This window comes from Notolabrus celidotus, chromosome 16, assembly GCF_009762535.1.
Source record: "Notolabrus celidotus isolate fNotCel1 chromosome 16, fNotCel1.pri, whole genome shotgun sequence".
In the NCBI taxonomy this organism is placed as follows: domain Eukaryota; kingdom Metazoa; phylum Chordata; class Actinopteri; order Labriformes; family Labridae; genus Notolabrus; species Notolabrus celidotus.
In genome coordinates this window covers 18,619,208-18,690,521 of record NC_048287.1, presented here as the reverse complement: position 1 = coordinate 18,690,521, position 71,314 = coordinate 18,619,208, and the positions used below count along the sequence as shown (strand labels likewise).

Genomic DNA, 71,314 nt, shown 5'->3' with positions numbered 1-71,314 from the left:
AAGTAGATATTAAAAATAAATTTTCATTTTACTTCATGTTTAGTTCATGTTTGTGCTTCCTGGTTGAATTGGGGTTTAAAGGAGACGCATGACCTGTCAGTGGGCTCTTGCGTATGGGGGGTATACAATCTTGCGCTAGGTGCTGGTTGTGACTTCTACAGGAGGAATGATTCATGCAAACAGTCTTATGTAATATACGGTTATGGAATCAAGTTTAACCTTATTAAAGCAATTTAAGTAGCTTACAGGAGTGGGACCTGCATACTTCAAGGGTAGCTTTGGACTTCCTGTAGCACTCTGTGACACAGGATAATTGCTAATGAGCAACCATGCACAGTAACAAACATACTTCTAAATTAGGAAGGCAGTCAATGAGTCTTTCTTTTAGTTTCTCATGCTGTTGATGTTTTTCTCTCGTCTCTGTCAGTGTCTGTCAGCTTCTTCACATAGGATTCCCTGCCGACTGTTCTGCCAGTCTGGAAATAAACTGAAACCGTCACATGACGAGAAAGGTGTTAATTGGTGTCATGGTTAAAAAAACTGAAGAAGGGCTGGGAAGGAAAACCAAGGAATGATATTTTGTAGCAGAAATGCGCTCAGTAGCAGGAAATGAGATGGAAATAATGGTCAGAATAGCAGACAACTGTGTTAGTAGTGTGACTATGTTTTAGCAACAAATACATGTGTGATGTTAAGGAAAGAGTCTTTTAAACCATAGCCTGATTTATTTATATACTTATTTATCAAAGGTATAGTCATAAGTTGAGCATTTTACAATGTTAGTGGCATGAAAATGAAAGGTTTAAATGTGCTTTAGGTGGTGGAGGTACAAGACCAGCACCTTGTCCCTATGATCTTCACTCAGTCATAGACGCATTTGACTCATGTTAACCTGTATTAACAAGGATTCATATATTAATTATACCAACAAGGAGGATTATCCTTCGCCAGTTTGATCTAGTAACCTAGAACAAGCATGACTTCCTTCTGCAACAGTGTCAATATAGCACTATATGAATATTGACATTGTCATGTAAACAACATCCTTCAATTAATTAGGCTACTATGCATTATAGGCACTGTCATAAACCTATTTGTAATTTCAGCCATTGCTGTCTACAAAGAATGAGCCCTAAGTGACTTTTAGGTACAATTTTGAATAGATTTCCTGATTTTTATCCTTTCTCTTTGCTAGAACCTTCGGAAGATGGAAGGTGAGACTCGGGAGGACCCTTCAAAAGACCTGGATGAGCTGCAGAATGCAGACTGGGTAAGAAGAATATCTACTCACTGCATCAAGCACTACTTGTTTTGTGATTGTAATCTGTTAGCATTTTTATTGACCTTAATTGCACAAGTCATCACATCACATCTTACTTGTTCACATCAGGCAAGGTTCTGGGTGCAGGTGATGCGAGATTTACGAGATGGCGTGAAGTTGAAGAAAGTTCAGGAGCGCCAGTACAACCCACTAGCCATCGAATACCAGCTCACACCATACGAGATGCTGATGGACGACATCCGCTCCAAACGCTACAAGCTGCGAAAAGTCATGGTGAGAATTTTTACTGCATAAGCTAAAAAATATATATGAGACACTATTTTTTTAACCTGGATTTTCATCAAGTTGAACAATGTACTCTAATTCTAGGTGAATGGAGACATCCCACCGAGGTTGAAGAAGAGCGCGCATGAGGTCATTCTTGAATTCATCAGGTCGCGACCACCGCTCAACCCTGTGAGTAACACACAGTATGCTGTCAAAACATGCTTCCACACTGCTGCACAATTCAGCTTTCATTTTTAAAAGTTCTGATAGAAGTTGAACAACAGATTTAGCTTTAACTGTATCATGTAAGGACAGTGAATATCTGATAACTACTGATAACTACTGTCTACATTCAACATTGTTTCCAGTTGCTACACTAATATGCTGGCATTCATGGTAGATGCCAAATGCCTGGGTGTGAATGATAGGGAACATTAAATCACATGCATGTGACTTGATGTGACATTCGCACTTTGTCAACAACACCAGCATGTGATTATGAATACAATAGTTTAATGACCTCATGCAGAACAAAACAGACCCTCCTACTGTGGGAGATTTGATGGGAATGTCTCTTTGGGTCCTCATGGTGATGGCAGTTGAGGTCTCACTTGTTTGGTTGTCATGACAGGTCGCTGCCCGCAAACTGAAACCCCAACGCCCGCGTCCCCCGAGCCTCCACGAGCGACTCCTGGAAGACATCAAAGCTGAGAGGAAGCTGAGGCCCGTCTCACCGGACATAATCCGACGAACACGCCTGGGTCAGCAGCTCACAGTTACACACATTCACAGATGTTAACATGCACACATGGCCATTAAACTTACTAGTTTTACATAATCTGTAGAAATCTGTTTGCTTCGGCTCATTTAAAGCATGGCTGTTAACTGACTGCATGAGCTTAAAAACCATTAACCATGACTCAAACATTCTTAAGTACATCCGTCATGATTAGTTGAACAGCCCTCTTCCTGCATTGATCTGTCCACTTCATCAGAAGTGTCATAGTGTTTAAACAAGGACCACTTACAGCAGCTGTGAGCCTTTAGCTGATATATAGATCTACCGTCAGTCACTGCTGCAGTTCAAGCTAAATGTTCTGTAAGATCTTGAGTTTGAACTTGATTTTTTTTTTTTCGTTTATGTAACTGCCTTCAGTGTTTACTCATTCTTTACTATTGTATTTACTTTAGTGTTTACTTTTCCTTAAAGCTCATGTGAGGAGCTCTTTAACTGGTTATGACAAAGACTAAAATGAATACTAATAGCTCTTTATGGCCTACCACAGTAAATAAGACCTTCATCATGAGACTGACCTTTTCTAGTTATTTTTTATGTGTACCAATTTCCACAGCAACAATTCTAGATTCTTGATCATGGCATTTTACTGTTGAAAGAAGGCTGGATTAGACTTTTGGAAAGAAAAAACAACAATTTTTATATGTAATGAATAACATCAGAAAAGTGTTAATACTTACACTTCACTTCAAAATGAGCCTTAAGTGTTGTATTTATTTTTATAAAGCAGGCTGTATGTATGAGGTAGATAATCCTTAAGGTATGCTGTTAATTTCAGTTGAAGTTTTAAACTGTTTAAGGCTTTAATCAGATTAAAACAGTAAATATTCTGTCAATATATACCATACAGTGTTTCTGTGCGATGTACACAAGGCATCTTTTGTGAATGGATTTATGAGGCTAACATGGAGCAGCTGTTACATAATAACACATATGGGAGGCTGTGATGTTCTCTAAAACTGCTCCAAAGAAGTGTTTTTTAAAGAGGATCAAACTTTTTATGAACTCCCTTTTAACTTCCATGGATTTCTTTTCTCCTTCTTTGTTTCTTTTTTTTCCTCAAAAAAAAACCATGTGTGATTCTGTCAGTCATGCGACCTCTTAGCATGTCTTACAGTTTTGACTCATCAGGTAAAATTGCACGTCACCTTTTGTGTTCCTTTTGTTGTTCCTCGTGTTTCATTCCAGGCTATTTAAAGGCTAGCTTTTAGTTTCAACACAAACACGCGGACACACCTTTTTTTTTTCCTTTTCTTCATACTTGTGTTGTACAAGTGTGTATGACACATTCCTGTCACTTACTGGTTGTCGTTTACACACACCTACCGAAGCTGAGGAAAAGATGGGTTGACACAGTGCAAGATGATCTCACTGGGTGTGAAGTTCTGTACGTTTTTTTCTTGGAGGTAGTGTAAAGAAATACAAACTCAGAGCTGGTTCTCTGTATTTATGAATGATAAAAGCATGAACTATAAACAGTAGCTACTCACAGGGACTATCCATGCTTTAGGTGATGAGGGATGGCCATTGAGTCATAGCCAGTGGGGTGAGATTACAGATCAGTGCTGTGTCCCTGCAGCCAGTCACCCTAATCCGCTCTCACAGTGGATATGAAATGTTACATAACACTAGTACCAGCAGTCCTACCTCTGAGGAAGAGTTGAATGGGTGATGTCAGGCTGAATGCAGCATTACAGTTCAGAGAATGACCAGGATAATCCAGACGGATGTACCGGACTAACCTTTTGCACTGTGGCTGCACTCATTGTTTCACTCTGCATCCCTGCCACTTCCCATCATTCTACCTTCATGTTGTGCTTTCCAGCTCTACAAATGTGTGAATAAAAGCCACTGTCACACAGCATCCCCACAGTTCACACCTGGTTGGACAGATGTTTGTTGCTCTCATGCCCCCCCCCCCCTGTGGTTCCAGTGTGGTGTAAGGGATGGAAATGTACAGTTCTTTTGCGTTTTTTGCTGAAGGTTTTATTCCTTTAAATCCTTCACAGGTGCAGGGAAAAGCATCAGCACTCCTCAGGACTTATTCCGCAGCACAGGTAAAACTCAAAAAGCGACACCCCGTGGGTATTAAGACAGCCTTTTTTTCCCTTTGTAACAAAACTCTTTCAAGAAGAGAAATCGGTTACATAAGAGCATGTTTGAGGCTTATCTTGGTCACCATGTGGTCTGTGTATGCAGACTCTGCTGCATCATACATAACAATACAAAGACACCCATAGTTTACACCGGAGACGCAATGGCCAGCTGTTAAAAAAAGATAAGGAGAGAGGTCATGGGAACTCTTGGTTTACTTGTAATACACAACGGTTTATAAACAAAATCATATGTCTCCCCACCCACAGACACTCCTGATGCACCCAGGAAGTTGGCCATCAGCACCCAATCTTTGGCCAGTGGTACCACGGGACCCAACCAAGCCGGAGTGCTGCCGCTGAGTCAGAGGAAGAGGCTGCTCAGAGCGCCAACATTGGCCGAGCTGGATAGCTCTGAATCTGATGTAAGATATCATCCCTGTAATCAAATTCAATTTGTATGGTTGAATAATCTTTATGTTGTATCTCCTAATAAAATATGTCAATGTTTGCACAAGAATCAGGCCAAACTCTGATGATTTAATTGCCCTTGTTATTTCCAAAGTTAACAATAATTTATACATCATATTGGTTGAAAAATATGCAAACCAAAATTTCCAAACATGAGAATTACAGCTGCCCAAATAAGCTTAATATAGGCTTTTCCTGCCGTATATTTCAAAGTTATTTAAAGGATCATGTGACCCAGTGTCTTGTGATTGACAGGATGAACCCACACGGAGCAGCTCCAGTATGTCCACATCTTTACTAGATGATACATCACCAGAATCTGTCATAGGAAAGAAGGGTAAGAGCTTACCTCGAAATTATTCTGCTTTTACATACAAAAATATTATAGAAAATTGAAATTGTTGAGTCATTTTCAGTTTCACTAAATTTTTGTGTTTATGTGTCATGTCTTTTTTTTTCTTGCTCTGTTGGGTCCAGCTCCTCCAAAGTTCCTGCCCATCTCTGCCACGCCCCAGCCCGACAAGCGTCAGTCTCCTCAGAGGAGACACTCCATAGAGAAGGAGGCCCCCACCAGTGTTCGCCCTTTTGCACCTCCCTCTAGACAGAGCTCCAAGTCTTTGGTGGGTAAACTATACAGGAAATTTCTATTAGATTATTCAGGCTGAATTAATGAAAGTGTTTGGCCAACATCCCGCCTATATCCAGTTATTCTTTGATATAGCTATGATTAATCTTCTTAAAATATCATTGCTTCAAAATTCTCTCATCTGATCAGTTAAATGCAAATCAGCCAGCATAGCAGAATTTACTACAAGCAAACATGTGAATTGCCGTTTTGGTTGATAACAATTTGAATCAACTCTGACTAAATCTGCAGATATCTGTGGAAAAACAATAATTTATTTGTTACATTTTCTCTAGTCCTGTGACTGGACATTTGTTTTCCATGAGGTCATTGGTTTGCTGAGTAACTCTGTGCCGGTCGTATGATTCCAGTGTGGTTGATACAACTAATTGAAACCACAGGACAGGCTGCTGTGTGAAGGGGATTTAGAGGTTAATTTTCACCACTCACAAGTTTGATAGCAGACTTCTGGGCCAGACTTGAACCACTACTTTCAACTAGGCTACCCAAATCAGAAAACAAACACTTACTGGGAATGATTTTGTATCTTTAGCGTATTATAATATCTCTCATCTAGAGACCTTTTTTTTTTAATAAGAGCAGATGCTCAGCCTTTTTTCATGGATAGTAAGAGTTTTGGTTCCTAGTAGATGTAAAACAGTGAGATCTTTGTTGCAGTTCCCTTCCCATTCTCATACTCGCATTATGTCTCATTAAATGTTTACTCTGGTCAGCTGTTTCATGCTAAAGACTTAATGAAAGTTATTTTCTATTTCATATAATGCTGCAGCAGAGAGCGGATCCCAGAGCTGAGGTAACCTTTATTAATTGTCATAATCTCATTTAAAAAATCAGCTTCATAGTAGCATTCTTTAACCTGTTTTATAACCTTAGAGAAACATGGTGCCGGTTGTTAAGGGAGAGACGGGAGAGAGGATTTCTCCATGTGTAAAATGCAGGTCTGCATCATCAGTGGACAGCAGCTTTGATCGTTGGTGCCTGTAATGGAGCAGAAAAAATGAAATCATGAGATAAAGACTGCTGCCATCTCTCCTCAGTGAACTCTCCTCCTTCTGAGACGGAGGCTGTCAGATGATTTTTCTGTCATGGGATTTCCTGTTATGAAGTTCTGCTCTTATAAGATTAAAGTTCATGACACACGTGAACTTAAAAAAATGAACTGCAAGAAGTAAATACTACAGAAATTCAAAGAAACTCCAAGAAAACTAAGCTGCTTTGTATTAAGATAAGATAATCCTTTATTCCTCCCACAACAGGTAAATTTACAGTGTTACGGCAGCAAAATGGATAGAGCAAACATAACAATAAAGAGCTTTTAAAAACAGTTATTATTCAATTATTAGTAATTAAAGTAATTTGGTGTATCCTGAGAAAAATATGTACAGAACTAATAAGTAAATGTACCGTATATTAGCAGAACCAAATAACTATTGCACGTGTGGATGACAGAGAGTTGCAGCACTCTATGGTGCAAACCTCTTGAAATTTCCTCCGATGGATAAATGCAGTTCAAGATTTGTGTATCAGATTTGAGTGAGCATACCTGATTGAGTAGCATAAATGTAATACACAATACATAACATAAGACCCTGCCTCAGTTTGAATTTCCTGTTCCCTCTGTGTGCTGGTCAGGTGGGAGCTGCCAGCGGTGCTCAGGGCTCGGTATGTCACTGTCACCGCATGTCATCAAACTGAATCATCTCGGTAACAAAGTTCTGTGTAGGGAAGACATCCAGAATAACATGTTATTCAACAGAAGTGTATTAGGGAGTCTGTCTCAGAGACATGTTTGTACTGAAGATAGCTCAATAAAGGTCCAAAAGAAAACGCAGCAGAGGAATAATCTGTAAACATTTACAGCTGAGTCCCTCAACTTCTTATCCCAGTGTACTGAGAGTAAATGATTGGTGTGGAAGTCTCTGGAAAAACATTTTTTCAAGTTGAGACAAAACTAGATGATCTTTCTAGCTAGTTGGCAAATCTCCAAAGGCCTCCAAAGCTTTTAACTTGTCAATCGGGTGTGAGGACATAATGTAAAAATATATACCAGTGTATGAAAAACAGTCATAGTATAGTTCCATGTCCATTGGCCGATGTTATTGCTAAACTAATGGTGCAAAACAGAAACTTGTCCACATCCAGCCTGCTTAACTTCCAAATTTAGAACTATAGTAACTTCTTGAAGTTGTTTTTTGTTAGTTTGTAACATGGACCTGTGGTCAGGAATAAACTTGATGGAATAATTGAATGAAGCCAATCGCTTCAGACCGCCGTCATGATGGCAGTGTTGCATAACCAGCATGCTCCGTGTTTCTATTCATTATCACACAGTGGAAGCATCTGGTGTACTCATGTTTGTCATTTTATGGCATGCTGGATCATTTGGTAAAGTGGTGTGTGGTAGATGTTTTTGATTTTGGTTGTATTACATAATGTCTTCATGCGCATGGTGTGAGTCTCATTAGCACCTGGAATGTCACTTCATTGCTGTTACTCTCCTCTTGGTGAATAATTTCTTAAACCTGCATGACTAAGGTTAGTTTATATTTTCTCTCCTTCAGGAGGAGTTCTGTTACCCAGTGGAGTGTCTGGCTCTGACGGTGGAGGAGGTGATGCACATCAGACAGGTTCTGGTCAAGGCAGAGCTAGAGAAATTTCAGCAGTACAAAGAAATCTACACAGCCCTCAAGAAAGGAAAGGTACACACCACCTGTAGATTTTTTGTCATTAGAGTGATCACTTTTTTTAATTCAGTGTTTGAATTCAACAGATTATTTGCACCTGTCTCACCTCACATCATTCTTTCCCCTCCAGCTTTGCTTTTCATGTCGGACCAAGAAGTTCTCCCTCTTCACCTGGTCCTACACCTGCCAGTTCTGCAAAAGGTACATTAAGTCACCATTACTGAAGCTACTCAACTTAAAAGCAAACTCATTTTTAAACATCATGGTCAATTTACAATCCTCAAGGAGAACTACTCAATACTTGAACACAGTTGTATAAAGCCTTTTGTAGTTCATCAAGTGATTTGCCTTAAGTAACATTTGGATCTGTAGACTACAAGGACAAGAGTGAGAAAAACTCTGTAGCCACTCCTCAGAACCAGGCTATGCTGGAGGCCACTATCATAAAATGTCTGCAGTCAAGTTGCATAATGTACAAAGTGTTTTTTCTCATTGAAAACAAATAAGTTGATAGTTGTTCTTCTCTGTTATTTGTTTATGGTCACTAAGGATTACAACTGTTAAAGGAATGTTACACTAAATCTGACAAGAATTCATCTTTTATCCTCCACAGGCCGGTGTGCTCCCAGTGTTCTAAAAAGGTAAGATGCTGTTTGTATCAAACACACCTTTGAGCTCCCACTCTAGATTTCATCTACCTGTCTGACACCTGTTGTTTTTCCCATGAACACCAGCATTTAAAACTATCTTTTATCCTCAGATGCGTCTGCCATCCAAGCCTTACTCCACCTTACCCATCTATTCTTTGGGTCCGAGCGCTGTGGCTAAAGACGAGGCAGGTGGAGCATCTGCTCCTCCTGATCCAGAAAAGAACCCATTTGGGTCCGGACAGGGCAGACACAGCCTGCGCAGAAGTGTTTACAAGTATGTTGCTGCGTATTATTACTTTTTTAATGGAGTAAAGATTTTACATTTTGTTGTGTTTTTTGACAAATTCTTCATCATTTTTTGTGTTCTTAGGTTTTCTAAGCACAGCAGCAAAGAAGGCCGCTCACACGATGAGCCCGAGCTGCCCAAGGAGCTGACGGAGGACTGGGCCACCATGGAGATTTGCGTAGACTGCAAAAAGTTCATCACGGAAATCATCTCCTCCAGCAAGCGCAGCCTGTGTGTCGCCACAAAGCGTGCCCGTCTCAACCGAAATCGAAAAACCCAATCCTTCTACATGTCCTCGTCTAACTCGGTCAACTTCAGGCCGTCTGAACGCGCCATCAGCGAAGTGTAGAAACTCCTTGTGCACTTTTGTTCACACCCAGAGATAGGTCGTCCAGTGAAAATATCAAGCCGTCCTCTTAGTGTAGATTTTTACACGGATTGGTTCGCTGTGGCAATAGAGCCAGTCCACCCCACCCCAAAGCTAGTGAAGGTTTTTTAACCTTACTCCGTCTCAGGAAAAGTTGGCATGCTATATTTGGTCATGACTGGTCAGGACAGTAGCTGCCAGATTACAAAGGAGAGCCATGTTTGTTTAAGTCTGATAATACAGGGCACGCTGTGTTACATGAAAAGATGGAGCTGTAGATGTTATGGACCTTAATTTACACTGCGGCCATTTTCCTCTGACCTCGCAGGGCGAGAAGCTTCAATGCTGATATCATGGCAAACTACTGTTTTCAGATACTAATCTGTAAAGGTGTAGAGTTTCTTCATATTGTAGTCAATTCTCTGCTTCAAAAATGTATCAGCTACAGAGACAATAAACAATGAAAATCTGGAGGGAAATTTGTCAATTTTCAGGATAAAACAACATATAGGATAACTTTTTAGCCACTTATAGAAAATAGCTAATGCGAGCATATCGGCATTTCAAAATGATATGTCATTAGCTGACATTAAATTTGCTTTTATATAAGTAGTTATTTGTTCCAAGCTAACATTATGTTAGCTAGAAATGTAATGATACATTTTTTATTTATTTCTTAATATTATTGTTAAGTAATTGTACATGAAACATAAGGAAAGCTTGAAGTCCCAGCTAACATAACAATAGCTTGGACACAGAACTAGTAAATGTGCAAGCTAGCTTGCCTAGTCTTGGTTGACATTATTTAGGAACTACTTTAAGCTAGCATTAGCTATTGTGCTAGGTAGCTAATGGGTTAGAAAATATGTACCATAACTTTTTAATGTGGCCAGACTTTCACTGTCACTTTTCTGTTTAGTTGCTAATTTATCAAGAAATGATAAACTGATAACATTTGTCAAGTACCTTTTATTCTATACCACTTATAACCTGGAATACAGTAGTGTGCCAGGAACACAGCTTTGAACTTCCTTGGAAAAAGGCCACTTTGTGAATTTGATAAAATGTTATAAAAGAATGTTTGTTTGACATTGGAGTAAGATCAGATGGAGCAGAAAAGCAGAAAGCTGCAGTGATAAACATGTAAATAGTACAAAAGCCCATCCCTAATCCAGTTATCCAGCTCCTGTTTACTTATAGCACTCAGGATAAACAACAGATTGTCTTTTGACAGAAAATGCACTGTACATCCTGCTGTCAGGTCTGTTGGGGTAGATCTCCACCTCTCCCCAGCCCCTCCCATCTTCTTCCAGTAACAATTATGCCAAATGTTACATCATTCATTTTTCTAGCCAGTTAAACTCATTCACAATGTTTTCTCATTATGCTGTAGGGACGGAGTGAGATATTTTGTGGGTGGGTATTTAGTTTTTAATGTATATTCAATTCTGTGCCTGGTGCCAAAATGTAAGTCTTTCTTTGAATGCCTTTTGTAGTTGCGGACCTACTGTACATATGTGTCATAAACTCAATGGGAGACATTTTTAAGGTAATCCGAGGTAACGTGTCCGGTCCTCTCCTGTTCCAAGCTGAGCAGTAGAAGCACAGAAATGTAGGGTTACCAGTGTGTACATGCTGTATATCTTAACTGTTTCAAATTTAATATAAAAATAACTTAACTTTTTAGAAGTATGATTTAACCATGCTTACAGATTTATGTTTGTGTCATGAAATTAAGATTTTATTTCTATTGTATAGTTTATAAATTCCTCAGTGTTAAAATTCTCCTAAAATCGCACTTTTATTTGAACAGTTTATTGTTTATGTTGGGTTTATTGTCTTAATTATTAACAAAAGTTATTAGAATATCTGTTTTTCATCTCTTGGGGGTCCACTGTGCCATTTCCCAGGGTTCCTTGTGAATGACTGTATGTGTGAATGGTTGTTGGAAATAATTAATAGTGAAAAAAACCCACTCAATTTAATTGAATGTAGGCATTTGAAGTGTATAACTGTCATTGAATATGCTTTATGAACTCTTACTTGCTTTAACAAAATAAATGGCACACAAACGTTCATATAGTGTCTTGTGACAGTTGTAAACAAATGAAAACAAATGAACAAGATAATGTTAAAAAAGATACTATGTTCCACAAAAAACATCCATGTTAGCCAGTTTTCTTTTAGACCTCTGTATGGAATGTATGCATGCTGTACTGTGGTCTGTTTTTATCAGAGAAGTTCTAATAAAATCCTCATGATTCTCAACATTGACTCGTTATTCTTTCACAAACCTACTTTTAAACTAGTGCACATTATTACAGAGTGCAAACAGCAGAGGGTGCTAGAGCTCAGAGAAGGACAATCTCCCTGACTTCTTCACATCACTCAGTGGTCTTCATGACATCAGGTGGTGGTAGGGGTGTACTGCAGTCATCAAATGTTTTACCACTTTGTCATCGCAAAACTGACACATTTAATTTGGGAGATTGGGCAGCATTACATATCAGTGTTGTAATGCAAACATTTTATTTGTAATTCTCTTACTACTTTTTTCCTGTTTGGTTAGAAGTGATGAAAATGCAATAATTCCAACACTGTCCATATTTTTTTCTTTCCTTCAACTTTTTTATTATGTACTCTTGTAACATCTTTTTCTCATTTCATATTCTTCCACTTCCATGATAAATAATGTTAAAAAAACTTAAACTTTCAAAGTTCTTAGAAACTGAGGCTTCATTTCACTTAAACAGTATTGAATGTTCATCTTGCTTTGTATCTTGATGAGTTAAGTGGAAATTTAGCCTACTTTAAGGGTGTGTATCAAAGAATTGTAAGTATTATAAATAACAATTACCTGTAGGCTACAAAGCCATAGAGGTTGGTGTATTTAATCTCAGAAGGATTTAAAACTGCCCCAGTATGCACCCATGTGTATCATAGTTTCAAAAAAGGAATTAAACTCTACTATCTATTTTCTTCAAATTCAATCTATTATTAATCACATAAATGTATTTAGAACAATAACACTTATTGATTTTAGGTCATACTTAAAATCACAATTCTTCACTCTTAGGCTGAAAAGTACTTCATATAGTTCCTACTTAATCTTATTAATCCGGCAGATTAATAAGATTTGGCCAAAAGCAATTTATGTCACTGGTATGATGACATTAGGCAGAATCCATGTTTCTCTTTATGTATTTTTTTCTTCACCATACAACTGCAGTAAATTAATCTATTCATACTGTGAATGAAATGTTATCCCTTGATGGGTTAGTAACAGACTCTAGAAATAACCTGCCAGGCCACAGCCTCCCTGAAGGGTGACCCTCACACACTGGTTTCTATGGAAAGACAGCCAGCAAACACAATAAACAGACTCAATGGGCCGAGTGTTTGGCAACAGCTCAACAAAAAGTTGAACTGGCTGTTGTTCTGAAATGCTGCTCTGGCTAAATGAGTGAAGCAGATGATTTCTGACTCATCCGAGTTACTCTGTCTGCTCCGTGTCTTGTGAACTGGGGAAAAACATTTTAGACGTTCTGCATGTGTGTTTCTCATTATAATATGTTTTGACATCAGAGTCCCCAAGCAGACACAGGGGGTTATTTAGAGGCATTAGCTAACAGGTAATGTCTGTACACATATTCTGCACAAGATTGGAAAATCATTGGGAGAGGGCTACAAGATAGTCTTAGTTTTGGTTTCATTTGTAGTATGTAGAGTTTTAGTCCAAATGACACTTCAGTACTATTTCATACCTCATGTCTAACTCAGATTACCAAATGTTGTGGTTACTTTCTCCTGCCATCACACTCAGGTTGGGAAGCTCAAATGCTTCTATTATATCATAATACTGTGTTTAACATCCAGTTTGTCATCATAGATTAGGAGCTAAAGAGACAATTAATTAAGTACATCCGGCCTTATTTTAAAAGTAAAACAAATATTTGATGACCCACCTGCTACCTTTAGACTGACTAATATTAGCTACTTTTTAGCTAATGGTAATGTCAGCTAGTACTGCTAATTTTACCCTAGCTAACTGTGCTGTCAAATATGTTGTTTTAACTTAAAACATAACCAAACTCTGTTCCAGATTTTAACAGTTCATTGTCTTTCAGATGCGGATCAAAACTGTTAGTAATATCCAATGGATTTTGGGATTCGCTAACAAGAGTCATGTGACCTAATGACAGTTTGGACAGCTGATGAAATTCTCCCTTTTTCTCATCAGCAAGTTTAAGTGTTTCTTACAAGTAAAGGATTAAAATGCCAGTGGGGAATCTGATCCAACGTCTATTCCCTAAATTAACCAGTGGTCTGCCATACCACACAAACAGTTAGCCTCTCAGGAGACTGAGTAACAGGATATTTAGCCTACATACAGAGCTCCTCTTGCCAGATGATCTGTATGCCAAGAATGGCATAAAGCCTAAAAGGTGGAGGCTGGCACATGGTAGGCATAGATCTGTTTAAACCAGCATATTCATTACACACTGGATAGAGTTTTTTCACTTTCTATTCTATTTCTTATGATGCAGTACTGTGGTGGACGTTGTAGTGGTAATAAATGAGGCCCATATTAAGGAAAATGTGTCACCTGATAGCCAGTGAACACGTGTCTGTGTCAACAATGTTCCCTTGAGTATGGGGTAAACATGACACAGCCAGTCCCAGATAAATGGAGACAAATTTAAATCGCCACAAAGTTCAATCAGTCTGTGCAGGCTCAAAAAAGACTGCATTTTGTTCATGAGACTTCAAAGCAATGCATTAAAAGAAGAAATACATAAGTAACAGTGTACTCTTCTAAACCAAACAGGAAAATCAATATTTAAAATAAAAGCATGATTTGTAAAAAAACATAAAGGGAAAAATATGAAATCAGAAAAAGTCAATTATGCAATGTGCAGCAAAACATTGTGCATCAGTGACGCATTCTTGAACAGATAGACAGATAGACATCTTGGATAATCCAATCCAACATGTTAACATGACAGCCATTTTCCTCCAACATCATGCTAAAAGAGGGAAACTCAACTCCTGTTACAATATTGTTCTGCTGTGCTCGAGTTAGTTCAACATATTTAAAGTTAAGACCTATTTTATACAGTCTTTGGTTAAGACAACATATTTCATAACACATTAGCTCATCAGCTTAGACAATGGCTAATGCTAGCGTTCAACCATTTTCTAGCAAACACTTCAGTAGCTAAAACATTAAATGCTAAATAAAAGTTAAAAAGCTAGAACCTTATGGCTTTTCATTTTATCATGTATCATGTAGCAACCGCCCAACTGCAATATTAGCTTTAAGCATTTTCCTAGCTATCTGTAGCATCTTCTAATGCTAGCTGTTGTCCGATTTTTCTACAGGGTTTCTGAATGTTGAGTGTCTGAGTGTTGTTTAAGCCTTAAATAAGGCTGGATTTCCCTCTGGATTTCCACTGTTTGTAGTGTTCGAACATTGCTGTTGATCAGTTAAGAGGCTGTGAAATGATAGCATTTTATCAGATACCCTAAATATGACGAATAACCTAAGCTTTGCAACATTAGCATGGCTTTAGAGGAAAATGGCAGCTGTATGAATGTAATCTGTGGGTTGATATTAAAGTGCCACAGCACTTGTTACAAGAACACATCAGTAAATGTATGCTCCATACTGGTCAGGAGAGTAACAGGGCCAAACAGCTATGTGGTAGGTACTGGAGGCTGTAGAGGCTGTAAACCCTGAAAACATTCTGGCTATTTCTAGTCCCTGTTGCCTTTAGTAGGTCATTGCATCCCCTGTCTACCACACACTTGCGCTTCAAGGCAGTGTTGTCACAAGTCCTTAAATCATCATAGCTGCCTGTGAAGCCATTTTCATGGAGAAAATCCGAGTAAACCCCCAATGAACTGCTCATTGTGAACTAAGCGCTTTTATGAATCTGAAACATTTCATCTTTCTATGCATCTTCACACTAGAGAGTTACAAACAATCATTTTCATTGTCTACTTTTTCTGGATTTATTGATCATGAGTTTGGTCTACAACTGTAAGAAAATATAGAATAATGCTGATCAGTGTTGTCCAAAGGCCATATTGACTTCTTATAATATTTTGTTCTGTAAATGTATTTTACTGTCATTTAAGAGTAAAAGAGGAACAGTAAATATTATCATTAAAGAAGCTAGGGTCATACATTTTTGCATTTTTTGAAGGAAATTCTTAATCCAATCCACCATAATTGTTCTCCTTAGCAAGTGCACTCTGATCAAAGCAGGTGGACCCAGGAGGAATGTATTTTCTATAAAGTGCAAATTTAGAAGCTGTCAGCTCCTTCACAGGTTTTCAAGACGAGCCTACATGATTTAGCAGCCAGATTTGTATTTAACAGTGACAAGGAAGTCAACTGCAGCTGCCAAGATTTGATAGTCTGTTTATACATATCTGGGAAAATACCACCTTTAGTTACCATCAAACAAGTGCAGCTATCTGTGGAAAGAGCTTTTGCAGTATGTGTTCCTAGACAGCTGTTTGTTATGTAAGAGCGTCTACCACTCGTCATCTCTTGGATTCACAGTTAAGTTCAACACCAGGTGCCTCAGACATGACACCTCTGCTGTTTATCTGAGCTCCCCTTTAGCTCAGTGAAAGTCTGCCTGGCTTAACATGCCGCTAAGCTGTGGCAGAGACTGAACTACGTGAAGGAATGCAGCCAGTTTGAAATGGTTTCCCATTTGAGTAGTTATAGGCCAATCAGTCCTGGCTGAGGGGAGGTAAGGAACATGTAGCAGAATTTCTGCAAAGTGGCTGACTGGATGGTGAGTCATGGCGGGATGGGTCTGTTGGAAACGCAGACTAACGGTAGGGATCCATGGTCAAATAGCTTATAAGGCAAAGAACCTTTTGAGGTCCAAACGTCTGTCTTTGGGTCATAACACTCAAAACAGTCCGAGTCCTCAATAACATCCTGGCTGTTTAGGATGCGTCCACCGGTGACATAGAGCTTGTTGTTGATCACTGTAGCACTGTGATGCATCCGCCGCTCCTTCAGGTTTTCACACTTCACAAATTTGTTTGCCTTGGTGTCATAGGCAATCATTCGCCTCGTGTAACCTAGAGATTAGATTTTCAGTTAGCCATCTTTGAAGAAATATATTGAGAGACAGACTCACACATTATTGCTTTGGTATTTTCATTGGATTTGTTGGCCACTGGACAGACATGACGCCAGCCTTATCATTCAATGATATTCTGTTAACCCAATGTACTGAAAAGATACAACAAAATGGCATCTAAAATGTTAAACTGTTACAACTAAAAAGCATTCACCTCCTATGATGTAGATCTTGTCTTCAATGACAGCAGCAGGAGCACAAACGTTTTTCACTGTTCTCGTCTCTAGCCTTGACCACATGTTACGAGCGATGTGATACACCTGTTGAGACATCAGAAACAATAAAAAGAAGTCATTCTGTTCACTACAACGTGAAAGATTTTTTTTGGTGACTGTGCAAAATTTGGTGACTGTGCTAACTTGTTTTTTATACACAACTATGTAAATTAAACTTAAAGAAATGTCTGCCAACAACATATTGCATGGATTTCAGGGTCAGTTTTTTTTCTACCTGAATCAGCCTGACTGGATTCTGCATGGCGTCCTCGCCACCAAACACATAGATCCTCTGGTCGCTGGCTGCCACAGCTGGATGTAGCACTGCTGTAGGCATTGGTGCCATGGCCTCCCATTGGTTAAACATACTGTTATATCTCTCTACTGACTGAGATATTTTCTTGTCTACTCCAATGCCTCCTAAAACAAAAATAAAGTGCAGATAGGACACACTTTGATGTGCATATCGAGGCTCCAACATGGGCTCAGCTGTCCGCCACTGGTTGGTCTTGAGGGAGAGCGTGTAAACTGTTGAGCTGACTGAACTGTCACCTGATGACATACAGAGGCTGAGCCCACCAAGCACATAGAGGATGCTATGAATGCACACATATGCAGCTTTGTAAAGACGTAGAGGGAGCTTTGCCAACCACTGCCAACGGTGGGTTCTTTCATCATACAGCAGGGCTTCTCTGGATGTCTGTTCATTGTTTTTGCGTCCACCAACAACCACCAGTGTTTCTCTGCAGGTGTAGCGTCGTGGTGTGGTCCAAAGCGGCTTGAGCTCCCGGGTACACTTGGTGCTGACTGTAAGCATAAGGCGACGTACTGAATCGATAATCTCAGTACAAAGAGTGGAGGATTGCACAAGTGGGTCATTGGCAATAAACTGGAAGAGGTATGTAGGATGGATGTAGCGAAGACGGACTTTTTTGAAGAGGTCATGGATTGCACCTTGCCTGGAGAATGGGTCATGGTGGATCCATGCAAGGAGGGTCTCAAACACTTGCTCCTCTTCAGCACAAAGTCGGTCGTCCTCGAGATAACACATGAGCTCAGGAAGAGTCAACTCGCTGAAGTCCTCTGTGGCAGCGACATCAGAGAAACACCTCACAGCCATCTCCTTTGCCCTCTCCTTCAAACTCTCGCAGTGCAGAATCTCAGAGAGTCGTATCATGCTGAGACAATTTTCTGGACTGAGCTGCTTCTGAAGGAACAGGGAACAGGCCTCAAAAAGACCCCCATAGTGAAGCATGGATGCTGCCTGCATGAGAGGCAGTACAATCTCCATGGTGATTGTGATGCAGCCTGTGTAGACATAGTCCACGATGCCAGTGAGGACTTCAGAGGAGACTCCTTTTAGATTCACCCGGGCCTGACTGCTCTCCAGAAAGTTGCTGCAGAACATGGCGCGGAAGTACGGGCTGCTGGACACCAGGACGTTCTTGTGACAAGGGATCTCCTGGTGCTCTGTGCAGAGCAGAACGTCTGTCAGGATGCGCTCGTGACGGAGGATGTTGAGCTGGGCAAGAAGGTGAGAGGAAAGTTCTGAGTCTTTGAAAGAGAAAACTTCTCGTGGTCTACAGGCCATTCTGTGGAAAGAGTAACAAATGAAAGACAGAAATTTTTGTTGTGCTACTACTTGTTTTTTTTTAATCCGAAACACGAGTACTGATGAAATTATACTGGTTTTGCAGTTATATCAAGCTCCACTGACTGGGATGCTGTCATCGGGAAACAAGTCTAAAAAGCAGAGGTAAGCTGTAGAGGACTTTATGGTACCCCATAAGCAGTTTCCATGACATATATTATGCTAATTCATTTTAGAATGAACAACTCTCATGGCTGTGAGTTACAGCCAGCAGACACAGATAGTTAGCTTTGGTAGAATACAGACTGGCATCATTAAGAAACAGCTAGCATGTTATTGAAATGAAATAAATATGCTATTTTAAATCTAATTTGTTTAATATGTATAAATACAGCAGTTCAAAAGAACCAAATGTGTTGGAAGTAGTAATGCTTGGCTATGTTACACCACAACGTTGTTGGCAAATATTAGAGGCACCAGGAAGTCACCATCCACCTAATTTCACCTATTTCAATATCTCCTCTGATCTTGCAGTTATCATATGGTAAAAAGTTGGTTCAATCTGTGTGGGTAATGTTAGTTTTTTTCTAGTTTATGCAAAAAATGGATCTTGCTTTCAAGGAATGCAAATAAGTCTGACTGAATGCAAGACAGGAATGATCACATACTTTGCTTTACCTATTATCTCAACCATGTTAAACTGCAGGCTAACTGAATCTGATTGCAAACCCTTTCATTTATCATCTAGCTCAGGCAGAGCAGCTGTCCTTAATGGGAGGATTACTGACTCACTGATTTCTATTTTTACCTCTTCTAAATTATCTTGATGCTTCCATGTAGCATTGGGCTACATATCCCTTATCAAGCTGCCCAATGTTACTTACATAAACAGAGCTGTGTCAACAGACCATCTGGGTTTCTCTCCCCACCCCTCTGAACATCCCTCTCTCTCTTGACTGTGTTGTCTCTGTTGCTGTTTTCCATATGTTGTGTTTGTCCCCCATCGTGTATAAAATCCTCTCACACTGTCTGTCTCTCCCTGCTGGAAGGTTTGTGATGATCCTACCATTTAAAGAGCAGGAATTTCAATGGGCTATTAGCAACACTAAGTCCTCTAATCATCCCCACGACAGCTACTGATTCACTCCCACTTATGGGGCCCAGCCCGCGTGATATATTTGGACCTCTGAACACCATTGTTTATAATGAAATACCAATGACTGTGATTGACATTACATTAGAAACTATTTCCCCTGAAATCTGAATCAGGGGACCAAGAGATTTAAAACAAGAATCAGACTAATGTTTAAATGATATATTATTATAAACATAACTAGTAAATTAATGTACTAAGATACTTTATGTTCATATACAACAGTACTTTCTGGTAAGGGAATTATGTTTCTTGATATTTATAATAAACATGATATGGCTTCTGTGTTCTCTTCTTCTCATAAAAAAATGATGAATATATTCCTAATGCAAAATATTCTAGTTACAATTATTAAAATAGTTTTGGGAGTGGCATAGCTGGATTACATAATCATAGTCTGGCTCATTTACACTTACTAACTCCCAGCATGAATGATCAAAATCCCTCAGAAGAGGATACAGTTAAAGCTAGTACTGAAGCTAACGCTGAAAACTAAGCAAAGACAATGCCACACAATAAATCAGCAGTTGAACTGACAAATTGAGACATTTGTGTCAAACTCTTAAGTCTTAGAGAAATGTCTGGCTGATGAACCTGTTGCAAGTTCAATAGCAACATCTGTGACCGAGCGAATCCTTACCTCCTGCTCTCAGAAAACCAATAAAATCCACTATGTCTGGTCCGTCTGATTGGAGGAAATGTCAGTTCACATCAAAAAAGAACCAAAACACAACCCAGAGAGAAACTGGGTGTCGTTTTCAGGGGGAGAAAAAGGAGCATGACACACACAAAAAAAAATCAACGAGGACCTCCAGTTAGGTGCTGTGGAGCTCGCCATGAGGCCACTGTGTACATTCCTGCTGCTAAGAATAGTAACCCGGGCCACTGTGACTCCAGCCAGGCCTCTCATGTGACACCTAGCTGTTTGGTACCCAGTTTGCCGGCTTAACAGCTCTGCCAGTGTCCAGCAGAGAGAGTGTTTACAATAGCCAGGGGAGGGAGATTCATCACAGGGTCCTGACTCAGCCATCAAGGCCCACCCAGGCGGCTGTTTAATCAAAGTGTCCCAGAGCTGCTAACCCCTGTCCATCTCCCTTTGCTGTTTAAATCCTCCGCTTCTCCCCCTCCTCCCTCATGTGTGTAACCCAGGATGTAGGTAAATATAGAGCAGTGTTGATGGGCCATCTTGATCAGGGGAAACAGCTGTAAGAATGGGACTCAGTCTGTCTCAGGATGTGGTTTTTTGTCTCTGTTCAAGGCCATGCACACCTGGACATGACCTCTGTTTATGATACTACAGCTTACCTATCTTAAATGCCAGTTAACATATGAATGTTTCTTGCTGCTGTGAAACACTCTGAAACATCTATTACCTTATATCCCATATAAAGTCATGTAATTCCAGTGGCATTTTGCCAAATGATGTCTAATTTGGTTAAAATAAGGCTGCACTACATTTTTTCAATGTATTTTTTAATTTTCATACTTAAGTTTATTTGTGTTTAGGTTGCTAAATGTGCACTATAATTGTGTATCATGTTAATGGTCTTTTCTGATTTTTAAGTTCAAAAATAAATTAACCAACAAAAAACTCTTCACAGTGTTTTGAAGTTTCATCACATCCCTTTTATTTTGCTGCCCACCTGTATGATCATGTGACAAATAAAGATCTTCAACCTCAACAAAATGTAAGTGACATGTTTTTTATTGTTAACTCAAAATACTTATATTTAACAATCCAAACTCTGATAAACTGTGTTGTATCTAATGTTGTTGTTTTAATTTCTATTTATTCTATTTTCTATTTTGTGATTTAATGCTTCGTAAATTTTTGAATGGAAATGTCCTATAAACAAAGGCATTGAAACTCAATTTGAAATTTGAAATGGAATTTTAAGTAATGATGTCCAACCTTGGGGTCAGGACCTTCTTCGTGGTCCCCAAGCTAAACAAGGTAACCGATGTTCACACTTAAGCTCCATATATATATATCACAAGTTAAATCTATGTCTCTGTAACATCTCCCCTTTGTGTTGCAGGGACATGATAGTGGGGCTTTGTTGTCCCACTGTCTTGCCAACATCGGCATTACAGAAGTGAAATGGGATCACAGAGCAGGCAGTGCTGCGTGTGTGTGAATGTCCGAGTATGTGTGAATGTCCGAGTATGTGTGGATGTGGAGCTTCTGCTGTGTGTTTACCTTCTGCATCTCAGTAACACACGGGTCAATGTAAAAGCACGGAGGCATGATGACATTCTTTACAGTTCTGTTTCATAATCACAACATAAAAAAGGCTCTCGATCATTTTTGATGTAAGCTAGAAGGTAAATGTTCCATTAGCAGTAACTCAATAAAACTCAGCTTTAGGAGAAAGAACAGTAAACAGTGAAGCTAACATCAATACAATTGACTTCAAAACAATCACAGTCATTTCAGGGAAACTCCTAAATGACCCATGTGCATATGAGAGTTTTACAGAATGTGAATATGGTGTACAACTTTTGCATAAAAACACCAACCTCGTGTTGACCTGTGCTTGTAACACAAAGGCAACAATGTCCCCTCTTCTGTATTTTCTCACCAGATACACACATATCTTAAACTCTTAAAAATGTTTATCCATATTGGTGACAGATTGATACTGTAACTGTGGATTTTTGTCTCCATTTTTTAATAGTTTTGTATAATTTAAAGAAATGCCCTTATGGGGTTTAATGCCGAACTGTTTGTTGATATGCAAGTATTTTTTGGCTCTTTTTTTTTTTTGTTCCAGAAATGTGCTTTTATGCAAATTCAGGAACTCTTAATCTCTTCAGGTACCCAACAATCTCTCATGAAATAATCAGTTACAGAAGCAAAACTTCTCAAAGCTTATGTCAGAATTTAAGCTGTCAAGACGGCATTTTTGTTCATTTCAAGCAGTGATTGGAAGAATCAGGTAATAGAGTCACATGACTAGCTGAGATAAAATGAAACTGGACAGAATCTCTATTAACACTATCAAAGTCACTTATGGGCAAGATTAGATCAGAAAGGGTGTTCTCCTTTTATGTCAGTACTTTGTGTTTCCACACTTTCAAGCCTCCCTTAGATGAAAACAATTTGTAAATTCTTCAATTCAGAAGAGAGCCTTATCTTCAGCCGCTCTCCTGTGTGATCTCCTCACAGCTCCTGAGGCACTGAGATGAATTATTGTCATGTTTGTTTAGCAGCACATGGCAGAGAACTTGAGATACATCTGGACAGATTGGATGACATAGCTGCAAGAAAGTGAGCTGTCAGCAAGTCAGACATCATGACATGTGAGCACACGCAGCTTGGGTGGACTTTGTCACACAGAGAAACCCTACACTGTGTTAGCAGTTGCCCAGTGACAGCTTCATGCTCACAGGTCATGGTGTGAACTACAGACTCCTGTAGTGAGGAGCCGGACCTGACAGAAGAAACCTGACAAAGATAAATCTCTGAATACATGCAGGTGGAGGTGCAGGATGGGAGTAGGAATTCAACAGTGTCATTACATTTTACTGGTTAAAAATCTAATTTCCTTGATCCACTGATATTTGAAGTGAAGAAAATCCAAAGACGGCTCTTCTTTATTTAAATTACTGACAGAGCTCGGGGGTGAAGAGTGCAGTGGGAAATCTTGATTCGCATTTAATTATTTAAAAAAGCTGACATATTGAAAGTGATGTATGAAAGTGATATGGTAAGCCAAAGAAAACACATTTCCTTTTAAAAGAAATGTAAATAGTCAATGGTCTTTGATATTCTAGCACAAAAAAAGGCTGCTATAAACTAAGCAAAACTGATAACCGTTCCAAAGACTCCAAAATGATCTGTGTGAATTTTTATTATGAGTTTGACCCAGATTACAAATAACCAACATAAATATTAAAGCAGCATGGATAGGGAAAATAATGAGAGTTAAAAAAATTACACTCATGACCTAAATGAGTCTTAAGGAACTGATGGGTTTGGCACTGAGAGTTACAAGAAAGATGTAATTGACTCCTAAAGTTGTCAGTGGCTGTACATTTTCGGTCCCATGAACAAATTCTTCTGATTTGCTCTGTCTTCGGTAAAAGTGCTTTTAATGTTTTGCTCCCTCATCCTGGTCTGAGATTCCAGGTCACCTAAATCTGGATTGTTTAATTTGATTGGATGAATTCAAAACTATGAGAAAGGATCATCTGATCAACTTCTGCACATGTTTTACTGCTTAACACTGCTAATTTATTAATGAACATAATAATTACTTGTCATTGTATGTTGTATTGTCTTGTTCTCTATGTGAATCTTTTTATGCTGCTGTCATGGCCACTACTCCTGTAAAAGAGACTTTTTATCTTAATGGGAATTCCTGGTAAAATAAAGGTTCAAGAATTAGTAGATACTGAGAGATGAACTGCTGCTTGATATCATTCATCATATTTCTTAAAACTATATAAGATATAATGTACATGTCCTCTGTTGGGTTCCCTTCAGCTCTCTGTTGTGTCCTGGGGGCCTCTAGTAAGATATAAACTCCACCTGACATCTCATAGAGGCTGAGAATATCGTCATAATAAACACAATCTTAGTTCCAGTGAAATAAAACCTTACATGACATTGATCAGGTCTGATAATCCCATTACTTCTCATTTGTCTCCTTGCTCTCCTGCTCCATTCACAGAGGCTGGGGTGACTTGGGAGGCCCCACAGGGGACCTGACTTATGTAGGGGCGGGATGAAGTGTGTGTTAATATGAGTGGGCATGTTTGGTTAAGTTAGTTCTATTCATTTAATTTGAAAAGGGACCGTGCACAATATTAAACAAAAATGTTCTTGTTTGTTCATTCTGTCTGTCTCCACTAATCAAATCTACTGGAACGACTTACATTATAGTATCAGACAGATGCTATTTTTCAGTATAAGACTTTTTAACTTCAAGGCATAATACAAGGGTAAAACACAAAGGATCCTGTCTTGTTAGATTTTTAAAGACACAAAAAGAAGACATTTGTCCAAATGAAAATTCAAAGTACTTAAAAATTTGTGGATTTTGGGACTGGTTTCTCTCCTTTGCACATGTCTACTGAAAAAGCATAGTAGTTTTCCAAATTTTAAGGACCAGCAAAAAAAATGTGCTGTCATTGTTTTGACATAAGTCCTGCCTCTGACAGGGCAAATAGCCAATCATATAGGACCACATAACACCAATTCTTGCCTCCCTACACTGGCTTCCGGTCAGCTTCAAAATTCATTTCAAAATCCTTCTGTTCGTATATAAAGCACTTCATGGTTTGGCCCCCACTTACATCTCAGAACTCCTGTCTCTGTATCACTCTGTCAGAGCTCTCAGATCATCACACCAAAACTTCCTGTTGTCCGAACAGCAAGGACAAAGATATATGGGGACAGGGCCTTCTCCATCTGTGCCCCAAAACTGCGGAATTCTCTTCCCCCCACCATCCGATTCTCTCCCTCTGTTGAGACTTTTAAAAGTCGTCACAAGGGCACAGACTTGGCCTACTGGTTAAGTTGTGCGCCCATGTAGCGGGCGGCCCGGGTTCAAATCCAGCCTGTGGCTCCTTTCCCGCATGTCATTCCCCCACTCTCTCCCAGTTTCCTACACTATCCACTGTCCTCTCCCTCTATCAATAAAGGTGTAAAAAGCCCCAAAAAAAAAAAAAAAAAAAAAGTCGTCTCAAAATCATAGACTGTATAAAATATGGACGTAGGATACGTGACGTCACCCATCTGTTTCTGAAGCGCTGTTTGAGGCTAATTGTCGATGCCTGCCATATTGCTGCTGTCAAGCCAGTGTGACGTAAAGGGGCGGGCTCTGAGCCTCCTCGCCAACAGCTGCAGTATTCCCGCCTGTCAATCAAGTCAGCTGTGCCTCTCATTGGAAGACTTGTAATCTCAATATCTTCGAAATTGCCGCGTTAGAAAAAAAATTTAACCTTCCCGTACAGTGTGTGTACAGTGTGTGCCGATCGAGAAATGAGCTATCCAGACTACACTCGTCTTTTGTACCAGGCTGTATACATGTTTATTTCTGCTGTAAAGATTGTCTTTTTTGAATTGGTGTGTTATGTGGTTTCCGGTACTACCGGAGCCAGCCTCAAGCGGATCCTCGATGAACTGCAGATTTTAATACTTCCGCATTGTCCTCATATTTTTAGACCGGAGGTTGCCGCTAGCTCAAAACGCACTTTTATTCATTAGCTTTTAACTGCCCCTAACCACACTGGCTCGGATATTCACTGCACTGTTAATTATATTTCTTGTCATTACTGTTTTTATTATGACTGTTAATTCATTTTAATTATATTGCTCCTATACCACTCTTCTTTCCCTCTCTCTTCCTCTGTTTGTGTGTTTTTTATTTAATTTTCTCTTTGTTTTCCTCATTTTCTGTTGTAAAGCACTTTGGATCAACTGTGTTGTGTGTAAAGTGCTATATAAATAAAGTTGATTTGATTTTCGGGTGCCACCCTTTTTATTTACAGTCTATGGTGCCACCCAAATACCACCACTGCCCACCCCCTCGAGACACGCCCCTGCATTCATAACCACTGTCACGCCTTGGCCGGAAGTGACGATTGTAACCACGAGCGTGACGAACGGCTTGTTCGAAAATACAACAAGGAAGTGGACGTTCATTGTTAAAGAAAATAATCACCGGGTAGAACATCTCTCGGGATTAGGGGGTCTCTTCGCTCGTGTTTTTGGGTGTCGGTGGGGTAAAGTCACCGTGGACTTGCCCGCGAGCCCGTTTGTGATCGTCTCGAGGGATTCTGCTTTTAGCCTGCTAGCTAGCGATGAACACGGACGTGGAGTTTCACATCAGGCAGAATTATCCGTGGAATAAGCTCCCAGCTAATGTCAAGCAGGTACCGTGTTTTTCACATTTCCACGGGGCAGGGAGGGAGGGTGGCACCGCTGTGAGGTGGGGGGGTGGACCTGTCAATGTGACCGCGGTGTGTGTGTCACTGGAGGCAGCTGTCAGGGACGCGAGGCTCGCTCATCTCCTCTGCAGGGTTTCACCATTCAGCCATAAGTGACCATCATTACATTACACCCTCCTCTGCCTCTGCTCACTGTGCGTCACATGACTGACTGTTTGATGGGTGGCGCCACATGATGCTGGCGCGTGGATGTCACCTGCAAACACTGACTTTCCAACCTTTGTGCATTGCTTAATAGACATACAATGTAAAGAACAATGATGGTTGTTTTATTCTCAATCCTAAATAGGCTGCATGAATCCTATCTACTCTATTCACGCAAACATGTCACACTGAAGAGGAGGTGGGTGGATGCTCAAAGAGGGGGTTTGTGCTGCTGTACGATAGTGGTGGGTGTATCGATTCTGTGGTATCGATATATCGATTCTCACACACTACTCATTTGAGTATCGATTACTCTGATAAATATCGATTCTAATTAATACATGTGAAATAAAAGTTCACTTCTGTCACTTCTGATTCTTTTAGAGTAGCTTACTCCAAAGTTGTGTACCAAAGAGGCTGTTTTAAGCCTTCCACTCAGAGAATTTAAGTAAAGGAAGTTAATTATTTATGTGTTTTTCTAAATGAATTTCAGTGTTTAAAAAAATATGGTGGCCCTGAGAGCTCACAGCACTGCAACTTAAGAAAACACATGCAAAAAGACAAAACACAAGCAAATTAAGAAAACATCTTCATCAATTTGACAACACATGCACAGCATTTAGAAAACACGTTGCAAAGACCATAACACAACACATTAGAAAAACACGCTGCAAATAGACTGCATCCCAACAACGGAAATGTTTCAAGAGGACACTTAAAAGTGATGCACACGCTCGGACACACATGTTGTTGACACAGCTTTTGAGTCACAGCGCTATTAAGGTTCTTTTACCGTCAATGGTGTTGGAAAATAAGATCAAAAAATAAGTGTTTTTGATTTATTTTAACGTTGTGATCGTATGATTCAGCCTATTACAAAAGGCTAACAATAGTTTAACAGCAGATCACTGCAATAGGCTGAATCATGTGATCACAATGTTAAAATAAATCAAAAACACTTACTTTTTTATCTCATTTTCCAACACCACTGACAGTAAGAGAACCTTTATAGCGCTGCGTCAATGAGCATGTCCGGACGTGTGCATCACTTTTCAGTGTCCTCTGGAAACACTTCTGTTGTGTTGTGGTCTTTGCAGCGCGTTTTCTAGATGCTGCCCATGTGTTGTCAAATTGATGAAAATGTTTTCTTAATTTGCTTGTGTTTTGTCTTTTTGCATGTGTTTTCTTAAGTTGCAGTGCTTTGAGCTCTCAGGGCCACCGTAAAAAAAGGCCACCAAAGGATTTGCATATTAAAGTTGTTAAATGAACAGTATTTGTCATGGGAGTTGTCTTTCAAGCGTTGCATTTTATTCATATTTTAAAATCACTGAAAGTATCGGCATTGGGTATCGGGTATCGAATAAATTGCCCAAAAAGTATTCAGTATCATATTGAATCATAAAAGTGTGGTATCGCCCAGCACTACTGTACGAGCTGCAGTCATCTTCAGCAAAGCAGGACTACTTAGATTTTCAGAAGTGGGCAACTGCCCCAGGGCCCACAGACCTGCATTTGCTCCAGATCTCAAGGCTAATATTTAGTAAATAGTTGAATTCATGTGTTTATGAAGGAAATCTTTGGGGATGCACAGTTTCCACTTCCCTTCGATTTTTGTGGGTTTCTTCCAAAATACATTAGTATTTTGTAGAAAGGTCAGAGACTGCAGTTTTCTTAAAATCTGAGTTTGCCTGCTGTGACTGAATGAATATACTGTAAGTGATTGGGTGAACACTAGCATCTTTTGCCAATGGGCTCCTTTAAGAAAGTGAATTAAATGTGTAATTTACACCGAATATTTGACACCTGATCCACCTGCAGTAATAAAATCAGTATGAATGCAAAAGTTGATACAGTTTAATCATGAGGCATGTTTTTAAATTGTGTATGGATTTCTAAAGCACAATGTCAAGTGACACTGAGAACCTTAAGCTGGTTGTACATTTTGCTCCAACTACTGAACTAGAGAGGGTGTAGAAGGTGCCTTGTTTGTGCATTGTCCTCATAGCAGGTTTGTCCTCACCTCTGTGCTGTTTGTTTTTCCTCTGCAGAGTTTGGGGAACTCTCAGCGTGAATATGAGAAGCATGTGCTGCTCTACAGCATCCGTAACCAGCTGCGATTCCGCAATAACCTAGGTGAGCAATTTTCGTTCCCTGCACCGACACTGCTGTAACTGCCCACCTCGTACTGCTGGTCACATCATGATCAAGTTAAACATTAAGACACAAAGAGTGAACACCCCCTTTTAATTTGTTTATTTGCTGTAGAAAAGAGCATGTTATCAAGTTTCTGAAATGGCAACATAGATACTTAATTTTGTATTACACATAGGCTACACTTCCTAAATCACAGTAATGATTGAGTCTCTTCTCGCTCAACTTGACTGAGTATAATTTCAACTCTATCCTTAAGCTAAGGTGTCTTCAATAAGCAAGACAGGGATTGTATTACCAGTTAAGTAATATGCCACTTAAAGCAATAGTCTGTAATAGTCTCTAAATAACTGTGTAGTAAAAACACTGTAATCAATAATTACCTCTCCGGTGACCTTCTGGAGGATCAATGCTCCTTTTTTTAACCTGGATTGATCTGCTATAGCTTGACAGAAAGTACACTCTCTCCCCTGTGTGTGACCTGACATCTCTGTGTGTGTGTTTTATGAGCAGTGCGCCACGTGAGGAAGGATGAGCGCAAGTACTACGAGGAGCTCCTGAAATACAGCCGGGAGCACTTGATGCTTTACCCCTACCACCTGTCTGACATCATGGTCAAAGGGCTGCGCGTCACGCCGTTCTCATATTACATCGGAATCATGGAGGTAAGACGCCAGAACAGAGGAGAGGAAGGGCTGAGCTACCATAACCTCTACATCCTCTCATACATCGGAACATCCATCTTTGCACAAACAGCAGACGTGAGCCTTTGCTTGCTACTGTTGCTTTCTTTTAAAACTCCAGAAAATAAAGTGGTAATTTCACAATTTCATCTCTGCCTTCAAGACAACGAGCTGGGTAAACCCGACTGGCACAGAGTGGGAATTTGTTGTTGTGCAGCAGCAAAGGTTCTGCAATTGGTTTGGAAACATTCAGTCTCTTGTCATTTAAATTTAACAATGCCTTCAATTTTGGCACCTCTGCAAACTGCTGCAAAAAAGCTAGATTCAGATGTAACAGGGAATCTAACAAACCTTTATAGGGGGATCAAAGCTTTTTACAACCCTCTTCCATCCGGTAAAATATGTTCTCTGTTACTCAGATAAATGAAATATACCAAATCATATCATCCACCTGATGAGGAACACCAAGAAGGAATATTTCTTTTTCTTGTTACAACATTATTTTACGTAACTACCTAAAGAGGAGAGTTCTGTTTATATCGTCTGCATGCAAGAATGCAACATGCTCTTGAAGTATTAAAATAATGAATGAAATTATCATTCAGAAAGAGGAGTAATGGCAAACATGACTTGGGTTATAGTGAATCTATTAACTTACAGGATATGTTCTATTACTCTGTAACACAATGTGCCATTTTAGAGGAGCATGTGGTGTGCCCTGTGTTGCCAGACTTAACATTGCACAGGCACTAGATGTCAGTCTGAGTCAAGCAAAGCCTCATGCAGCAGTTCAGGGACACTCAGAGGACTGATCCCAGGACACACACACCCAGAGAGAGTGTGTGCTGTCTGCTCTGCAGTCTGTTTGGGCTCTGTATGTGTGATGTCGGCATGATGAAGCTCAGTCTGTTTGTTTGCAGCCAGGGTTCTGTTTGAGTTCTGAAACTTTAAATTGGATCACACAGCTGCTTTTGAAATGTAGTCTTTTAAAATTGTGATCTCTCATTGAAAGTTGTGCTCCTGTATGTACACTTCAATCTATGGTGTTGCACTTTGTACCTCCAAATATACATTAATTAATTCACACCCTTGTGTGTTTGCACAGTGTGTGTGCGTGCAGATGCTTGCCGCCATATTTAATTGTTCCTTATTCATCGTGCCTCTAGTTCCATCAGACATGACTCATGTGCTGGGTGTTCTCTCTCTCCTTTGACTAAACCTACAAAACTGAATCATCAAGCTTTCAGTGAACACTTAAAAAGGCTTCACCCATTTTTCAATGCGTGCTAAACTAAACTTGGCTGAGCTTTGATAGTGGCCTCTAAATTGCCTGAAGGCCATGTCACATTCTGATGATCCATTATAAGCACTTAATGAAAATGGGGTGCAGAAATTAGCACGGCCACCAAGTTTTGTTAATCCTGTTATTAATCAGAGGCAGAGGGATGTAGAGAGCAGTAGAGAAAAAATGAGTTTAATTCTTCTCCTCCTTGTCTCTTTTCTCCTCTTCTGTTTCTGCGCCCCCAGGATATTATGAACAGCGAGAAGAGTTACGACTCCCTCCCCAACTTCACTGCTGCCGACTGTGAGTTTTTTTTCCTGCTTCCTTCCTCAATACTGCTGAAATGACTTCACTGGGATTCTGTGTTGCTCCAACTCCTGCTCACATTTTCATATTTTTCAGTTCCTGTTTTTAAAGGGCTGCCATCGCAGAGGTGGCACAACATTGAGAAAGTAAGCAAAATGTGAGGGAGTTCAGGGACCGAAAGACCGTCATGAGGTCATTCAAGGTGCACTTTAAACCAAAACTTCTGACTGACAAACCTCCAGGGGACATCTGACATCACACAATGCAGTTCTCCAACAGACCAACAAACAATAATGGAATTAGAGGTTTATTTTCCTTCATTTTTTGCTTGTTAATTTAGCTATTAAGTTAGTTTCTTAATTTCGGTTTTGAACTGTTGACTGAAAAAATCACCTTGAGCTTTTCATCTAAGTCTGGACAGAAGTCCAACAGATAAATCAGTAAGTTTATGCCTAGAGTTCTTTATTTGTTTTGTACAACTATTCTGCTAATGGCAATAATTTAGAGCTTCATCTTAAAGCTCCTGCGAGGAGTTTTTCTATGGTTATGAAACAGATTAATACAGATACCTCTACTATATTATTTGATAAACACGCCAAACCATCACAAAGCAGACTGATTCTTTCTATATAGGTGCGTTTCAACCAAGGGTTCCGGGGTCTTTTAGCCCCCAGAACTACCTTCCCTGGAACTAAAAGGTTCCTGTGTTCCCATTATTGTCTGCGTTTTGACCGCGGGCTGAAGTCGTGTAGTGAAGTAGATTGTGCAAATCAGGCCAGTGACGTATGAAGAAAAAATTATATTAAATAATATTTTGAAATCTTGATACAAAAGTAAACTAGTATGCATTCCCAGGAACTCCCTCTGTGTTTCAACAACTGTGTAAACTCCATAAACACTGTTACGTTCAACTGAAAGTCCCAGGACGTTTGGCTTTTAGGGGGGAGATCTACCCCTGAACTAAATTAAGGCCCTGGCTCCTCTGGTCGAAACGCACGTAGTTCTGGGGTAAAGTCCCTGCGGTCGAAAAGCGGCTTATAGTGATATTACAAATGTGTAACCACTGCTGTGGGGTAGGTGCCACAAAATGTGAGTCAACAAGCTGCAAAAACACTAACCACGTTTGAGTTTTATAAAACAGCAGGATGACATTTTTCTACAGAAGACATTACTTCAGTATGTGCTGATAAGATCAACAAAGAGTTGAGATGGGCCGCTATGTCCATAGGGGGCGCCATAATGCAAACTTAAAAATTCTCACTGAAGCATTAATTTACAAACTAAAACAAAGAGTGTCCACATCTTTTTGTGAGAGTATCGTTTTTATGTGGATGAAGATGACAATATGCCCAGGTGGCCAGCCTTTGGGCAAATGTAGCACACATCTGTTGTTTTTATAGTTCTTTAATATATTTTTCAGAGAGAGCCCACGACTATTTCTCCTGAAAACAAATCCTACTCTAGTTTTTGTGGATTCTGAGAGAACTTTAAAAAAAAAAAAGTCACAGATAACCATCTCTAATGAACATAAAAAACATTTATCTGTATTACTACGACAAATCCTCTATACTGGCAATGATGTTTTTAGACTGCTTAATGAAAATCACACCACAGTGAATCTAAAATGCTCTTAGAGAAACTAAACGGTTAAATTTCTGATGTATTACTGCATCACTGAGGACCTGCTTTCCCCAGAAATTGTTGCAAACCTGATTAAGATTATGTCAAAGCCGGGAGTCAAGCGAGCATTCAGCTGTAGCATTCCTTCTGTTGTCTTGTGAATTGTACTTTGGCCTGTGAGTGACTGAGTCCTGGCGGTTCAGGACAGTCACGCTGAGGAGACAGAAGGCTACCAGCAGGATGCCCACGCTGCTCTCAGGGGCCTCTCTCCTCTAATCTCCCTGGAGGAGCTTTGGAAGTGTGTCATTCAGAAGTGGGTGGAATGGATAGACAGTGAGGGATCGTGTGAGAGAGTTTTTTTTTACGTGGGCGGATGTTTGTGCGTTGTGTCTGTGCCTTGATGAAACAGCAGGAGACGTGTTTAAGATTGTGCTGTGTTAGGAGGCAGAAACGAGAACATCCCTCACTGCTCCCTGTTTGTGTTGGCAGCTGTCCCAGCTCATTTTGGTCCTCCCCTTCCACGCCTCAGCATCACAGGTTGGAGGAGGTGACACAATGGGGTTTGGAGCCAAAACTTGCAATCCTCTCCTCTATAGAGACAAGAAAACTTTCTATAAGATCCAGACATACACAAAAAAAACCCCCTAAAGTTAGAAATGTATGCACACGCTTGCTCTTCTTATTTTAGAACAACCCCTGGTGCATGTTTTGTTTGTGTGTGTGTCAGGGGATTGTCTCAGAAAAGGTGTTTGGGTAATTTTTGGATGCACTCCCACAGCAGAGTCTAGATGAGTCACTGTTGAAACTCTTCCTCTCCAATATGAAGCTTCAAGTTTTTATAACAACCTAAATCCCCAACTTTGCTTCTCTCTTTTTTATGTAAAGCCTCACAGTCTGTAATTGAAAAATTCCAGAGACATTTTTGTAGCTGCACTGCAGCCAGATTTATTCACATGAGTGTTAACGTGCAGCTATTATAAGTTCATAAGGATTTGCTGAGAAATTATACATTTTTACTGGCTTGTCAATTTTCTCATCATCAGGTCTGCGGCTTCTCGGCATCGGTAGAAACCAGTACATCGATCTGATGAACCAGTGCAGGTCTTCCAAAGTACGATTTCTAACTTTGCCTTTATTAAGTGGTGCCTCATGCAAGAAAGCCAACAATTTCTTACACATTTAGTAGGAATTATGGGTATTAAATCTAGCTGTATCTCCACTGACAAGCATTATTATGAATTTAACTAAAGTAACCATAAAAATAATAATTCCATTCATCAAAAAACCTGGATATACTTCTATTCTCTTTGATTTGAATGTTCAAACTTTAAAGCAGTCTTTATTAGATTTTAGTGACTAGATCTCATCCAACCTGCTTCCTCTTTTCTGTCCTTTATCAGAAATTCTTTCGCAGGAAGTCAGCGCGGGACCTGCTACCAGCGAAACCCGTGGAAATCTCTGTGGAGCCGTGGTGGATGGCTCAGACAGGCTACATCACTGAGGATGATATCAGGGTGAGAAATTGTGCTTTTGATCTTTTCTTTTACTTGGTGTCAGTTCTGTTTATCTTGATGTCTTCAGAAAGTTGTATTGTGATAAGACATTAGAGGTAGACTGGGATGGATGTTATCACACTGATACAGTAAGAGAGAATACAGTTTTAGATTATATTGAGGTGTAGATATTCTGTTGTTCATCTGTGAAATGAGTGAGAGAGTGATGTGTTTGGCTTGACTTTTACCAAGAGCATTCATTGAAATTCACACATGTAACCTACAAAGCTATGACTGTTCATCCCACGAGGCCCTGCTCTCTCAGTGTGCAGAGCTCACCTGACTAAAAATAAAAAGCCCGCCAAGTTCCCCACAGGTCTTCTCCTGTCAGAAAGAAATACTGGAAAACTTGTTACAGTATGCTCATGTGTTATTCTCTAAGAGTCTGCCCTATACATCCATAGTAACAAAGTCACGTGTGTGTGTGTCTGGTCTAATGTGTGCTTGTGGGGTTGAATTACAGATCTGTTCTCAAGCAGAGAAGAAAGCTATCGATAAGATGATTGACTCTGGGCCTCAGCTGGCTGGATCAATGGAGTACAATGTGGTCTTAAGTGAGTATCTGTCACATGTTAAGCAGTGTTCGTTTAAAGCAGCTATAGCTTGTTTCTTAACTATAATACTGTTACTACTTAGATTCCTTTAATATTGTACTATCTAGCAAAAAAGCTTGGCAAAATATACTGTACTTTATATATTTGTCACCTCTCAGAAAAGTGCTTTAAGTTGTTGACTCCATGTGTTTTTTCTTCTTTTAACTGTAAAAAAAACAATCCAAGTTTTTCATAATTTCCTTCACTTTTTATACCAATTATAACAACTATTTGGTAAAATTGAGGCAGAAGTTAGTGTTTGTAGTGTAATGAAACATACACCATAACTACCTGGACTTTGTGACAGCTCAAAATATCAGAGTGAAGAGTGTGTTGCATCCTTTTCTCCCTTTTTGCACAGGAATTATAGAATTGTGTTTCTGCCACATGGCTGTGTCTTATGGCTTTATAATTCCTGTGCAGCAGCATCTCAAGCTCTTGTATCATTGAATGTACATGTTGTTTGAGCAATGTAAAAGTGCAGGTGGGGAAAACTGATGCAGCATAAAATGACCTCTGAAGCTTCTCTATGTTAAAAGAAAACCACGGTAGTGAGAGATTTATAATCGAAAACAAATAAGAAGGCATTAGTTGATTAGCTAGTAGGCTAATGGTAGACTATTTTTAGCTGAAGTGTTCTTATGGAGGCTGATTGTAATGATGCAGTTTGAGGTGAGTATCAAAGATAGAGCACAGGGAGCGGGGTTGTGTCTGTGCAGTGTAAATGTTAATTATCAAACAGCTCGACAGTGATGAAGCTTCGCCTCTGGAGAGCTCCTGACTGAGGGAACAAATATGATTAAAAACAGGAAACACACAGGGCAGTTTAAGAGGAAGCAGCTTTATGTTAACTGCTGTATGCTTAGTTTTCTTTTCCTCATGTAAAAAGTTTCAATAATCTGATTGATTTAATATTTCAGGATTAGATTGACGTCAGAGATATTGTGTTGTATAGCTAACAGAGTTCTCTTCCTCAGGCTTGTACAACCGAGGCTTCATCTACTTGGATGTTCCCATATCTGATGACAGCTGCATCTCAGGTACACTGCAGTGTGTGTGTGTGTGTGTGTGTGTGTGTGTGCCGTCCCATCGCAGCATCCTACCCCACCCTCTTCCTACCCCAGTGGTCTCATCACTGCTCCTTAGCAGCAAGGGAGATGTCAGCTGTGTGTGTGTGTGTGTGTGTGTGTGTGTGTGTGTGTGTGTGTCTGTGTCTGTGTCTGTGTCTGTGTGTCTGTCTGTGTGTCTGTGTGTCTGTGTGTCTGTGTGTCCAAACATCCTGCTATTATCCTCCCCTGATAAATTACCTTGACCAACACTCTGTGTGCTTAAACAAACACAGGGGATCATTAAGGATAATGGACCTACACTGATCTCAAACGATGCCTGATAATTTACAGTGTTTAAAAAATCACAACATAAAATAGAAATGGAACTGTTTACACATCGTACATCCTTGTTTGTGTCTTTCAGTGCCCCCTCTCGAGGGCTTCGTCATGAACCGTGTGCAGGGCGATTACTTTGAAACACTTCTCTACAAAATCTTCGTCTCAATCGATGAACAGACAAACGTTGCTGAGGTATGAGGCCTTATGAGTATATTATATCTGAGCTGCAATGTCTTTTTATTTTTTTTGTATTACTGTTTCAACCTATTTTTTTGTCTCTCTTTCATAATCCTTTGTCTCCCGTGCGACTCTCAGCTTGCGAACGTGCTGGAGATTGACTTGGACTTAGTAAAGGTGGGTATCCTTTTTGCTGCAGAATGTGAGAGTACCAATTTGATGTCCCCTTTTTTGTGAGTTTCACTTTCAAGATAGACTCTTAAAAAATGGGGGAGGTAATTTTCTCTGATGCAGCTATGGTTTTGAACAGCTTTGGAGAGATGCTTTTACCTCTCAGAGGCTTGAAAGCACACAGTGTAACAGTAAGCATACGCATAATGAACAGCCTTTTCAAATGTTCAGTAACTCTGAGTCTTTGAATTCGCTTTCTAAAGGTTCTCTGTTATAGAATTTAGCTGCTGGCAATTTGTTAAAAATGTGTAACATTATTTGTGCAGTAGATTCAGTGTTTCTGCAGGATTTAGAGGTTTCTTTCCTACACAAGGTAGACCTTGACACACCCACACAAATACACACACATATGTATGCGCAATGCTCCAGATTAGATCCATCATGCCCCATGACTCTACCAGAGGGCTGAGCAGCCACATTCCAGTTGAATTGGTGCTCCAGTGTGACCCACTTTTCCCCTGTTTCCTATTCACTCTCCACCAGACGTGGAGTCCAGCTCTTCACTCAGAGCTCTGACCCGCAGAGTGAAGAGCTGGACTCCCTGATCCATCAGTCACATCTCATCTCTGCTGCTTAAAAACAGCACTTAAGAGAAGTGGTCGGAGCGGCTGCAGGAGGAACCCTGTAACTTTGGAGAGGTCTCCTTTGTGTTGAACTTTTTTCCCTTTGTGACTAGAGCTGAACTTTCTCATGTGTAATAACTACACTCACAGAATGAGACACTTGAAACTTGTACTTCTTTTGATATGATAAGAAGGTGACTAAGAGTTGACCTCAGACTGCACCTGAGGGGCATTTAGGTGCAGAAACTAATCAAGCCACCCAACTCAACTGTGGCGGCATGTTCACTTTGAATATAAGATTTGAGGATAGGCAGGTAGACGACTGTATAAATTAAGAAGATAATGAAAAAGCTAGCCAACACTTTAATGAAAAGTAGACGGTATTACCTGTCTCTGTGCCCTTTTAATTTTCATGCAATGACGTCCTATTGTAGTTTCTCACAGGCCATGTATCTGACTACACATTAATCCATCCTTCACATTTTATCCACTCAACTCGTCTCTTTTCAGAAGACAGTGATTTTTAAAATTAGCTTGAAGCATATATAAGTCTAAGGAGCTGTGACAATACCTCTTAAGGTGACTGTTTCTTTCACAGTGAAAACATCTATCTCAATACTAATAAGACCACTTTAAACAGCATCTCTCAATTACTGTCCATACCATACTAAATGTTGACAATGCAGGGAGAGTTCATTTCACTTCAGATGGAGGAAGAAAGGAGAAAAACAATTAGTTTGATTATGTTGAACTCTGAGGGGTCATCAGGCAAAGTGTATCTTATGTGGATTATACATTTTGTGACTGTTTTTCTTCTCTTCTTTTTTTAGAATGCAGTTTCTATGTACTGTCGCCTCGGCTTCGCTGTTAAGAAAGGTCAGGTGATTGGCTCAGAGCAGCTCCACCCCACCTGGAAGAATGCTCCGTCTCTCAACAGGCTCAAGTATGTGATGGGCGTCTGGGTGGCTGATAGTCAAAGTCCATTATTTTTTAAGGGAATGTGTTAAAGCCTGTTTTTATCTTATTACCTAAACAAAATAATAGTTTACAACTGGACAGCTCAATTTTTAAGCATTCTGGTATTTAAGAGTGTTACCCTCATGAGACAAGAAAACTAAGGATTGGGTCTTCAGGAGCCATTCGTCCACTTTGTAACTGTTCTACACTCTCCATCGGGGCTATTTTTTTTAACTCTGAATGATGCAAAATCCAGATAAGCATCCACCCAGTAATAAGTTGAGCATCTTTTTTCCTCTGTTTCAGGAGCACCATGGACCCTCAGAAGATGCTGCTGTCCTGGGAGCAGGGCAGTCCTGTCATGGAAGGAGGCTCCTCAGCCACGGACACAGATACCACCAGTCTAGAAGATCAAGGTTGGTCTTAGTACACGCACGCACGCACGCACGCACGCACGCACGCACGCACGCACGCACGCACGCACGCACGCACGCACGCACGCACGCACGCACGCACGCACGCACGCACGCACGCACGCACGCATGCACATACGCACATACGCACACATCCATACACTTAAAAATAAACACTGCATTTGTAGCTTACAGTCAGACACCCTAGTGTTTGCATGCATAGCACTTTATTACCTCTCTGCAGATGTTTAGAAGCAGAAGTGCTCATTTTTCCCTGGGAGAGCTCAGTCATGCTTCTGAAAGTGACTCTCACATTAACAGGTGTTTGTGTAAAAGGGTCTAATTTTATCCTTGTTATGCATGTAAAAGCATTACTGTTGGGTTGTAACAACTGTCTGTCTGTTCATACAACTGAGGATATAACTTGCTGTGTAATGGAGTCAAAGGTATATAATTCCAAATTTTCATTTAGGGAACAAACATGGGGTTGTCACAATACCAGATAATTAAACTTTAACATGATACTAATAATAACAATATAGATACCTGTTCCGCTGCCAGGGCAACAAAAATAAAAAGTCCTAATTCATTTGAAATACCGTTACCAGTAACAAAAGGCATGATGAAGAGCATTTTTCCCAAAATACACTCCACAGGTTGGGACTTTAAGAAAACCCAGAATCAAGTTAACATTGCTGCTGTTCTACTCTGCTCTCTTTCTGTATGCAGCAGACCCAGATATAATGTCAATCTTAATGAGACTTTAATTGGAGTTCACTAAACATTGTTATTTGCTGACATGTGAACTTGAACGGTCTGTCTGTGTCGGTGCTGTGTTAGAGCTGTGAGGTCTGACAGAGAGCAGAGCAGAGACACACACAGCTGGCAGTATCCAACCCAAATTTTGCCCCTTCTTGCACAAGATAAGGACACATTCAATCCACTTAATGTATCAATGTGAGAGGCAGGAAAATGAATTACCTATTGTGAAAACAAATATTGAGATAATTCGCTGCATCAATATCTCAGGGTTCGAGGTTCTTCATCATTATGTCTGTTTGCAGCAAGTACAAGCACAGTGAAATTACTTTGCCTACATCCACCAGCTGTGCTAACACAAGAATAAATAAGATATGAAGACAAAGTCATATAAATAAAAGGACCCAGCGCAGCTTGGAGCTCAGCAGATGGCGTGCAGAGCGGGAGGGACTGCGCCATCTTGTTCACAGCCCTACTGTTCATCAACAATAGCTACATGTCAATGATGAAAACATTTTTGTCTCCAGGAATGCATTTCATTTTCAGAAAATAACAAATTCACATCTTTGTCACAGCTGTGTTGTGTTGTGTTGTTACATACGCATTGACTGTCGCCTCTCTCTGTGTTTCCCGTGTCTGCAGCAGACACAGGCAGCGTAAGCAGTCTGAGCATCCCAGCTGCACCCACAAAAAGGATTGCCTTCCTTTTTGACTCCACCCTGACAGCCTTCCTCATGATGGGCAACCTGTCTCCGGTCAGTGAACACACAGATACAACGAAAACAGATATCTGAAACTACAATGACATTTTGACAGCACTTGAATCTTTTGTGTCTCTGTCTTATCAGAACCTGAAGAGTCATGCGGTGACCATGTTTGAGGTGGGTAAGCTGTCTGATGAGACACTGGACAGCTTCCTGGCTGAGTTAGAGAAGGTGAGACTAGCAAAGGAATATAAAAAAAAATAAAGATACTATACATGCACGCACACTCTTAACATTTACTCTCCTCGTTTGTGTGTCTCCAGGTGGAGAGCACAGCAGAGGGTGAGGCCCAGCGTTACTTTGACCACGCTTTGACCCTGAAAAACACCATCCTCTTCCTGCGCTACAACAAAGAACTCACTCAGGACCAGGGACCTGATATCCCAAATATAGGTAATACCACAGACGCATTTACTTCAGTCACCTGTACATGTCTGTACCCAGTCCCAGTTTTAAGGTCTCAGTGTGTTCCCAGCCTTCAAAGAAACTAATGAAAACAAGCTGTACACTCTGTATTTTTATAGTTACTCCAAAGTTTGTATCAGACAGATATTAAAGCTGGGTGCAGGGAGTAAGCAGTAAAAACAAAATGCGGAGGATAGACTACTAGTTAATCTACGTGATTCTGATTCACAACACAAGAGGGCTTGATATTTCCATTAAAAACAGATATATACATTTATGTAATTGTTTAAAAAACAGGAGAGATTTAGGTGAGATAATCATGGAAAAAATTTGGTTTCAAAATTGATTGTCGGTGGATAACTGAGGCATATTTTCAGTATATCAGCAGCTCTTTCATACTTTCCTTTCATCCTGACGCTGTTATTGAAAAGAAACTTTGAGCTGTCATTACCAGAGCTGCAAACTACTGTAAATTACCCCACTTTAACTTGCTCTGTGGTCTTAGAAAATCAATAAGTGATAAAGCAGTTGAAAGTTTCTTTGATGTGAAAGTTCTGAAATAGGCTTGAAACTCTTTTAAAAGCAGCAAAGAGGAAGCAGATCTTTTTGCTGCTTCTCAAAGACTCTGTGTGACTCTCAGCTGTCTTGTTTCACCCCATCGCCTGTGTCTGTACAGACTGTGAGTGAAGCTGTATTATTTCACTCGTGTCTCTAGGGGGAGCAGCAGAGAGAACCTTTGAGTCTTCATGTAGCTACTGTAGTGGCACCAGATGCTGTTTGCTTGCTTTGGCTGTGTGCCTCACTTCTGATTGTCTTATCTCTCAGCTCTCCTCTGTCGCTGCTCCAGGCGAGAGAGCGCACTAAGAGCCTGCTGGCGGGGGCTGAACTAAACCCACAATGATACAAGAGCGTAGTGATGATGCTGGAGTTTGATCATTTGGAAAGTGAGGAAAGTTACACAGCCAACAAACCTCTCGTCAGACTAGACTTTTCTCTTCTTCAGGGCATCACTGCATAGGGATAGAAAATGTGATGCTGATTGACAGCAGAGGAGAAATGCAAATAGATACAATTAATCATCGACCCGTGATGCACTGCACTTCTGAATATTCCCCGATTTTTCCTGCAAGCTCAAAGTAAAAAGTGTGCATGAGGCTAGGATGAGCTGATGTGTAAGAATCAGGATAATTCACCGTGAGCGAGTGGGCAGAGCGCTAATGTTCATGTTGTGCTGAGTTTCTCTGCTTTTGTCTCGCCTCAGATGTCTGCATATTATTTTCCACTGTTGTGTTTGTATTTTTTTAGAACATCTTTAGAGATATTGTATTGAGATAATAGGATATAGAATCAGTCACCATTACTAAAGACTCCCTCTCCTCTTGCTCCTGCATACACTACCAAGGCACCCGCCTCCCTCACTTAAACCAAACGGAGTACATGAAATGAGAACATCTAACCTGTACTATCTCCTACTTTGTTTTATATGTGACGAAGGTAATCCCAGAAAATGTCAGCACCCTCATGACCTGACATTTTCTGAATTGTTTGGTGTTCATGTGTAACAGGGGCTTGAGACAGCCAGTTACAGACTTGACTCAATTTGCAAATTAGACAACACAGTGTGACACAGTAGTCTCAGTACATGTTATTTTAGAGAGTGAATATAAATGTTGAGCTCCTTGAGTTCCAGTCAGCTCTCGAGTTGCAGTTCTCAGACACCTCTTTCCTCCTGAATTTACAAACAAGCAAGGTGTGATTATTTAATCCAAGAATATCAACCTAACACTTGCACCCTGTTGAGAGGATGTTCTTTGTAAGTCACCTTTGTTGAAACACTTGTCTTAACACCAAAGCTGTAAAAAGAGAATCTTTTCTGAGTATGCCCACACAGATCTTAATTTGCCCTTTTCCCTCAGAGTTTTGTCTCTGACTAGAATTGTTGTTAAATATGCTTACATGCATCCTTTTGAGAAATGTGCTTAGTTACTTGCCACCTATCATGCTGGATCAACAACTGGATAGACAGCTTTGCTAAGACAACTTCTGCTTCAGTACATTCACTTTTTCCATGCAGAAAAACTTCAGCCATAGAAGACACAAGAATGCAAACTACACACTTCCTTTAATTGCAGAATGTCATGTAAGAAATGTGTGACTGTTCTTGTGTTTTTTTTCCTCCCAGGTTTCCCCTTAGACATGTTGCGCTGTGAGAGCCTGCTGGGTTTGGACCAGGCCACCTGCAGCCGTGTCCTCAACAAGAACTACAAGCTGCTGGTCTCAATGGCGCCGCTCAGCAACGAGATCAGACCCATCAGCAGCTGCACGCCTCAGGTATGAAGCCTGCAGGGAGAGGGAGCAGAGGGGATACTTTGTAATGTGCCGGGCTGTCAGATCAAATGTGGCCTGTGTTAGAGTTGTGCGTTTGTATTTTGATTTTCAGTTCACTTCATACATGTGCGTTTTGTTGTGTTTGCCCTCTTTCTTTGTGTGTGCTCCTGTGTGCCTGGAGTGATTTGTGACTCTCCTAGTGTGAATGTGTATTTCAGTCTGCAGTTGCCCCAGACAACAATACCACACAAAGAAACAGAGAGAAAGGAGGGGAGGAGAGGCTCATGGGTAATTCCTCTGGCTGGCCACACTCCAGCTTTCTAGCTGAGCTCAGGGAGACAAGGGAAAGAAGTTAAACTCTTGTTGTGCCACTCACGCTGCTGTTTACTCTCTCACCGCTGGGACTCAGCAGAGTGGAATTTAATGAATTCTTTCTTCACCAACATCTCTGATGGCAGCTTCAAACTCTGCTTCCCCAAAACAAACACAACTGTTTGTTCCTGTTTCTTTAATGTTCATTCAAAGTGTGTATTTATGTGCTAAAACGGAAGGATGCCTATATGTAGGTCTATAAGTTGTGCTGCTTTTTATGCATGTCCATCTGTAAATACTTGTTTCTCCTTGCAGCACATCGGCCCAGCCATCCCAGAGGTGAGCTCCATCTGGTTCAAGATGTATCTGTACCATGTGACCGGCCAAGGCCCCCCCTCTCTGCTGCTCTCCAAAGGCTCCCGGCTCCGCAAACTGCCGGACATATTCCAGGTGAGCCCAGTCTAATGATTAATCTGGCAGGTGGGTTGCATGAGTGTAGGTACATAGTTGAATGAGTACATGTGTGCTGATACAGAACAAACAAACCTCCTGAAGTCGGATAAAACCCTCATTTGTGAGGAGACAATTCATCCCTTGTTCCCTTGCCCTCTTCCCTCCGTCAACGTCAACCTTTAATTCCTCAAAAAGCTTCAACATCACAACCATATTGCACTGTACAGCTACATTTTCAACCTCTGAGGCCTCCCAGTGGTCTTGGCAGTTTTTTCTTTACTTTCCTGGGAATGTGAGAGTGGGAACAAAGAGAATTTGATGCAGTAAATCCTCAGGGGTAGCGGGGGGGACAGGTAATATCATGTAAATGGGTCACTCCAGAGAACACAGCAGCATGCACTCTCCTGCTTGTTGTGGTTTTATTTATTGTAGCACCTTTTTGAACTAAACTGCTACATTTACTGCATTTACAGGCTTGTGCTTCCTTTTTCTGAAATTATTTTCTGTTTTACTCACTAATTGTTTGAATAGTCTTAATCACATGAAAAGCTGTAAATCACAAGATGAGCATTCTTCTTATTAGAAAGCATGTATGTATGATTATATATCCTGATGCTTTCTGTGATCGTCTGCTGCAGAAGAGTCCTTTGACAGCCTGTTTTTTTCTGTGTTCAGGTCTACGACAGGTTGTTAATCACGTCCTGGGGTCACGACCCCGGAGTTGTCCCGACATCCAACGTGCTAACTATGCTCAATGACGCCCTTACACACTCTGCTGTGCTCATCCAGGTAAAAACACACTCATGAGTTCTAACTTCACCATGAGAAAGTGAACTTGAACATTGCATCATCTGATGTGGTGTATCTCTACTTGTGTGTTTTTGATAACAACATATATGTTTGCTGTGTAAACTGAACTGCATATGCGTGTGTGTTACCTTCAGGGTCATGGTATGCACGGCCATGGAGAAATGGTGCACATCCCGTTCCCCTTTGATGAGGAGGATTTAAAAGGAGGTGAGCATTTACTTGTGCAGAGAGCTGTCACTGTGTTATTAACATTTTTGCAGTTGTGATGAAATGTGCTCATTTTCAGCCAATGTGAGAAAATGTGATTAACTTTATTAAAGTAATTCAGTGAAAGTCCTGGAAGAACCTTATTAAGAACATCATTTTACGAAGTCGTACAATAAGAAACATGAGGAATGAAGCTTTCAATGGACGTTAACGTCACAGAATGAGAGGTGATGCTTCAAATAAAGAGAAATAATGTGCTTTTCTGATTTTGTCATTCACTGTATAGCCTCCGGTTTCTGGGTATATACTGCAGGATCATCTCATGATAATCATATTATAAAAATTCAATAGTTTTTGATATCTGTATATTATTATACTCACTGCTTCAAGTAAAAATCAATCAGGTGGTGTTGTAGCTGCACACAGACACTATCAATGTTCCCTCAATTTTCAGATACATAAACCTTTGCTGGTATATACACCTAATCATTAGGGGTGCAACAATACACAGAATTCCCGGTTCGGTTCGGTTCGGTTTGATACGTTTTTGTCACGGTTCGATATGTTTTCGATACAGAAAAAGAGAAATTTCAGTGCCTTTTTTGTCTTGTAGTTTATTGAAATTACCAACATTTGTTTCCGCTCAAAAACACAGTTTTTAAATTCAATTAAATTTATCAGGGGCAGCTCCCTGATATGTTCTGCTGTGCATGGGGGGGTTGCGTGTGTGTGTGTGTGTGTGTGTGTGTGTGTGTGTGTGTGTGTGTGTGTGTGCGCGCGTGTGTCTGTGTCTGTGTGTGTGTGTGTGTGTGTGTGTCTGTGTGTCTGTGTGTGTCTGTCTGCCTGCGTGCGCATCTGCCGTGGGGGATAGAGAGCAGAGGAGAATTGTGAACGCGCGACCATGTAGAGACAGAAATGACATCCTGTCATGTAAATAAGATAAATAACATAAGGATATTTAGTCTGTTAAATAAAAGAACAAGGTATAGACCTGGTCTATGAGAGAGGTAACCTTAAATCACCTCTGTTTTCACTTCCAAGGGGGGGCGGGACCCGGCGGACACTCGTGCTTCCCTCTCGTACGGGCGCTCACACACACATACGTGAACATATGAACCCAGCAGACCGTCGTATGGTGAAATATACATTTCCATATGAAGCACAGTTAAAACAAACGTGACCAGCCTGGACTGAATGAATGTGGGAGGAGCGCACAGTTCAGTGGACCTGCGCTCGACAATGCAGCCCGGAGGAGTCAAGCGCAGATCCGCTGAACTTTCAGCAGAGAGCGCCTCGTCAGAAGTTGATAAAATAAATATAAAAATCGCGTATCGTTCGTTACATAGGGCGTACCGAACCGTGACCACTGTATTGAACAGTTCGATACAGATACACGTAGTGTTGCACCCCTACTAATCATATGTCACCTGAGGATCTCAGTGCTGATTGGCCATCATGGCACAAATGATTAGCTGAAGATCAGATTTTTCAACTGTTGAGAATAAGTGAATGAAGCGAGTAGTGCATTGAATATGTCAAGAAATCACGTAAATTGCATGTTTAACTGGCGCCTTTCACACCATTCACATTGTGCAATTTGCGTAATTTGTATCGCCTAACAAGAACTTTTGTCTCATCGTGTCTTTACAAACAAATTCATAGTGACTATCCAGCGATATTAGATATTAGATTTTAGAAGTGTCTTGATATGTCATTCTTCCCTGTGTTGTCTATCCGTGCCCTGCAGAGTTCTCTTACTCAAACATGTGTACGCACAAGTCCCTTCTGTCGCTGAAGGAGCAAGTGGACCTGAAGCACCAGTGCGGTTACATCACCATGCTCAACTCAAACAACAGGCACCGTCGCCGGGCTAGCGACACTGTTGAGTGCAGAGGTGGGTGTGCAGATGAGTGAACAGCTTTATTCTCACACACACACACACACACACACACACACACACACACACACACACACACACACACACACACACACACACACACACACACACACACACACACACACACACACACACACACACACACACACACAGAACTCCTACAAAAGGCTGCATGTGTGAACGCAAACTTTCAAGTTTTTCACCTAAACGTTGAGGTGAGTTGATGTGAGAATGCAGCAAGAAATATATAGGAATATTCAACATGAGCAAGTTGACTAGCATGATGACACTTAGGTCATACAACTTCAGGTCCGAAAGAGTAACATGTAAGGGGAAGCATAAAAACATTCAAGGTTGAAGAAGGAGTACCATTTCCAAGACCAGATCAGCTATCTGCATATGTGTCTGTTTAAAAAATTCGCAAAAAATGTCATCATAGTCTAGGTCTCTGTTTTGGTCTTTGTTAGCCAGCATGCTGTTCTCAGCATGCTTTTTATGTCAACCACCCCCCTCATCCAACAGGGAAGACGTCTTGCTGTGAGGGACATTTGTGAACAAGCAACTTTTTTGAAAATTTCAGGGGCAGAGCTCCTGAAAATTATTAGAAAACATTTAGGACTGGATATGTGATAGAAGCTTATGTGAGACAAGGTGCATAGTAAAAATAGTAACAATGTCCCCACCTCTGATGGCTATTGGCAGTGATGGTGCAAATTGAATAAGTATCGCTCACCATCCACTTTAATTATACTGTTTGTCTGCTTAATTGTGTGTCTGATTGTGATAGCCTTTACTAATGGACGTGAATCGAACAGTATTAGCCTTTACCTTGATTAAATCTTGTTGGCATAGGAGATCACACATTGTGATTAAAAATATGCATTTGTGACAAAGCAAACCTTTGATACATAATTTGTGAAAGAGAGATTATTTTAAAAGTTTTGTATCTAATAAAGTTTTTTTCACCAAAGCTGTAATCAGTTTACTACCATCAGTCTTCCTGTGTTTTAACACTGATTTCACTGTTTTAACACTTGTTGCTTTTCTTAAAGGGGACACACATCTAGGTGGAGGCCTGGACACCAATGGCAGCACTGAGTCGTTTGAACTTGTAACAGAAGAAAACAACGGTGAAACCAAAACAAAGACCGATGGTAGGTCCACTTTAAATGTTCATTAGAGGTGCTTCGATGTTCAAAATCCAGGCTGATGTTTTCTCCTGTACTTCTTTGTAATTCTTTGCATCTGTCTTTCAAATTAGCTGAGAGGTTTGATGTATTTAAATTGTTGCAAGTCGTCCCTTGTCTTGAAATTTCACTGGAACATGTCTTACAAATTGCATGTCTTCTATTCTTCTCAAAGACGATGTAATTCACCCACACTGCCGATACTTCCTTTGGAGTTTGGCATGGCACATTATTAGCCGATATGCCGATGTCAAGTCACTTAAATCGTATCAGAAATGATGTTACAGAAAGTAAAGGGAACTAAAAGGTTGCATGCTGTGATCATGGTGTCTGATGTAGTCATGTATGTTCTACATGTCCCTCCTCTCCCTCTTTAATCTCTCCTCCAGTTCTTTCATCTGAAGATGAGTGGGTCCCTCTTGAACTGTGCTTTGGCATGCCCCTCTTCAGCTCCGAGCTCAACCGCAAAGTGTGTCGAAAAATCGCCTCACATAAATTGTTCAGCACCGAAAGGTAAAAAAGCACAAACAAAACCCACCCAGCTTCCTTGAAGATGCCACTCTTGTTTTAAAGAAGAAAGATGAGCGGTGTTGTAGTGTGGCGTGATTTCAGCTGTGTTGTTGTTTCAGCCTTCAAGAGCTGCTGCACTCGAGCCGAAGACTTTCGCTGAAGGTGCTGAGCTTCGTTCAGTCATTCCAGGTAAAAACACTCTACTCTCTGTTAAGGTGGCTACTGGAGAATCCTTACAGAAAATAAATGTAATAGCAATATACAGTAAAACACCTTATTTATCAATGTAGTGTTTGAAATTATGCTTTTAGTAATTGGGTTAAAATTCAACTGTTCATACTGAAGTTACCTTGTTGGGCCATTCAAATCAGTCAGTGAATCTCAAGAGGTCTTTAGGACAGAGAAGGCTTTACTTGAATTAAGAGAAAAGCACAAGACAGTCCAGCTGCAGGCCTCCAATCTCAGCCAACTCTCTTGCAGACCTCCACTCTGAGCTCACCTCCACTGTCAGCAGAAAGTGACGTCAGGATTAAGAGAGTGGAGGTCTGCAGCTGGACCCCTCTCGGTTTTTCTGCGTTTCGATTACTTTTGTTATGCTGATTCCTCAATAATGTAATATAAGTAACTAAGTATAAAATGCACGTCATCAATAACACAACATTGGTGGGCACCTTCGTTTGGTGTAATGATCTCGACCTTTTTCATTTCCTCGAGAGAGACACGATTGTTTCATTTGCGCTACAGTCCTATCACAACCTCTGTGTTTACATTCACTGTTGTTTTAACAGGGATAGAGGTAGGATGAATTCAAGGTTTAAAGATTCACAGCAATATGTTTCACTACATATTATATGCAACACATGAAGGTAAAATATGTTCATTTAAGTCAGTTTCATGATAACTATTTTACGGTTATTTAGTCATAGTTATTTTTTATATGATGTTGATTAAAGTGATTCCAACAGTCCAAAGCTAATTGTCTTATGCTACGATATCTAAACATTCAAGATGTTGTTAAACGTTAGGCAGGAGTTGCGTAACTTAAAAGCACAACATTTACGTCACTTCCGTCCTACGATGGAGGAAGACGCGCATGATGTATGTCACTTCCGTCCGACGATAGAGGAGGCGGAGCTAGACGGCTGAATGGCTGAGACCGCAAAGGAGGATTAGAATAACGTCACTTCCGTCCAACGGTGGAGGTGTCAGTGAACTTCCGCTTCACAGTGGAGGAGCCGTTAAGCCAGCTGAGAGTGGAGGTCTGTAGCTGGACCCCTCTCGAAAATCGCGGTTTTGATAGGAAAGGTATCTTGAGAAAAAATTGCTGAGCACAAGTAACAGTATAAAGTAATCTTTTGTACCAAAGAAACAGATGAAACAATAAATATAATATCATAAAGTCCAGAATTTGATACTTGAGTGTTTGTGTATATATCATATATATAATATCTTTCCCACGAAGATGTTGATGCATAATAAGACTGCCCACAACCAGCTGAAGAATATACTACTCGTAAATATAATGGCTTAAGCATAAATATAACAATGTAACAATAACATTGTGTTTATTGAAGCTGATTTGAGATTAAAAAATGACAAATCCTGGTGATTTACAAAATGTGTTTGCTGTGATGATGTGTTCGGAGTGAAAATAAAGAAAATGAATACCTTAAAGTCTGGAATATGAGTCACACATATTTACGTTTTTGCAGGGCTAGTGGGAAAAATGTTTGAACTGTGTTCCTGCATAAAGACTTAATTTGTGTTCAGCAACGTGCACTTTCTACGCAGATGTGTAGCTCTTTTTACTTCCAGTTATATTACAACTGAATGGTACTGTATTTCACAGAAAAGGGAACAGCCCGGCAATAGTAGTTTTAAGTTTCTTGTTTTAGGTGTAAGCCTCTCGTCATCCTAGTCTCAGTTGAAAATAGTAGAACTTTTGGAACACTGCTTTACTGGTCAATTTCCCTTCTCCCTCAATGACCAATCAAAATCAGGAAGGAGCGGGACTTCTCCTATCATCCTTGTCAACAACAATGGCAGAGGAGAAACCAATCAGACTTAAATTACAAGGGTAACATTTCCAGGTCTGAATTGCTGCTGCTAAGCTCAAGACACATATCCAGTCGTTTGTTTTTACATTTTCTTTTTGATAGAATAGAAGAAAATATGAAGCATTCAAAATCAGCAATTCAAAACAGACATAATGGTCAGTGAGTGGAAATGCCATGGGACAGCTTTTGTAACTTAGCAACAGTACGGGTGAGTGAAATATCTTGAAATTGAGGTTGTGGACGCTGCCAGTGTAGAAATGCCGTCAATGGAAACAGGCCCTTAGTGTTTTGTTAGGGCTTGAAGTTTTCTAAACAGCCAGAGAGTATCTGTTCTATTAGGCTTCTCTTCTTTTTGTCCAAGAGTCATGTATCCTTGTCCCACCTCATCCCTCATCCCCGGTCCCCTCTGTGTTCTGATCAGTGACTCTCTTGTGTCAACAGGATGGCAACCAGACCTCTGACCTGGACAGCGGTGTGTCGAACCCTCTAAGTCAGCCCCCGGCGGAGTCTGGCGTCCCCCTGCCTGCCCTCAATCTCCTCTTCAAGGACGGGCAGCTGAAGGAGTGGAGTGGGCGGGCCCCTCCTCCTCTGGACATCTCCGCTCTGCAGAAGGACCAACCCACATAAACAACTCCCCCACACACACACTAAAAAAAACACAGATTCAGTCATGAGGAAAGGTCCAACACTGCATCTTCATATCTGCTCACAAGGAAACACGTTCATTTAGGACTCTCACTCTTGTCAGTCAGCATCAAGTCATGGGAAAGTCCTCGCCAGCACTTTTTCATCACTGTCTGAGGAATCATCATCCCTCTGACACTAGTTTGACCCCCTTCGCTTTCCCTTTCTGTGATTCCTTGTATTGGTAGCAAGGCAGTGTTATCTGTTGGAGTGGTGCTATCATCACAGTATATAACAGTGATGCAGGTAATCAACATACGACCTGGAAGAGCGTTTAAAGTGGAAGCACAAGCGCTGTTCCTCACTGAAAAGCCCCCCCAACCCATCCTCACCCTTCAGTCAGTGGATGTTTTGTGATCATTGAATGGGAGTGTAAAGTGGTTGATATTGTATAGTTGTTCTAAAAAAAGACCTTAAAAAAAACAACAAAGTGTCGAACAAACTTCTTCAGGAATCATTTGAAGATATGCATATTCTAGGACCAAGTCTTGAAACTGGAGTCTCAATGCAGACCCCCACACCCCTTGTGTTGTCTTATGTTTAGTGATCTGATGATGCATGATAATGTTGCACAACACGCACCGTAGAAAAATACTTTCCTCTTTACTTGTAATCAATACTGGGGGCATTTATTATTTGCACTGCACAGGATGTCTTCAAACCTGTGGATGAAGTAATTTCATGTTTTTTGTTGTTTGTTTTTTTTTGGGTCGGTTGGATCTGTTGTAGTACGCACATTATTTCAGAGCTGGTGTTTGCTAACAAAAAGTGTTTCCTGTTGGGAACTTAGACATGGAGGAAAAACTGGGTATCAAAGTAACTACTGTTTTTTATTTTTATGTTTTTTTCTCTGAGTCAAAGAACACCAAAGACCATTTTCTTTTTATGTATGACTTTTAAAAAAAAATCTTTGAATGTGTTTTACTTTAATTTTGTTGCCTTATAACTCTCAGCCAATCATAAACTGACATGGGTGTGATCAAAGCTCTTATTTAGGTTTGTTGATTTTCTTTTTGCCTCTTGTAGATTTGTCAAATGACTTATGAGCATTTCATTGGGTGTATATAACCGGTTAAAGCAACAACATTGGGTCGTGAAATTCCAACAATCTTCCCTTTTCAGGATTTCAACAGGATTATTCAAGTGTATCTAATTGCATAGAGTGGGAACAGTCATGTCTGTGTGTATGACCCGGGCCTGTTGCCACTGTCTGCTGCCAAGATCTCCTTCCTGGATCCACTCCAGATTGTGCGGTGCACTCTCGGCCAGCTCACCACACTCTCTGAGGATGTATTTACACTGCGTATTGAAAAATGGAGGTTTGTAGTCTGGAGAGGAGACGGCAGCTTTAGTGGGAAGGCTGTCACAGACCTGCGGGATGGAAATGCTAACATGTAACACAGCGCCTCAGAGTTGTGGTGTACACCATGAAGTGTTTTTACAGTCTGTCATGCATTTTGAGAGGTTACTTTTTATTGCTTTCAGACTGATTACCAATTCTGCTGAATTTATCTCTTATTTTGAATGAATCTACCTTCTACGGTTTATTGACCCACTTGTTGTTTCTAAAATCATGAAATACACAAAAAGAGACTATTATGAGGTCCTGTTGAAGCATGATGTCTGTGTAGAAACTGTTGTGCGTATGTTGTGTATGAGTGTGTATTGTACACCTCACTCTTTGGTGTGTTTTCATACACGCCCACCTTCACAATAAGAGTTCCCTAAATCCTGCCTGTCTGTTAACTAGTTGCAGTACTTGGTCATCCCAGACATTCCCCATCCTCCCCCAGGTACACATCCATCACAGTGTTTAAAAAAAAAATGCTAGTTTTATATGTCAGCATATATTTTAGAAAATCTCTGTTGTAGCTTGTTTAATGGGACTGTGAATATCATTGACTGAGTTAAAAACAACGTAATTAAGTGGGTGAAAAAAAAAGACGAAAGTGACATTCCTGCAACATGCCCTTCCTCTATCTTTACTCCACTCCCTGACTCCAGATACACATATTATTATTACAATGAAATATGTAAAAAGTATATGAAAGTATAAATAAATATGTAATAACTTTTTCCTCCCTAAAATGCCTCCTTGTGTTGTTTATCTCAATCTACACTTTGTCGTTTTGTATCACCCATTCCACCCTCCTCTGGCCTCAAATGTAGCAAGTCACATAACATGATGAGAAGCCTCACATGATATGTTTTCCTGGCCAGGTGGAACAGATGGAGTGCAAGACGCCGCGGTCCGGATGCTCTGTCCATCTGCCTCAAGTACACACTTTCTCACCTGCCTTTATTGATTTCAAAGCTGTGAAGCATTATCTGATACAGAGTTGTGAAATCCTCTGAAACGTTATGAAAAGCCCACACTTTTGTTGAGAAATTAAGGTGTCAGCTTGTGCCCCCGCCGGTCAGGTGGACCCTCGCCTAATTGCCCATGTCTCCCAGGTCTCCCTGCTCCAGTAATTTCGCAGCACCACAAATTACAGCGTGTCACCAGCAGGGCACCAGGGGCGTAAACTGGGTCATACCACCTGAGGATAAGAAGCTCTGAGAAGCTAAATATGCTGCATTTCACCACTCCTAACATTTCTCTCTCAAAACCCTCAAACCTGTGCTGATGCTCTGCTAAATTCACACTGCTATTTATTACTCCAGTCATACATGCTGCTGTAAAGCTTAAGGCTTGAGGTGGGAGAAAAGATGGAAATAACTGAACAAAAAGGTGGTTTACATTTGTGCATAAAGTTCAGGCACGTGTTTTGATCCAAAGCTGATAAAAGGTTGGCGAGGGTGATGGTGATGGTGAAATGTTACTGGCCTCTTTTCAAGTGGAAGTACAGCAATGAATATTGTTTCTTTAAATTGTGTTTCATCATTGCCAGGTCAGGTCAGGTCAGGATGCTAGATTAGAGGGCCAAAAAGAAATTAAAATTGTAGTTGTTGTTCTGCCAAAAAGCAACAACAAACAAACAGGAACAGTGTTGGCCTGAGCTTAATGATAAATTAGTATGCTAACATGCTCTCAATGAGGATGCTGACACAAATTTAGCTGCTATGCTCTCAAGTTAAACTTTTAGCATGCTAACCTTTACTCATAACTAACCACAGCTAAGGGGGATATGACACATGATTACAGGTGATTAACAGGGCTGTCCATGCACAGCCATCTTACGTTACAGGTGACAGTCGGTTGCAGAAACATACATTTAGAAAACTAAAAAAGACATTTAACAAAGTGTTAACATTTGACCAGATGATGAAGTCAGTTAAAAACACAGGGGACAATATAAGTTAAAACTAAACTAAACATCCATCTAAAATAAATTTCACTAGAAAAAAAATGGTTTTGAGATAGTTAATGGTAGAAACAGTATTTTTTTTTACATAGTAGATGAAATGAGTTATATTTCATGCTTTCGTGCCTTTATTCAGAGAGGATAGGGCTTTGAATAGAGCAAGAAACCAGGTGAGAGAGTGATGAGAGACATGTAGGACTGCAGGTTGGAATCAGACTTGACACCTGCTTTGAAACCATAGCCTCTGTACATTGGGCGTGCTACTTAATCTCTACGCCAGACCTGCAACCCGAAATGATGAACACAATTAAAGCAGATTGCTTAAATTTTTATGGGCAGGTGGGGCCACAGGAAATTAAAGGGCACATACAACATAATCTAGATTCACGAATGTCTACGGAAACTTTGGCCCAGGTTGATGAAATTTATGGTGATTTTTTGAGAAGAAGGTATTAATGTGCTGGTGATCCAACAGGAAATAGCAGGGGCAAACATAACTACCACAGTTCATTTTCTGGGGATTATGAATTTCTGTGCAAAATTAAAAGGCAACTCATTAAAAAGTTGAGGACTAGCAGACATCCCTACCTCACTTGACTAACACATTTTAAATTTATTTTGCCTGAGGAACCTGAGGAAAGTTTACTGTGAACCCTGTGACCCTGGTTGCATATTGCTAATCAGGTAAAACATTCAATCTGGATTGCATAAGGTTGGAAATCTCACAGTGTGATACTGTGCAGCTCTGGGAGAGCTCAGTCTCTTAATTAACCTGATAGTCTTAAAGTAGTGCTACGTGAAGGCCTCTATGTTAATCTGCTGAGTCCACTGTGCACAGTAAGGCCATTCAACCTGTTTAAATTGGATTCATGAGTAAAAAATGGTCACATTGCCTGTTGGGAAATGCCCTTTATCATATCTACTGTACTTGGTGACTTTGCAGGCAGGTTTTGTAATCAGTCCTTCCTTTGGATGTTCACCTCAGTGCTTGGGTCAAACTCAGGTCAATCTACCTTGTTACAGTGCCTCTGTGACTTTCCTTTTTTTAGTGTTCAACAGAAGTTTCCTTTCAGTTTAAATCTTGTCAAACACGCACACATCATTAGCAACTCTTGCAGTCTCTCACTCCCGACTCAAGCATTTCCAGGACAGGTATTTTCACACAGATGCTGCTACAGCTTGTACGTTTTTTTGGTACATACTGAGGATATTCCTCTTGCCTGTGGGATACAGTAGAGAGAAAAAGCCCATAATGAGACTGAGTCCAGGCAGTCTACAAGCCGTTACCAACATTATGGAGACATTATGGTCCCACTAGGAGATTGTGAGGGGAGCAAATGACTGCAAAGCTTTAGTTCATTTCAGGATGAACAGGTGTTCAAAACAGTAAAGGGTCTGCAGATGTTCATTTGTAAATTGTAATAGGACCACAGTTACTGACTAAAACAGGATGGAGATTTCCTACTCTGCTTATTTTCTGTATTGCAATTTCTTTTATGGGGTTTGATCTGAGGGACTTACAAAAAGGCAGCTACAGTTCAACAGAAATGGAAAAAAAAAACCCTGAATGCATTTTAAAAAATGAAATCAATAAAGAAAGAAAATGAAATAAATTAATCAAAATAGAAGACTATGAAAAAAATCAAAATTAAACTACATGAAGTAAAATTAAAGTGCACACAAAATGTGTAGATAAAGTTTAAAACAAGTATGAATTAAAATATTATAAAAATGACAAGTCAATATAAATAAAAAAGTATAACTACAAAAATATATCATGTAACATTTATTGGCTATGAAAAATATGAATGAATGAATACAAATAAAATAAAATAAAGTACATAAAAACTAACACAGTACAATACTTTGATAGAATCAATAAAAACATGATTCAGCATCCTGTTATAAGGAGTTGACATCTGTTGTTCTCTGTAGATCTTGAATTAACTAGTGATGATTATCAGGTGATCTTAACTGTTTTATTTTCTATACAGACATCTGATGAACTACCAGAAATGTATAAGCTGCAATACTGTGGCGGCGTCTCCCTCAAACATTTGAAAGCAAGTTGTTCTCGGAACTGATCAATTTTCAACTTTTACTTTCTATACAACTTTACTTTTGACAATAATGTAGACGATATCACAAAGAACCTGTGAAGTTTTCAGCTGCTTTAACGGTAGTCACAAATTTGACTAAGTTAACTTGGCACAACACACAAGCCTTTACTTCATGAAGAGTCCAGCTGTTCAAAACAGTTTTAAAAACTATTAGTAATTTTGTCCCTTTCTGAGTGACCTGCCATTAGCCTTTGGTTGTTCACCTCCAGGTGATTTGTAAAATGATTTGGTACATAACATCTGTCAACTAGCAAGCTAATCAAGAAGCTGTATTTAAGCCCGACATTACGGTCCACCTGCAGTGGCAAAATAAATAAAGGAATTAATTTTTAATGCATGCTTGATTAATATTTCTCAGATAAAACATATTTGTGATGCAACTAGTCTGTGATGATTACATGCAGCTGTTAATTAGTGTAACCAAAGAATAATGGAACATTAGATAGCACTTTATCACAAATATCCATTGTCTATTTATCAGATAGAAGTGTACATAGTGTATATACTTTTGTAATAGTTGCCATATTTTATTCTATTCTATTTTATTTTGTTCTATTCTATTTTAGCTTTATCATTATTATTATTGTGATTACATTTTTAACTATGTTAGTACATTGTTGTATTCCCCTGTTCCGTGTTGTAAGCTGCTGTAACAAAAGAATTTCCCCCAATGGGGGACCAATAATATCTTATCTTTATCTGAAATATGTGGCAGATATGGTCATCTTTTCTCTCTTTCTCTATTATCTAATCAGGCTGTTGTTGAAACCGATGTCTAATATGATAGCTCTAATTAATGTTAAAATAATCTGATTAGGGTACCTTCATCAGCAACTAACTCTTTTAATGCAGCTACATGCTGCTGTCAGAGTCAGCTGACTCTGACAGCAGTCTGCTAACAGTCAGAAAAGCTATTCTGTCCCAGAAAACTATCCTGTTGTCCCTGTTAAAAACTAGCTTTGTTATCTCGAAGTAATTAGAAATAGCCTAAATCAGTACATTATCAGAGGATAAACAGAATTGTTATGTTAAGATCTGTAAAATGTCTGTTATCACTGAAAAAAGGTACATAGTTTGAAAGCATGACTGCTCAGGGCCTCCGTACAGTAGAGAAAACTGAACTAGTTTACTTGATCGTCTCATTGATAGCTTCACAAATTACTAAACAATTTAAAACAAAACAAATCTGATTAAAACTCAAACAACCAGCTGAAAAAAGAATTTAAAAAGTAATAAAAAATAGTTTTAAATATTTAATATTTTATGAAGTCAGCCTACAGTGCACTAATTATTACTATTTAGTCTTTTTAAATTCAGGCTAACAAACATTTAAGTAAAAGCATACCATGTTTCAAGTGGTCAGTGTCATTCCACGGACCCACGAAATAAAAAAATGAAAGAGAGAGACATGATTATAGGGTGTGAAGACGTGGAGCGAATATATAAAAGGTAGTATGATGAAAATTACGCACACTTCCGCTTTAAAAGCGACGTTGTGTGTGTATGTGTGGATTCGGAGGCACTGTGGCGATGCCTACACACAGATCTGCACTCGGTTCGGCGCCGGACAGACCTCTGCTGCTGCACAGCGTGTTGGATGGACTACCTTATCTGCGCTGTGGACGTAAATAATTGTAGTGAACTTTGATATTTTTTATCTTTTTTTTTTAGTGTTTCTCCTTTGACAGCTGATGGGTGGAACTTTACGCAGGGAAACAGCAGGTGAGTCCATGAGGCTACACCTGAGGGATAATCCTCCTCGAAACCAGTTTGTTTTCTCCCCCTGCCTCCACTTGTTGATGGGAAATACTAGGCTTCCCCGGCGGGCGTAACACGGATATCCCTATGCGTAATTTGGATAAAACCCCTATCCGGTGCTGGGGCTGAATAAGTTTAAAACCTGCGAGGTTTCCTGACAGATGGCGGTGATGTTTGGCGACCGGTAACAGCTCATAAGATCGTCTTACACACAGGCTGCCACCAGGTGAGCAGCGGCATGGGGAACCAGATGGACAAACTGTCACATTTAAGTTACGCAGAAGTTCCCACGGTGGACCCGAACGGCGTGGACACAGAGGAGGGTCCGCGGATCGGTGTCTCTTACATCTTTTCAAACGACGATGACGAGCTGGAGGATGGTTGTGCGGTGGATGGCACCCTCAGAGACCCGAATCAGGAAGAGAAACAATACGATCAGCGAGACGAGGTGGAGTGCGCCGTCTACTACAGAGATGAATGCATATACGAGAAGAGCGCCAAGTGTGCCAGCCTGGAGGTTTACTCTCCGGAGAATTTGCTCAACAAATGTAAAGCAGGGGATCTGGTGGAGTTTGTGGCCACGGGGCAGTACCCTCACTGGGCTGTTTATGTAGGGGACTTCCAGGTGGTGCACCTTCACAGAGCTGAGGTGAAAAACAGCTTTCTGACGGATGCGAGTCAAGGGAGGAGGTGCAGGATTGTGAACGACTTGTACAAATTCAAAGCTCTGGGCGCAGACATGGTGGTGCAGAACGCGATGGAGCAGGTGGGCTTAAAGGACCGAGAGCTGAGCTGGAGGAACTCTGAGTGCTTTGCAGCCTGGTGCAGATTCGGCAAAAGGGAGTTCAAAATGGGCGGGGAGATCCGGATAGGCAAACAACCGTACAGGTTGAAAATCTTCATTTCAGACAAAAACGCGCACGTGTTGGAGTTTCAGAGTTTAGAGGACATGATCATGGAGAAGAGGAGGAACGATCACCTGGGCAGGATAGCCGTGCTGCAGGAACTGGCAGCGCATTTTAACAACGTGGAGGCGATAAAAAGTGAGCCAGGCGCTGACTGACGTGTGCCCTTTCAAAATAATGGCTCTGGAAGTAGAGTAGCCTTTACCAAACTGTTCACCCTGCTTTAATCTATAGCAAGCCTTCACTTCTTCCTTTTGTTTTTAATTGGAACAAACATACTATCATATTAGTGGGATTCCATATATGATAATAGTATTGCCTTAAGGACCCCCGATGCTACATGGCCTTCAGTTAGTTACCAGATAGAAATGTCTCATTTGGTCTGCTAGTTGCTCCTCTCAGAATGTATAGTTTTCTAAAAGCTTTACCAATCTGTCTTAAAATATCCTGATTCTGTGTGTGAAGTTCTGTTTTTCTGTTCATTGAATGTTCTGTTACCTGATCCTGCTGAGTTTTAACTTCCTCCCTCAGCTCACTCACATGGCAGAGTGTCAAAGCTGCAAACAAGAAGGATTCTGTCAGCCTTTGAAGGTACAATTTTCTCACACCAGCACAAATGAAAGATTGTTGCTACACTGATCAGTATGTCTCAACTGTAAAAGTCAAGTAAACTGTGTGTCTCTTTTTGAAATGAGGCTCTTGTCATTTTGTTTATCTTAGAGGTGGATGAGCAAGATTTGGCTGCTGAAAGACAGCTTTCTTATGTGTTGTCTGTTTAAACACATTCCCTCCTCTCAGACTGATTCTTCTCTAAATAAGCACATTTTTAGTTTTTGTCCTGACAAATATTTTGAAGTATCTATGCTTAAGTATTTTTGAATTTCACCACCAGATGATAAAGTGTAGGCACCTCTGCTGTTCTTCCCCAACCTATAATGGTACAATTAATGGCCAGGATGTGATACTGAAAAAAAAGGTTACTTGATTAAGGTGCTTATAACTGAGGTGTTACCATTGTAACTTGTACAACAATATAAATCTATTCTGAACCAAACCATCAAAATGTGAAGAAAATGTGTGGAGTGGAGTGGCGGAGGACATTTAGCAAATGGTCGCGGCTGGGAATTGTACTGGTGACCTCTGCGATGAAAACGATAGCCTCTGTAGGTGGGGTGCTTAGACCACTAAGCCACCAGTGCTCCACTGTGAAGAGTTTTTTTTAACTTATTTTGAAAAAGTCTCACTTGTATACTGATGCCTCTTCATATCCTACATAGTTAAATTAGATTATCATAGACAAGATTGGTTATTTCTTTATACTGAGTTTTACTGCGTTTGTTTGGGTTTGATTTTCTGTGGAAAAAAAGCCAAGTTGATATTCTGCACTCATCCAGAAGTGGCTCTTATTTGGAACTCAGCAGGTGAAGTTTGGCAGTGAGTACTGAGTAGTGAGTTAACAAGCAGGAGGATCATTTTAAAAAGTTTTGATTATGTTCTGTTCTAATGGCTACTGGAGCAAGACTAGCAAAAAGAGGTACGTTGTCTTTTAAAATAATGTCATAGATGCAGAAACTGTCCAACCAGGTTTTTGCAAAGTATAAGACCATTATTGCAACACTGGAGCTGTGAGAGGTAATGTCAAAATGGTTTGTCTGATCTAATCTGAGTTAACAAAGTTGTGTTGTTACCTTTCAGTTAATGGTTTTATGTATCTACAAATCAAGACTGTACCTCAGCACTCTACATTCTGTTCAAAATAACTATTTAAAAGACAATCTGGATTACATTTATTTACTCCTACAACAAATGCACGTTTTGCAACGAGCCACATCTTTACGTCAGTGGGTGATGGTGCTCATGGGAAATGCAGTCATCATCCCCAAAAAACACTACTGATTTCATCTAAAGAGATCACCAAAATCAACACAACAGGAAAACTCCTCACAGTACTTTTAACCATTGAACAATCAAAAACAAAGAAATGTGATTTATCTATGGTAAAGAATGATAGACGTGTACACCCCTACCAAATCTCACAGTACTATCACTATAGTATGGTGACGAATAAAACAGCTGGAGACATGGAACAAAAAAACCACTCAAATAATTAGTGGGGCCCTCAGCTGTATCCCCTCACAGACCCAGAATATGTAGCTGCAGCCCTGCTTACAGGAGCACAGTATTGGCAAATCTACCACGTTCTATTGTAAGTGACACAAAACAAAGGGAATCTCGCCCGTTGAGCTAACACAAGTGATGTTTGGATGAGCAAGTTTTACAGAATAAAAAAAACATAGCCCTGTTTTGCCTGTAACAGAACTGCAATGAATGTTAACAGCATTTGTAGACCATCTGTCCACTTCAGTATTAAAGTAGGACTTGTAACACATAGCAGGTGGCAAGTTGACCATAGTACCAATAAACTGGAGTTGTTGTTGCATATAATTTCCACTGTATAATCTTTGTGAGATTCCAGCGAGGACACTGTTTTCATTACAGCCCTGAAGAACATGAGGAAACATTGTTGCACAGAGTGTTTACAGCCTCAATGTGAGGAAACATAATACCAATGGAAAGAATACTCATTGTGCTCTGATTAAAATGGCAATAGGATTAGATTGTTACAGTTGTTGAAGCCTGATATGTTTGAAATGTTCCAGCAGTTATTCTCTTGAAGCGTTATCACCAGGAACAGTTTCTTCTAATTATTATGTTTCATTACTTCTCCTCCTTTTTGACACTTCATCATTTCCAAGAGAATTGAAATGTTACTCTCAAGGCTAACCTTCAATTTTATTTCTAGTGAAGACACATAAAAACTGAGAACCTGATGAAATAAAAATCCTGCCGCAGAAGGAGCAGAATATTGTCCTTAAGTAAGTGTATGGGGTGCTGGCCTCAGATCCTCCAATAACTCTGCTACCACTGCAACAATATTTCAATCATTTGAACAGTTTTTAATGCACAGCGGCTGATTTGATGCACTGTTCCATGTAACAACAGAATGAGGAAGAAGGCTCATGTAGATAACCTGTAGCTGTAGACACAATTTTCCATAAAACCATCTGACAGTCAAATGTATGAGTCATCTTTCATTAGTCCACAGCAACCAATCAGACATACACAGCATATATGGTACATAAAGTATACCTCACTGTTGGCTATATAGCTGCGTTAGCTGTTATGTTCCTTGCAGCGCTGTAATCAAATTAGAATCTGGTAAATCCTCCTCAGGGTCTTGTCAAGTTGAGCCCTCCCTAAGTCTATTAGACACTTTTATATTGAACCAAGAGGCTTTTAACAAGACAGGAGAGCAGCTGTGCAGATGTTACTGCTGGATCTGCAGAAGCAGCTATAACCTCTTTTTACTTAATGCAGGAACATCCTGTATGTGAGCTGTAGTGCTGACAGTGGCGCTATGCGATGTATGTCCTTGTTCTTGGCATGTTGAGTTTAATTTGAACTACAGGAGAAATCTATTTTAGTGTCAGAAGGTCAGGCTAGTTTGTGGTACTCTGAGTGTGGAGTTGTTTTTCCCTTCTAGATAGAATAATACTGTGTTGCATAAAACTGTAGTTAAAAGAAATCAAAAGTAGACATTAATCAAGATTTTTCAGTGTTAGAATAATATTATAAATGTTTACTCACTCGGGAAGTTTGGTCCTGAGGCATGTTGAGCTTTTGTTCAAGTAATTTTTCTTTACTCTCATATGACAAGTCAAAAATCCCCATCTTGTCAAGCCATAAAAGCTGGCTATAATCAGATCCCAAAATAAAAAATGGGTTTAGAATAGATAGAATTAGAAAGCTAAACTCCTGCTGAGCTGCAAGTTCACGTGTGCATATAGGAGAATCACAAAACAAACTACTCCTGTGCACAGTCTTGGGCGAATTGCAAATATGGTAGATTTTTAGGAACATTTTGGATCATTTACACAGACCTCGCTAAGAGTGGACAACCTGTTCTTAATGCTCTTAAATTTATAAATATCCCATCACTGTAGGTTTGGAGGACTTGACATGAAATTCTCAAAAGAAGAAATACAAGAGCAGCTCAGTTAACCTGATGAAGATTCTTCAAATTATAATTCTTAATTTTTAAAAATGGATTCACTTTGGATTATATTTCAAATGTGACATTATCAAACCTATGACTGTGTTGCCAGCAGGGTTAAACTTGTAAACATCTTTTGGCACATGCACTTACAGACAGGTCTTCATTGATATTGCATCTTGGTTTGTTTCTTAGTGTTGTGGTGCATTTTTGTAGTTTGGAAAGCAGTTAGTAACACCTGAGGTGTTTTAGAAATAAATGTAGCTCTCTCTAAACTTCTTGTGACAGCTATGTCGGGTACATACTGCGTGAGTGACATCTCTGTTCCCATGGTAGACATTCTGGGTGTTTCCCTCCCTGTTTTTTTTTATCAGCTGTTTGTCTCGTGGTAAACTGGCAGGGTGTCTGTTACAGCTCTCACAGTGAAGCAGCCTCTTGATGGGATCTGAAAGCTTGGACACAGTGGAGGTAACTCAATTATAATCAACCAATAGAAGTACCTCCACTTCTGCAGCATGTGTTTATTTCCATAGGATGCTAATGCACTGATGAAATTAGTTGCAACATTACTGAGAAACTGGAATACGTTCATCACTGTGGATTAAATCCAAAAGCTAATTTTCTGTATATTTGAAGTGTATAATGTGAATGTTGGTGTATGAGCAAAATTCTAAGCCTTATTTTCACATTTCAATGACTCACAATCTAAAAAGACTTTCTCCCTGTGTGAACACCTCTGCATCTGTCTCTTCAAACCACTTTAAGAGGTGACTCTTGATGCTGACTGTGTTAACTGCTAACGTGTTGAATAAGCTAACTCTACTATCTCTGCAGCCATCCAGCAGCTGCTAGCCTAGCAAGATGCGTTAGCTTCCTGAAGTCTCCACTTGTTTGCTGGTGTTTGCTCCTTGCCAAGAAATACACCTGCTCAATACTCAGATGAACATGGTAAACTGTGGATAGAATCAGGCTAACTGTTTCCACCAACTACCTGTCTCTGTGGTAATCTAACTGGCTGCTGAGTAAGTCAAGTATCATGTGAGAATCGAAGTATTTCCTAAAATTCAGAGTTATTTCTCTAATGATAAAAAACTATTGTCAACTAACAAGTTTTATATTACAAGTAAGAGAAATATGAAAACTTTAAGAGTACATTCCAAAAATTTTGAAATCAGTTTAAAAAAAATATTTATTTTATGAACAAATGAGGGAGTAGTGTAATGCAAATATATATGCACACAAAAAATAAATAAACTCATTTCAATACTCATTCCCTGTGTGGAGATCAGGACAAACCTGGGTTTTTCCCATTTTATACAGTCTATGGTTTTCCCCTTAAAAATGAGATGTAGGTTAGCTCATTTAGAAGTGTAAAAGACGCTGACAGCTCTGTTCATACAGAGGACTCCTCTCTGCCCAAACAGGATGCCGGGGAAAGTTTTGGGATTACACCCAACATCCTGGAAAGTGAGTTAAAAACACTCACAATCTCTGACAAATCTCTGACAATAACAAGTCTCTCTTTGTATGTGAGAGTCATGCCAGGAAATCTCTTTAGTACCTTTGAGACATTTCCTAGCAGTGTGATGATATGATTGTCTAGGACGGTTGATCCAAAACATTGTGAAAGGATGAAGGACTAAACGGTTCCATTTTCTGAAAAACAAAACAAAATTGCCATGGCAAAGGAGAAGACATTTTTGAGGTGGTCATCAAAAGTTTATTTGCAGCATTCAGGAGCAGTTACAAGATAAAAGCTGAAACTTAGTGTAACAGAAGAGCAAAGAAAGAAGAGGTGTGAAAATCCTGCTGCCTCACTATATAACATCTGCTCAACAGCAATAACAGCCATTTTCAGCTAATGGGCACTGGACCAAGCACTGAAAATACGAGGACCATTTTTCTAAGACTGTCACTTATCGTACACATCAATTTATTTTTGTTCATTTATTGCCTCTAACAACAACTTTAGGGTCCATTAAACTGCTGGGAACACTTTTTGAACAAAGACCTGCTGTTGGCCTCTGATACAGCAACAACACTTTCTTGGATTCAATTTTTCTTCCCCTAAACTTTTCCATTACCTGGAAGGCTGTCTGGTTATTTTGCCCAAAATGTTGCCTGAAGCAGTGGTCTTTTATTTGAGGTCTAGAGTCAAGTGGCACAGCTGAATGTTGTGAAACGCCAAAGAGGCAGGTGGCTTCATTGTGTGCCTTGCCTTTGTTTTTCTATGCTGTTGTCCTGCTCTTCCCCATGGTGCTGCTTGCTGGCAGAACTTCTTTGAACTGGTCACTTTGAGACGATTGGACTTTGTGTGTGTGTGCTGGAGGCACCAAGTCACTTTGAAACGAGCATAGAGGTTTTGAGGTAATGAGCTTAAACTACATGAACAGAGATGTTTGTAGTTTGAAAAGGTTTGTTGAAGCCTTTGTATAATGATATGTATAGCAGGGGTGTGTCCAGAATTACTAGAGAGGGGCCTTACTGTGGCACTGACAAACTGACTGCCTATCTACCTACCTCCTTACATACCTACACTTATAATCAAGCAGATAGCCAATCACAGTGTAGGATTATGGGGAAGCCATTCAGAATTCAATATGTGCCCTTTGCCACCGCCTGGAAAGCCCCCTGCTGCATCACTGCATCTGTATCTCTTGTCATGTCTTGCTGCAGTTTTTATTCATGTTACGGAACACTTGACTTGAAAGTGACTTTGCCGTAACGATGTGAGGCGGCTAAGCAAAAGCAAATTTACATACAGTAACCCGGCAGTAGAGTTTTTTTCTCCTCTGTGTTAACGCACCATTAGGCTGCTAAATTGGCAGACACCAGAGCAGAGTCAAAGGACATGGGAGCCCCATAATCTCTTCCTATCGTTCTCTTATCCGTTAAAAAGCTGTTTAGCAGGACAAGGAAGGGAAAGAAACAAAAACATGATCATAAAAAAATAGATATTCTAAAGATGTGACATTCACTTCTTATTCTTTTTGTGTAGTTTACAAGGACGTCTTTAATCAGTTCAATTAGCAGCTCATATCTGAACATCTGGATGGTCATATCATTTAATGTGGTGATATTTTCAATTTAATGGTTTAATGACTTTGCAGTTGTTTCAAATTGTTGTGTCCTCATATCTTCTGTTCACTTAATTTCCGTTATTTCTTGTTTGCAGGTTCTTTTATTCACTCAAAGTGCCTCTTTAGTTCCGCTAATCTGCTGTGTGTAAAATTGTGCCAGACAAAGATTAGTCTGTAACTCTTCTTCCAACATGAGTATGTGCTCATCCAGTTCAAGCTTCAAGTCTTAACTGAATCATTTACATTCTGCCGGTGCTGAATAACACTTAAGATGAATCAAAGCTCTGAGTCATTAAACAATGTTTTGCATAAATTCCAGACAATGCGAAGTGAAGGTGCATTGAGTGAGCTGTCTCTGTTCTGATTAGACATAAAAACTCAGAGTTCTTAGTATTTTAATTGCATATACAACTGTGCACTATGTTAGTGGATCTACTAGATATTTGGACATATTACATCTGAACTCAGGCTGCACCCCTGCATTTACATCCTCATTATTTGGTTGTATCTTCACACTGTGCTGGTTTGATTCCCTCCTGGTCACAGTAGCTCCACAGTCTGAAATAATCTGAGTCTTGAGGGGCAGTTAATAGGAAAATAAAGCTTACAAGAAAAGGAGACATGAAGGTAGAAGTGCAAAAAAACTCCTGAATGCATTTACATTCTGCTTCAAACTTCTTCACGTGGCAGCAATTTCCTGTAAAATATATAGCAACTTTTAATGAGGATGAAAGAGTAATTACTTGTTTTAAGTGCAATGCTGTTGGAAACACAATATTGTAGGGTACCAAGTTGCCAATTTTCAAATTAGTTCTGAATGCATGCAAGCTTTTGTAATGACTGTCATCTGCTTAGAAACAGCTATTTTTAAAGCATTAGTGCTTTTCAATTTTTTTGTCAAATCTAATAAAATAAAACTGCGAAAAAAGTGCTAAAAAAACGCAGTGTTCATGTGTTTTCAAAGTTTATTACACAAATATTACCCAGCTCTTCAGTCATCATTTTTCATTTGAGCAGAGGAGCACATGGTGCAGAAAGGCCATACTAGCATATTCCCATGAGCCTATCTGAAACAGAGCATATTGGTCATATAATTTTGATGGTCTCTGAAGTGTGAGAGTAGATGGGTAGATTGTTGAGCGACAGCCTCTCACAGCTGAGGGCACGCTCTAACTGGCACATGCCATCTGTCTGGAGATCAGGGGAGCGAGGTGTTGCTCCAAATGTCACCCTCATTGTGAAATCGGAGCAGGATGGCCATCGATCACACCTGGAAGCTGTTCTCTGGGTTGTTTTTCATTAATCACTTCAGTAGTTGGGGTCAAAGTTCAGGGATGCTGCAAAGGCCGAGTCCAAAGAGTGATAGTGCAAAATAGATAGAGAATTAAATTTTTAAGGTTTGATACTCAGCTGGGACTCTGCTGGTGCCCCCTGTGACTTAATCAGCCTCAGTAACTGACAGTCTAGTTTGTGCACAGTTAAGGGCTTTTCCTCACCTGACTCTTCAGAGAGGCCATTTGTTCGGATAGTGTCAGTATGCCGAGCTTCTCCTGCTAATGATTCGAGGTGCTGTCACTAACAGCTATGCCAAAAAAGAGAATGATTCCTCTGGTGAGGTACGTAATTCAGCTGGGCGTTGTCTGCTGGAAGGTCAGGCAGTGTGGTACAATATGACATATCAGTATTTCTGATGTTTTATTCTCTCCTGTTTAATCCCTCTGGCTCTGTCTTCCTTTATCAGGTGGTGTCTGTGGAGCGCTTTAGGCCAAATGAGCGTTCAAGTACTAATTGCAGCTCATTTGCATGAACGTGTGGATCCAGATGTCAGGAGAGTGGAAACTATGGGAATAACAGCTGGCTGTGTCACCTCTCCAGCATGTGTGAGTGGACTCTGACCTCTATTGTGGCGCCAAATGTGTGTCTCAAATTTTGTTTTGATTATTCCCCGTGCTTAAAAGCTCCTGTCCTCAAAATTTCCCTAGTTTACTTACACCAATTTGTTTTCTTAGTCTTTAACAAAAAGTATCCCCAACCCCTCTTTTTTGTATTGATTTGCACTGCAACCCACAACAATTTATAAACAGTCTGGTACTAAATAGCAGTCAAATAAAAAAACAATGGAGTATTTAACTGCTCAAAAGTCAGATTTTTTTTATTCTAGCTGGTGGAGACCAAAAATAGAGTTAAAAAAAGAATGATTATTGCACTTATTTTTGTTAGATGTTGGGAAATACCAGTCGAAATGAATGTTGCTGCTGTCCTGTATCTGCTGAATTTTTAAATACTCAGGTCTTAGGTCTTGTGTCCATTAGCAACATTTTTTTGAGTTGGCAGCACTCACGGCCTTGCTTATAGAGCACTACTCCCCAGCACTAACTGTTGCTAGGTTACGAAAGTCTCATGGCACTTCCACATCCCTTGGTAGTGACCGTTATGCCTGTTTTAAATTGCTTGGTGTGTTTAATATTTGCTTTTATTCAAGGATGTTTTACAAATACAATGTAAAAACAACGAAAAACGGTTGTGCCCTGGTGTTGGCAGCAGTTGTAGATCTGAAAAGTGGACCCCTGAATAATTGAGTCAGGTTAGTTTGTACTCCACCATTATTTTTGACAAGGATGATATCCAAAGTCCTGACTCTTCTTGAATTGAATTGGCCAGCTAGGGGGGGTATTGACAAATGCAGGAGTTGTCTGAGCACTGATAACACTGAACAGCATTCAGCATTGCCTTGTAAAGGAAACAGGGGCTACCAGTGCTAAAAATGCCATTAGTGGACACCAGCCCTTATTTTTTGGGTGTCAAATACCAGGGCTGTGTCACAGCTCTCAATATCTTATATTGTCCCTAAAGGTACTCTAGTGACAGCATAACATGCACCAGCTTTACCAGGTTTAAACTTAATGTAATATTGAGCTATTCACCACAATATTAGATGTTGATACAGGCTATCCTGAATGATGTTTCAGGAAGACTTGGAGTGCTGATGTAACTCAGTTGGTAGAGCAGGTGCCCCATATATGGAGCTTTTAGTCCTCAACACATCTCCCCCACGTTTGCTGTCTCTCTCCAGCTGTCCTGTGAAATAAAGCCAAAAAGGCCAAAAAATGCTTTGAAAAATTATAATAAAAAGATAGATAATGTCCATTTTTTGTTTGTTTGTGGTCAAACTGGCCAGATAGTTGCGCAGGACTAGGGTTCGTCCTATTTGAAACCCTTTGACTAAGACTTAGTTACTGTTTTCCATCATGTTTCATCCACTGCTCTCAGGTGACCAAACAATTCAGTTATTGTAGATTTAAATATCTCTTTCAACCATCACTGACTAAAACAAGATGTGTAAACCTCATTATATCCGAGTCCACATGGCATTAAGAGGGAGGATATGCAATAAATTGACAAAGGCACAGTTCAGATTTCAAATTCTTGCCTCTGGTGCTCACAATGCAGTCCAGCTCCTGCCTCGCAGTAGCTGCCAGGCAGGCGCAGAGCCCCTTTTCAAAGCCTAACCTTGAAAGACAATACTCCCCCAAGGCTGGCATGAGGGAGAAAATGAGGCTGACAATCAGGCTTAACCTGGAGAAAATGTCAATATCTGTCGGTCAGTGGATGAAATAAATCAGTTGATGAAAGGAAATTTTTGTTGAAACTGAATTCAGAGATATTAAGAGAAAATCCAGTGTTGCAAAATGTATCATCTTAATAAGCGAGGCATTTCTGCATTAAGGTTTCACAATGGGTAAATGTCTCTATTCTAACAATAATTGATAGTAGCTGATTTGTTCTTTTAAAGTCCGCCCTGGGATCCCCAGGTGATGAAATCTAGAAATGGAAAAGAGAAATTACTTCTTTTTTGTTTTTTAACTCTCCGGCCGTGAAAAGAAGAATATTAATGGAAAATCAAATGACTGTAGGTTACATGTTTGCAGCTCTACATTATTTTTTGAGGATTATGAAACGGTGGTAAAATAAGAAGTAAAGCTGAGTAAAATCTTTGAATGTTTGTTGTCACCTTCCGGAAAGTGAAAAAAAAACAAAGAACCTTGCAAAGTGTAAAACCCAGGTTCATTCACTCTGTATTTGTATTCACAGTGTGTGTAAAGCCAAGAATAATGAGCTCACACTCATGAGGTGCATTTTCATTTCTCTCTGCCTGGTGGGTCGGCCAGCAGAGGAAATTCCACTGCTTCAAGAGGCTTGATTACGATAATAACAACAGCACAGAAAACAAAGGATCGAGTCAGTTTGCGTGGGGAGTGTGCAGATCGAGAGCCTAACTCTGATTAACACAAGGGTGTTTTAGCAGCATGTAATATCAGAGGGAATGTTAATAACAGCACGAAGAGTCACGCAGTGCCACAACTTGAAAACAACGAAAATAGTGCTCTAATTACACTGCAGAGTGTTTGGTGTTCATACAACTTTGTTTAGCTGTGGCATACTTCACATTAATGTTGGCATTGAACTGATTTCATGTGGCCTTCTTGCTGGTGGGGAGGGTAAGAGATTAACACTTATACAACTCTTCATATTCATTTTCCTCCTTAAACACATTAGATGAGTCATCAAACCCTCATCAAGAAACAGAAAGGAAGGAAGGTTACAAAGTTACACTCCCAGGCATTCAGAGCCAAGATTGTGTGAAAGAAAAATGACCTGTTTTTGTTCACTTTGGTTTTCAGTTTTTAGTTTACACAAGTTTTCAATGTTTGTTTTAAAATGGGCCTTAACCAAAGGAAGCTGCGTTCAAGGCAGACTGATTTGTAAGAGTGTGTCCTAGCTCTCAGGTCCAGCAGGAGGTAGATCATTAATTGGAAATGCTGCTGTGCCTGTGTGTGATGAAGTCATATAGAATATTTCCATCATGTTATGTCACCTGTCCTAGCCTGCTTTTTCTTTACAGGATGCATCTTAGAGTGAGCCACGCATCCTTTATACCTGAACCTACTCCCATCAACCTCTCTCTCTAGCAGCAGGCGTACCTGTCAGCCGTGAGAGGGTCCTCATGTTTGCTGAGGTCAAAGTCATCTG

General features: G+C 40.1%; 4 protein-coding genes across 12 annotated transcripts in view; 3 read left to right on the top strand and 1 right to left on the bottom strand.

The window, feature by feature from the left end:
* Positions 1-11,810, top strand: part of spire1a (spire-type actin nucleation factor 1a) — a 31,171-nt gene extending 19,361 nt beyond the window's left edge. The window contains exons 5-19 of one of the 8 annotated variants that reach the window (XM_034704778.1): positions 1,196-1,270; positions 1,391-1,555; positions 1,652-1,738; positions 2,181-2,310; positions 3,435-3,476; positions 4,355-4,402; positions 4,709-4,863; positions 5,165-5,246; positions 5,387-5,529; positions 6,328-6,348; positions 8,117-8,254; positions 8,370-8,440; positions 8,853-8,880; positions 9,000-9,163; positions 9,260-11,810. In XM_034704778.1, coding sequence (XP_034560669.1) covers positions 1,196-1,270; positions 1,391-1,555; positions 1,652-1,738; positions 2,181-2,310; positions 3,435-3,476; positions 4,355-4,402; positions 4,709-4,863; positions 5,165-5,246; positions 5,387-5,529; positions 6,328-6,348; positions 8,117-8,254; positions 8,370-8,440; positions 8,853-8,880; positions 9,000-9,163; positions 9,260-9,524 — 1,614 coding nt within the window. In that variant the 3' untranslated portion in view covers positions 9,525-11,810. Of the gene's footprint in view, positions 1-1,195; positions 1,271-1,390; positions 1,556-1,651; positions 1,739-2,180; positions 2,311-3,434; positions 3,477-4,354; positions 4,403-4,708; positions 4,864-5,164; positions 5,247-5,386; positions 5,530-6,324; positions 6,349-8,116; positions 8,255-8,369; positions 8,441-8,852; positions 8,881-8,999; positions 9,164-9,259 lie in introns of all 8 variants that reach the window. The other 7 variants (XM_034704777.1, XM_034704780.1, XM_034704779.1 and 4 more) reach the window with 7 other exon arrangements.
* A 3,801-nt stretch (positions 11,811-15,611) lies between these two features.
* On the bottom strand, positions 15,612-18,517 carry klhl38a (kelch-like family member 38a). The gene is made up of 3 exons (XM_034705199.1): positions 17,162-18,517; positions 16,866-16,971; positions 15,612-16,649 (listed from the first exon to the last, which is right to left on the bottom strand). Exons 1-3 carry the CDS (start codon positions 18,515-18,517, stop codon positions 16,360-16,362), a joined length of 1,752 nt encoding a protein of 583 aa, XP_034561090.1. The 3' UTR covers positions 15,612-16,359.
* Positions 18,518-26,253: 7,736 nt separating this feature from the next.
* On the top strand, positions 26,254-53,149 carry fam91a1 (family with sequence similarity 91 member A1). 2 transcript variants are annotated; one of them, XM_034705105.1, is made up of 24 exons: positions 26,254-26,552; positions 28,820-28,904; positions 29,436-29,587; positions 31,133-31,190; positions 33,857-33,924; positions 34,214-34,327; positions 34,830-34,920; positions 35,937-35,999; positions 36,433-36,539; positions 36,663-36,701; positions 38,149-38,261; positions 38,582-38,691; positions 40,090-40,202; positions 40,296-40,382; positions 40,475-40,604; positions 42,799-42,947; positions 43,572-43,706; positions 44,385-44,498; positions 44,654-44,726; positions 46,474-46,620; positions 47,676-47,777; positions 48,200-48,323; positions 48,440-48,509; positions 50,819-53,149. In XM_034705105.1, the coding sequence occupies exons 1-24, from the start codon at positions 26,481-26,483 to the stop codon at positions 51,002-51,004; spliced, it is 2,502 nt and encodes an 833-aa protein (XP_034560996.1). In that variant the 5' UTR covers positions 26,254-26,480; the 3' UTR covers positions 51,005-53,149. The 2 variants fall into 2 exon arrangements, with proteins under 2 accessions (XP_034560996.1, XP_034560997.1); XM_034705106.1 differs by having other exon boundaries at positions 26,481-26,552; positions 40,093-40,202; positions 50,819-51,004.
* A 4,838-nt stretch (positions 53,150-57,987) lies between these two features.
* LOC117828420 (protein LRATD2-like) lies at positions 57,988-59,840 on the top strand. The gene has a single exon (XM_034705555.1). The coding sequence runs from the start codon at positions 58,483-58,485 to the stop codon at positions 59,305-59,307; it is 825 nt and encodes a 274-aa protein (XP_034561446.1). The 5' UTR covers positions 57,988-58,482; the 3' UTR covers positions 59,308-59,840.
* Positions 59,841-71,314: the final 11,474 nt, after the last annotated feature.

Excerpts from the sequence above, each read along its gene's own strand:
- fam91a1 (XM_034705105.1), top strand. The coding sequence starts at position 26,481 with ATGAACACGGACGTGGAGTTTCACATCAGGCAGAATTATCCGTGGAAT. Across the intron at positions 36,702-38,148 it reads TTGACTTGGACTTAGTAAAG|AATGCAGTTTCTATGTACTG; the intron begins GTGGGTATCCTT and ends TTCTTTTTTTAG. Across the intron at positions 46,621-47,675 it reads CGACACTGTTGAGTGCAGAG|GGGACACACATCTAGGTGGA; the intron begins GTGGGTGTGCAG and ends CTTTTCTTAAAG.
- klhl38a (XM_034705199.1), bottom strand. The coding sequence starts at position 18,517 with ATGGCCTGTAGACCACGAGAAGTTTTCTCTTTCAAAGACTCAGAACTT. Across the intron at positions 16,972-17,161 it reads ATCCAGTCAGGCTGATTCAG|GTGTATCACATCGCTCGTAA; the intron begins GTAGAAAAAAAA and ends ATGTCTCAACAG. Across the intron at positions 16,650-16,865 it reads CAAGATCTACATCATAGGAG|GTTACACGAGGCGAATGATT; the intron begins GTGAATGCTTTT and ends TCTAATCTCTAG.
- LOC117828420 (XM_034705555.1), top strand. The coding sequence starts at position 58,483 with ATGGGGAACCAGATGGACAAACTGTCACATTTAAGTTACGCAGAAGTT.